Source organism: Triticum urartu, chromosome 7A (genome assembly GCF_056163025.1).
Source record: "Triticum urartu cultivar PI428250 chromosome 7A, HENAU_Tu73, whole genome shotgun sequence".
Classification (NCBI taxonomy): domain Eukaryota; kingdom Viridiplantae; phylum Streptophyta; class Magnoliopsida; order Poales; family Poaceae; genus Triticum; species Triticum urartu.
Window position 1 is genome coordinate 60,190,711 of NC_141879.1, and position 72,089 is coordinate 60,262,799.

Sequence of the window (72,089 nt, forward strand, 5' to 3'; positions counted from 1 at the left end):
CAAGCATGATGTCCTCTTCTACTGCAGTAACTCGGTTGCCCTCTGTGTCACTATCACTGTCAACTTGCTTCTGATCTTGCTTCTTCTTTTTCTTCTTGTCTTTCTTCCACTTGTCACATTGCCACTTAATGTGGCCCTTCTAATGGCAGTGATGGCACTCATAATCAGCAAACTTACTTTTTGATTTTCTCCTACCTCTTTCTGCCCCTTTACCTGGACCTCTGCTCTTGCTTCTCCCCCTGGACTGAGTGACCAACACCTCTGAATGTGAGGAAGAACTAGCTTCAGCCACCTTTCTGGATTCTTCATTTAGTACCCTGGTTTTCACAAGATTCCAAGTGACAACTCCATTAGGTGCTGAATTGCAAACCGTGACCTTAAAGGTCTCCCAGCTGTCCGGTAATGAGCCTAGTAGCAGCAAAGCTCTCACTTCATCTTCAAATGTTATTCCCATTGAAGAAAGCTGATTTATAATGCCTTGGAATGTATTCACATGATTTGCAATTAGTGTGCCCTCTTTGTACCTCAAGCACATCAACTGTTTGATCAAGAACATCTTGTTTGTACCTTCTTTCCAGGCAAACAACTCCTCCAATTTCTGCCATAAGGTGTGTGCATGTGTCTCATCAGTGATATGGTTCAAAACATTATCATCGACCCATTGCCGAATGAACCCACAAGCTTGGTGATGAAGTACCTTCCACTGACCTTCCTCAATGCCCTCCGGCATCTCAGTGAAGAACAGTGACTTCCAGTATTCTTTCACATACAACAAGTCCTCCATCTTGCCCTTCCATGCTTGATAATTTGTACCATTCAAAGATATCATTCTACTGGTATTCACTTCCATCTTTCACCACAAGAAACTCAGCAATTTGCACAAGCAAACCAAGGCTCTGATACCACTTTGTTGAGGCTGGACAACAACAATGCGCTGCACAAATTCACCGACACGGCAAATATGCACACTACACAGCCCCCTTCACTTGTGATGAACTTTGAGGACAGGTTCAACCAACAAGTAAGCAGCGGAATAACACAAACAACATGCACATGTGACACGGGATTTAACGTGGAAAAACCTCCACAACTTAAGGCGTAAAAAAACCACGGCTGTGGATGACCGACCGATCCACACAACTTTACTATGAGAATGATGAGTACAAAGTCTTCTCTAGAACCTCTAGAGAGATTTACAACACACTCTCCACATTGCCAACCGGCAACAACAACAACAAAAACCACAAGAGACAAGATTTCAGCAAAGCAGAGTTTACACAGCTTCTGTACCCTCCAGTGTTTTGCAAACTGCTCTTAAACCGTTGAACCAAACAGCACCAAATTTGGCAGACAAGTAGACGCACGAGTTTCTGAGATCCCCTCCAAATTTCAGCTCAATCGGACATCGTTTGCCTACCCAAACTATTCGTCTCCCAAAACTACTCTGTTCTGAAACTGCAGCAGTCAGAGTTGACAAAACCACTCTCACATCTGATGCTCCACTGACCCAATCCTCAAACCAGCTAACCAGATCGAAGTACTCAAAGTAAGGAATGAGCTCACCAAGTTTGGGGTCGATCCAAGCACGTTTGAGCCTCCAACCATCAGCTTGAACACTGTCTAGTCAGATGCAGCAAATCTGGACAGAACCTCTGCTTCTTCTTCTTCCTCTCTCAGGTTGTGTTTTTTCTTGTGTGATCTCACTGGCAGCCACACCCAGCAAGGGATGGGGTGGCTCCTTGCTCCCTTCACCAGGAAACACTCACAACCGTTGGATGCAGAATAGATCAACGGTTCATATGTGTTGGACTTGTGTGGGCTGATGTTGGGCTGCCAACACACCTCCATGTGGAGGGACTTAGCCCAACACATTGTTCATAACATACATTAGCACGATGTTCAAGATACATACGAAGCGATGATACTAGAGTACTACTTCAGAAATACAATGTGTTCGATTTGGTTCTACTAGTAGTACTGAAAAGTAAGAACATAGAACAGAAAGCAAGGTTCATACACATATAGGGTAGATACTACCAAGGGCACATGAAACTACTAGTCCAACCCATTAAGATGGAGCATCGCATCATCTTGTAGCACCATGACGAATGGAGGAGGCTCGTTGCTCACGGCATCTACTTCTTCTTGCACCTCAAACAATGGGACTGAAACCATGCTCTCATGGAAGCGATGCCAAGAAAGCGTCAAGTGGTTCTCATGCTCTTCGCTTTCGACATTTCCTAAAAACACACCATCAATGTCACAATGCAACAGACGATGAGGACGCTGCGCCATCAACAGCTCACGCTCGTTGATCACAGCCAGCCTAGGGATAGATTTCCACTACTTAAGCGGTGGAGATGCCTCCATCGCTAACAAGTTAATCCGGTATCGAAACCCCCGGATCTGTGCATCATAGTCCTCCAGCACCCAGACATCCACAGTGACGCGGTCATGGTCGGTGCTGCCGTGCTGGCATACAAAGCAAGGTTGTCGCCCGTATCCAATAATAGCACGTAGCTGCCCAATTGTGCCGGGCGGCTCATCTGCCGGAATGTCTCGGCTATGGTGTCAAATACCGTTATGCTGCAACCCATTGCCCAGTGCAGGCTACCACGATGATGGATTGGTGGATGGTTGGACCGGGCAGCAGGACACCCATCTTCTGAAACTGTCGGCCATTGGATGCGTCTTGGCTGGTCCGATCCCACGGTGAAGACAAAGTAATCAGGCTGCTCAACCTCAACAGCGGCGAGGAATGTCCCCATGGGTGAGGCGTACGAGGCGTACGACACCCAGAGCACCCGGTATTCTCCAGATGGCTGGTGCCGGGTAGAAGCCGAGCACGTCGACTCCGGTGATGGGGCTGATGAACTGTTGTCGTGGAGGATGCGGCAGCGGGGCGCACTTGCGGGTGGCCGGGTTGCAGATGTAGAAATCTGAACCCCGCCACAAGATGAGGAGCCCGTCACAGGTTATGAAGCGCATGCATATATATCGAGGCTTGCGTACCGGAGCAGGGGCCGTATCTTCTGACCACTGGAGGCGGAGGCTGATGCCATGGTCGTGCTCGATGATGGGCAGCGAGGGCTGGCGGCGGTGGTGGCCGAGGATGAAGGCGTCGGTGGACGTGCCGCTGCGCCACGACCTGCGGACGGCGCGGCAGCGGAACACGTCCTTGACAGGCAGACGGGAGAGGATCTCGTCGACGACAAGCCACTCCGGCAGGTCGTCCAACACGGTCGCGTCGCCGCTGCCCGGGATGCTGGTTCCTCGCTGATACTAGCAAGCAAGAGAAAAAAGAAAAGCAAAAGATAAAAATAAGCGACGGATTTGGCGCAAGAAAGAAGCGCTCCGCCGATCTACCGGCTTAGAGGAGCGGAGAGGAGAGAATGGACGGAGAGATCCGAGAGGATTTACTCTGCTTTGGAGCCGGCACGGTCGAGCGAGGGCGACGGTCTTCCTGCCGGCGTCTATGGAGGGCAGGCGCCCGGGGAAAGAAGTCACTTTGGCGACCAACCTCGGATGCGAAACTGGCGGTGAGCGTGCAAGGAAGAGGATGGGCGGTGTGAAACTGGATCACGGCGTGCACCACTCTCTGCCAGTGCTGCCAGCTGCAAGCTGTGGAAGATGGGACTGGACGAGCAGAAAGTAGCTGCGCTGCTGCTGCTGCGTAGGGGTGGAAGTGGAACTGATGAGGGGAGAGAAGAAGCGCTCGGATGCGTTCAGACCCAGCTCCTGCACCAGTAACCTGAAGAAATCTTTAAGTTTCCGTCTGCTAAAACCATTAACCCCGTTCAACACGAGATAAATTAAGATCGAGGCCATCATATTAAACTTTACAATTTTGCTAAAGCACATCTGTGCTCTAAATATTGCACATCTAAGTCCTATGTCATTGATCTTACGTTGAGATTCGTGTGGATATTTTCTTTTTCTTTTTTTCTCTTTCTCTTTATGCTTGATTCACTCATTTAGATGTGCAATAACTAGAACACATCTAGATGTGCCCTAAACACACCTCTTTATTTTTTTTTGAGAATTTCCAGTGCATCTCTCCATATTTGTAATCCTCATTGCTTGATGTACCCATATCACTTTATTTTCAGTATCTTTTTCATCCTAGCAGGGCGATGAGGGCAAGAACTGGTCGTGATGAAATTGAAAGTTAGTTTAGTGCATCAAGGATAGGAGTTCCTTATATTTGTGAGAGCTGATGGAGGACGGTTAGTTATTATGGCTCATCATATAGTAGTGGAATATGAATACACGCAAAAGCTGATTCAAAATCTGCAGTTTTTCAATGCATGTCACATATATTTGGTAATCCTTTTCATTTCTTCTAAAATGATCAAATAAGTATTTTGTTTTTTCCAATGTTTGGAAAGATAATTTTGGCATTGCTATAGCACAACATACATATACAATTCGTTTGTGAAGCTACATGATTTTTTTTATACTCGCTTCAAGACTTCTTGAGTAAAGATTAGTGTGTCAACTTTGCATCTTTAGCTCTCTAAATAAAAGCATCGATGATTAGCATGATTTATGGAGAACGACTTTATCAAAATGAGTTTGGAAACACCCAATGGAGGAGAGACAAGGCAGAGGGTTGACGGGTCTGAGTAAGGGGTGCGTGGGGCGCAAAATGCCAACGGCGGTCGACCTCCATGGAGGTGGGTATTTTGAAAAAATCAAAAAACATATTTTAAAGTTTCAAAAAATTCTGAAAAGAACATACATTTAACATGGATATATTCTACATGTGTGTAAATTTTGAAGATGAAATACATTATGATGAGAGCTACACAAAAAAAGACAAATCACGGTTTTCAAATTGATGAACAGTGCAAACACTGTTCAGTATTAGAAATGCATGATTTTTCTCTTTTTTGTGTAGCTCTCACCGTAATGTATTTCGTTGTGAGATTTTATACACATGTAGAATACATTTATATGAATGTGTATAATTTTTTTCAGAATTTTTTGAAACTTCAAAATGTAATTATTGTATTTTTTAAAATACCCACCTTCATAGAGGTCGTCCGCAGTCATTGGTGTTGGAGATGATGGTCGAGTTTAGAGAGATGGCTAGGGGTGATGGCGGCTCGTCCAGGGTGTGGGGTGGCACACGGCGACAACATGCAATTAGGCTGGTGGAGGTGGTCGGGTTGACCGGGTGGAGAAAGGAGACGGTGTTGGGAGGAAAAATAACATTAGCAGCGGCAAGCGAGTTAGACGAAAACACTATTTTTGTTTTAGCTAATTGGCGTCTAGGTGCTCCCTTCGAATTTCCAAGCATTGTTGGCAAATAGCAATACATTTTATTTGAATTATGGCTCATAGCATCGTGTGGGCATTTAACTAGTAAGACAAAAAAGAAAAGCAAAGATTCGAACAACACGCGAAAAAAGAAAGAGAGAAAAACAACGAATTTGGCACATGAAGAAACTGCTTCGGCGATCTATGGGCTTAAGGCACATAATGTAAAGATAGGTATAAGAAAGAGGATTTACTCTGCTTTGGAGCGGCATGATCGAGTGAGGGCGACGATCAGTGGCAGGGACGGGGGACCCGCAGCCCCCCCCCCCCCCCCCCCTAAAATCAGGGATTTAGTGCATTTTTTTAATGAACAGTGAAAAATAGTGATTATTTGCTGTTAAAAATCAGTTTTTTAATGGCTTGCCCCTCCCCCCTAATCAGTTCTAACAACACTCGGCCCCAGTGATACATTTTTTCTCGCTCCGCCACTGGCGGCGATGTCCCCCCCCCCCCCCCTCCGCCCGTCATCTTTGGAGGGCGTATATGTCCAAGGGAAGAAGGGACTTTGGCGACTAACAAGGGCATCTCCAACACGGACCCTTAAAACGTGTGCATACATTCGGATGTAGCTGTCTGAACACAGTTTGCCATCCAAAATGGTACCTCATCGGTCCGCGGGCCAGTCCTAATTTCTGAAATCCCGTAAACCAGACCAAGCGGTTTGCGGGAGGGTCCGGACTGCTGTAACATAAGAGTCCGCTACCTCGGATCAGAAAACCTCTCCCACGCCCACACGAATCGATTGTCGCACAATCATGCCGGTCCAGAGCGCTAGCGTCGCATTCATGCTAGCCCAGAGTGGACGTGACCTCTCACTAAAGCCAGCATTGAAGTGGCGTGTTGATCGAGCACCGCCCGCATCGCGCCGTGGTCTCCGCGATTGTTCTAGGCTGGAGCAACGTGATTGGATGGGGTGGGACGTCTATCTACCACATTAGAACCAATTGCCCATATGTTCATCCATCGGCATTAAAAAGGTGCGGCAGTCCAAAAATCCCGCTCCGGCGCCTGCATTGACATAACCCGCCGCTTGGCTGTCCAGCACCCGCTATTTAAACACGTCCTGGACCAACACCATCCACAATACAAACATATCTTCTTCCAATCTTCCTATGTGTGCCACCTCCACCATGACCACGAGTTCTAGAGCGATGTGGAAGAGTCCGTCGATGGAGCAGAATCACGAGGTGACCAGCCTTGCAGTCAGCTGGTAGGGATGTTGTGCGTAGCGAATACAGGTAGGTTTGCTAGCAAGCTCGCCGGAGGTGAGCAATGATGACCCAGCCATGGAGGAAGCCTCCGACGATGAAACGGAGCCCCTGCTTGCATTGGTCCATGCCGACTTGACCATGGAGCAGACACGAGCTCACTTCGACACCGTTATGGCGGAGGAGGAGCCGGTGTCGGAGTTCCAGTACGCACAAGAGCAGCAGGGCTACAACCTTGACCTCCTCGCGTATTACCGGCAAATAGAGGGCCAGATATATGATGAGTTCGTGAGCGAGGAGGTTGTTCAACCATGGCCACGGAGAATTCAAACTCGTTGAGGAGCAGCGGGCACTCTACAAGGCCGCCGTCAACACTCGTGCGGTGGCGGCGGACGTGCAGGCTGTCACCGACAGAAACACCGACAGTTGCTTGCCATTGGCGCCACTACGACCACGAGACCGACCCATCCACGTCTATCATCGACCTCACCTCCATCGACGACGGTCAGGTCGTTGACTCCGACGAGGAAGAGTAGCTAGGACATTGGAGACGACGGTGCCTCGTGTCCCATGTGGGTAAGTATGTGTCCTATGTCTTACTCATCCTCACCAGCGACGCAACTTCACTTTTCAGGGCTCACGGCGCCAGACATGGACATAGAAAGGCACAACAAGGATCTGGAGGGTGGGCGCCGTCGAAGATTTATAGTAGGTGCGGACACTTTTATTTAATGCAATATGTCAAAAATGTAATAAATGGGTCCGGTGTAAATGAAAATCATCCGGGGTGTATGATGATCGTCATTTGAAATGTATGCGGGCATAGTTGGATGGCCGGCTACTATGCCCGGCTCCTCTACCACTGTTTGCGGACGCATCGACGGTCCGTTTTAGGGGTTGGCATTGTGCAAAAGGGGAGAGGGGAGGCTGGTGAGTGAGTATCTCGAGGCACAGGTGCTCCCGTGATATGAGCTTTTGGGCCTTCGGATCTCTAATCCAGTGGCATCTGAGGGACTACTGTACCTGTGTGCAATTCTCGGAGAACTGAAGGACTTTTTTCCAAAATGTTCTGGATATTTCATGGGAGGCTGGTGGCGAAGTGTGTGTGTAAGGAGGAGGGCGGGCGGTGTGAAACGCGCAGTGCACCACTCTCTGCAAGCTGTCGACGATGGGACTGGACGGGCAGAGGGTAGATGTGCTACGTGGGGTGGAATTGATGAGGGAAGGGAGGAAGCAGCGCTTTGACTGAGAAGAACGAACGAACGAACGGATATAACTGCAGAAATCATTAATCTTCCATCTGCTAAACGGGGTTTTTCAAAGTGTATAGCAGCAACACTCTGCTAAAACTGACCCCATTCAACAAGAGATAAATAAGCTTCATCATAGTAAACCTTTTTCTAGAAAAAGATGATTATTAAGGTCCACGTCAGAAATATAAAACAACCTAAATATAATAAAAATTACATCAAACACCTTGGACCATCGAACGACCAGTGACGCCTTCAAAATGAGTCAGCTACAGGGGATCCCAAATTGGGTCAGTTTAGAGCAACTCCAATGGGGCGACCCATTTCATCTGTCGCCATCTGTTTGAATCGGTGCGGACACAAAAGTCGGCCCAACACGCCGACCTAAACGGATGCGCGTCCGCTTTCATCCGCCTACCGACCCATTCCTGACCCATTTTTGAGCCGGATTTGCATCGGCGCGGACACAAGACAGACGCGCGCGCTCGCCCTTTCTTCTTCCTGGGCCTGCTAGTCAGTGGCATATTGGTCTCTCCACATCCAACAGCACACCCTCCCCGCCTGCTTCGTCGCCGGCGCCGCTGGCCATTTTTTCCGATAGAAAAATGATACATAGATAGTTGTAGGGTACACAGATAAAAGAAAAGACCAACTACTCGTCGTCGCTTTCCGACTCCGACTCGATAATGTTCTCCTCCGACGTCTGAATGTAGGCGTCAGCATACTGCTCGTCCTCGAAGTACCACCCCGACATTTCTCGTAGTTTCAGTTTCAATTGAGCGGCCTGCTTCCGCGCACGCTTGTCCTCCCGATAGGCGGCTCGCTCTGTCCTCCTCGCCTCCCTCTCCGTCCTCCTTTGCTTGTAGAACTGGCGCTTATCGACGATTTCCTGCGGAAAGCGTTCGCGCCACACCACCATGGCTTCCACGTCCATCTCGGCGATGGCGAGGCGACGCTGCCGCCTCCAGTGAACACGACGATCCTCGTCGGTGAAAAACCGCGGGAGAGGCGCGAGACCCTGCGCCAAAACCATGGCGACGACATGGTCGCTGGCATGATATACACCATACGCGGTTATGAAATGGGTCGACGCGTTAGGCGCACTGCCAACCCAAATCTAAAAAAGGAAAGACGCTGGGCGGGCGGCCAGCCCAAACGAACAAAAAGCGAACAAAAACGTCGTCCGTTTGGGTCGGACGGTTGGAGTTGCTCTTAGGTTGTTCGATGGTCCCAAATGTACGACGACCAGTGACGCCTTCAAAATGTTGGATGGGCAGACTGGTTAGGCTACAGGGGATCCTAAATTTTGGTACAAATTTACCTTCACTCCTTTGTATATTGGTCTAGGGCTAGGCGGGCCATGGCATTGTTTTGTTCAGGTGTAGCTCCGCCACTGGTTGACGTGTTGTTTTTGCCAATCCTATAACAAAGCCAGCCTGATCTTGTCGATGACAATACAGAAGTGTTCTTTCATGAATATGCCCCTAAGGATCAGTGTCCTCGAGCTGCAGTTGTCGCAGTTGAATCCTTGAATCGATTCAAAGAACCTCAAACTAAATCTCCTCGTCGCATATGCATGACAAGAAAGTGTAACCACGCCGCACCGAGGAGCTACCAGGAATTTGCGCCCGAAACCCTGTCTAATCCGTTCCTACGGACAAACTTGAGTATGATCGGAGCCCAGAAAATTGATTCGAAGAAGAAGCGCCAAGCTACAAGAAGAAACTTACCTAGGGGCATTTTTCGACAAAAGATAGATTTTATTGATGCAAAATGAAGCATCAAAAGGATAAACAATGAGCATACACCCGACCTCTGCACAATTATGATGCACACAACCAATACCAACGCACACACAAAATACGTCAGCAAGTAGCAAATTCATATAAGAGCAACTCCAATGGGCCGACCCATTTTGTCCGCCCGCGTCCGTTTGGGTCGGCGCGGACAAAAGTGGCGGCCTAACGCGCCGACCCAAACAGACGCGCGTCCGTTTTTCGTCCGCGGGCGACCCATTACAGGCCCAATTTTAAGCCGGATTTGCGTCGGTGCGGACACGAGACGGACGCGCGCGCGCGCCTACTCCTCTTCCCGGGCCCGCCGGTCAGTGGCATCCACAGACATTCCCCCCTATTTTCCCTAAAAACGCTCCCGCCCGCGTGCGCCCCCGCCCCCCAACCAGCCATGGAGGACGCCATCGACCTCGACGCCGCTGCCGGCCTCGCCTCCCTCACCTCGTCCGGCGTCGTCGCCCCCTCTGGGAAAGGCAAGCCTCGTGCCCCGTGCAAGACCGCCGCCGCGACCAAGCCGAAGAAGGCGCTGACACCCGAACAGTGATACGTCTCCAACGTATCTATAATTTTTGATTGCTCCATGCTATATTATCTACTGTTTTGGACTATATTGGGCTTTATTTTCCACTTTTATATTATTTTTGAGACTAACCTATTAACTGGAGGCCCAGCCCAGAATTGTTGTTTTTTTGCTTATTTCAGTGTTTCGGAGAAACAGAATATCAAACGGAGTCCAAACGGAATGAAACCTTCGGAAATGTGATTTTCTCATCAGATAAGATCCAGGAGACTTGGACCCTCCGTCAAGAAAGCCACGAGGCGGTCACGAGGGTGGAGGGCGCGCCCCCCAGGGGGCGCCCCCTGCCTCGTGGGCCCCTCGAAGCTCCATCGACATACTCCTTCCTTCTATATATACCTACGTACCCCCAAACGATCGAGGACGGAGCCAAAAACCTAATTCCACCGCCGCAACTTTCTGTATCCATGAGATCCCATCTTGGGGCCTGTTCCGGAGCTCCGCCGGAGGGGGCATCGATCACGGAGGGCTTCTACATCATCATCCAAGCCCCTCCGATGAAGTGTGAGTAGTTTACTTCAGACCTACGGGTCCATAGTTAGTAGCTAGATGGCTTCTTCTCTCCTTTTAGATCTCAATACAATGTTCTCCCCCTCTCTTGTTGAGATCTATTCGATGTAATCTTCTTTTTGCGGTGTGTTTGTTGAGACCGATGAATTGTGGGTTTATGATCAAGTCTATCTATGAATAATATTTGAATCTTCTCTGAATTCTTTTATGTATGATTGGTTATCTTTGCAAGTCTCTTCGAATTATCAGTTTGGTTTGGCCTACTTGATTGGTTGTTCTTGCCATGGGAGAAGTTCTTAGCTTTGGGTTCGATCTTGTGGTGTCCTTTCCCAGTGACAGAAGGGGCAGCAAGGCACGTATTGTATTGTTGCCATCGAGGATAACAAGATGGGGTTTTTATCATATTGCATGAAACTATCCCTCTACATCATGTCATCTTGCTTAAGGTGTTACTCTGTTTTTAACTTAATACTCTAGATGCATGCTGGATAGGGTCGATGAGTTGAGTAATAGAGTAGATGCAGGCAGAAGTCGGTCTACTTGTCTCGGACGTGATGCCTATATACATGATCATACCTAGATATTCTCATAACTATGCTCAATTATGTCAATTGCTCAACAGTAATTTGTTCACCTACCATAGAATACTTATGCTCTTGAGAGAAGCCACTAGTGAAACCTATGGCCCCCGGGTCTCTTTCTCATCATATCAATCTCCATCACTTTATTATTGCTTTGCTTTTACTTTTTACTTTGCATCTCTATACCAAAAATACCAAAAATATTATTTATCATCTCTATCAGATCTCACTTTCGTAAGTGACCATGAAGGGATTGACAACCCCTAAGCGCGATGGTTGCGTTGAGCTATTGTTTTTGTGTAGGTACGAGGGACTCGCGCGTAGCCTCCTACTCGATTGATACCTTGGTTCTCAAAAACTGAGGGAAATACTTACGCTACTTTGCTGCATCATCCTCTCCTCTTTGGGGAAATCCAGCGCAGTGCTCAAGAGGTGCAAACAGCGGGCAAGGGAGTCGGCCAAAAGGAAGGGCCGGAGGCACGCCGCGGACGCGAGGGACGAGGCCGCCGTCGCCGCCGCGTAACAGGAGTTCACCAACGCCCGCGTCGCCGCGACAACGAGGGATGCGCTCTACATGCTAGGGGTAAACCCTAGCCAGCACAACGTCCTCCAAGCCGCCGTCGCCGCGACCAGCACCGGCTCGTCGGCGTTTCCTCGGATGGTGCTGCCCGACTCACCCCGCGCGTCGGTTTGCAACCCGGTTCCCGGCTTCCACGTCTACCCGCAGGCCTCCCGCCTCTCCGGGGAGTGCTCACCCGACGTGAGCGTGGTCGCGCCTTCCACGCCCGCGTCCGCGCCCATCGACCTCAACGCCACCCCGGTGGTCGGTGGCTCGTCGTCCGGCAACACGAGGAAACGCGCGCGACAGACACCAGCCGGCGGGCTCCCGGACGCCCGTAACTTGTTCGAGGAAATGCCGACCACCGTCGACGAGGACTACATGCAAAACCTCATCTTCGAGGGTGGTGCGCCGGGCGCTGGCTACGATTCCGACGAGACACAAAGCCAGGACGGCCGCGGGGCGTTCACGCCGGCCGCTGGCTATGATCCCGAGCAGGCGGCCTTCATGCGTGATCAGGTCGGCATCGACCTGGACGGCTTCCCCCTCGACCACGAGTTCCTGGAGGAGTATGGGCTAGAGGAAGAGGACAAGTGCGACATCGAAGTGGAGCCTTTGTTCGAGGACGAGCTCGCCAACCAAACCGTCGGTCCTAAGCCGAAGCGGAAGAGCAAGCGCACGAAGGCGTACACAGCTGCCGAGGACAAGCTTCTTTGCGAGTGTTGGCGAGACATTGGACAAGACTCAAAGACGGGCGCCGAGCAAAAGCATTCGACCTTTTGGACTCGTGTGCACCGCAAGTTTCATGAGCGCAAGAAGTTTCCACCTTACCAATTTGTGAGCACGCGCTGGTGGGTCTCCATTTCCAAGCGGTGGAGGGTGATCCAACAAGAGTGCAACAAGTTTTGCGCCACCCTTGAGAGCGTCAAGGCCCGCCCCGTGAGCGGCATCGGCGTGCAAGACATGGTATGATAGCAAGCAAGCCGCCCTCTTTTGTGCCATCAAGATCATTCTTTTACGTCTTCATTTGCTATCACTTGCCCATATGCTTGCATGGAAACATTTTGTAGGCATTTCAAGCTTTGGAGGCATTCAAGGTTCAACACAATGGCAAGTGCTTCAACCTCTCCCATTGCTATCGGGTCATCAAGAACGAAGAGAAGTTCAATGCACAATATGCCGCGCTCAAGGCACGTGAGGGGAAGGGCGCCGTGGAGGATGTTGGGGAGGGCGAGCCGGCACGGCCGCGGGGGAAGACAAACTCCAAGAAGGAGGACAAGCGAGATGCGGCCACCAACGCCTTGATCGCAAGTGTGGACGGCATGATGAATAAGAAGGACTCAAGAGAGGAGGAGCGCCGACGTTTCAAGGCGGGGCAAATGGATGCTTTCATGGAGATCCAAAGAACGAGGCTTGATCTTGACGCCGAGAAGCAAGCCAAGATGTTCGAGCTCGAGGCGGAGAAGCAAGCCAAGATGCTAGAGATCGAGGCCGCCAACGCAAAGGCAAAGGCGAAAGAAGTGGCTCTTGCAAGCATGATGACCGGGATGGAGATCATGAAGGTGGATCTCAACACCTTTGTCGCCAAGGAAGAGGCCGTGGTTCGAGAAGATGCAGGCCGACATGCTCAAGTTCGAGGACGAGTGATCTATGGCGTCGAGGGCCGTCTTTTTGTATGCCGGCAGGTGTGCCGGCATGACCACGGGAGCCGCGATGGCGTGGTCGAACTCAAGTCCCACCATTTTTTGTGTGCTGGTATGTGTGCCGGCCGGCTAGCGAGTGCGCCAGCATGAACTGTGGTATTTTCTGAAGTCGGCATTGTATGTCGGTGCTGGCATGGTGCCGGCATGAGACATGGCCGCTGGCATTATCGGCCGCGGGCCTTTTTTATTTAAAAGTTGAATGCGGACATGAAATGGATTGGCGCATTGGGCGCATTGCCGACCCAAATGCAAAAGTGGACGGACGCCCGGCGGGCGGCCGACCCAAACGGACAAAAAACAGACAAATGTGCCGTCTGTTTGGGTCGCCCCATTGGAGTTGCTCTAAGGCCAAAGCCATGCTTAGGTGAGAAAAAAAATTAAAACCCCGAAGCGACCAGAACCAAACGCATCATACGTGAGCCGGATGTGTGAGTCCAACATGGCGGTGGACCGGACTCCCGCAATACCCCGGATTTGCTTGCGGACCGATAGAATTTTAGGGAGGTAAATACATCATAAGTCACAGAACTTGCACGCGATGGTCAATTTGGTGCATAAACTTGTAAAATACATATTTCTGGTCATCTAACTTGTCTTTCTGTTCATATACGGTGCTTTTCTACTGTATAATGTGCACGCTTGGCTTGCCAACATGGCAGGGGCCCACTGTCAGTGGCTGGCGCAGTGGGTAATCTGCATGCACTTTTTTTTTCAAAAAGCACCTTTGCATTTTATTTATTTATGTAGAAAATCCTCAAATAGAATAAAAAGTGCTAGAGCGGCAACAGGATTCAAACACACAACCTGCTATGATTCGCCTAGCTTAGATAGCCACTTGACCTCTTACTGTTGACGTTTATAGAGCACAATTAGCTTTATATAAGATAAACCGTACGAGTTAAAGTAGAAACCAAACGAGAAAAGCGGAATATAGTTTTTTTTTGGACAAATCATCTAATTTTTTGTTTGAATTCAAATAATTTAAAATTTGAAAATAAGGATAAAAGGAAATATAGTGCCCAATGAATGTACGTATTTTTTTGGGACAAATCAACAAAATTTTGTTTGAATTCGAATAATTTTAAATCTGAAAATCTAGATAAAAGAAAATATGGGTCAGAATGAATGTACGTAATTTTTTTTCGGACAAATCAACTAATTTTTATTTGAATTTGAAAAATCTATATAAAAGAAATATAGTTCATAATGAATGTACGTAAATTTCTTTCGAACAAATCAATGGAAATTTTGTTCGAATTCAAATAATTTTAAATTGGAAATCTAGATAAAAGAAAACATAGGTCAGAATGAATGTATGTATATTTTCTCCGGAATAAATAAATAAATTTTGTTTGAATTCAAATAATTTTAAATTAAAAAATCTAGAGAAAAGAATATATAGCGCAGAATGAATGTACATAATTTTGTTTCGAATAATTCATCTAAAAATTGGTTTGAATCCAAATAATTTTAAATTTGAAAATCTAGAGAAATGAAAATATATTCAGAATGTGCACTTTTTATTTTAGAGGTGATATACCTTAGTAGTCGAAATGAAATACCAAGTACGATCAGTTGGGGTGGACAGGCTCCATTACAATAGGTCGTTGATTAGAACTCGCTCGTCCCATTTTTTCCAACCCAATATATTTACAACTTACACTGACCGTAGGACCCAGCGGACAACTATTGTTGGAGTGCTTTTGCACAAAGTAAAAAAAAACAAGCGTGTTTCTGAAAAACAGTAACATCACGTGCACTAGCCACTGACAATGGACCCAATATATTTACAATGTACATTGACAATGGGATCCAGCGGGCAACTATTGTTGGAGTGCTTTTGTACAAAGTAGAAAAATAAGGGTGTTTTAAAAAAAAACATCGGTCCTGGTCATGTTGGCATGCCACATAGGCAGCGAATACACCTATGTACGGATAATGTGACCGTATTTGCACGCCCACGCAAGTTATATGACCAGAAACACGTATTTTACAAGTTTATGCACCAAACTGACCGTCACGAACAAGTTCTAAGACTTATGTATTTACCTCAATTTTAGGACTGACGCTGGTGTTTCGAGGGTTGGCCTCCGAGATGCTTCGTCTCCTCCACCTCCTTTCCTTTGGGTCCCCTCATCAATTCCAGTCCACTAGCACAGCTCGTCTTGTCCCATCGGCCGCTTGCAGGTTTCACCTGCTTCGCCAAGAAGACTCTGCGCCTGCTCATCGCCTTCTTCTTCCCCGTCGTCTTCCAGCCAAGACAAGATTCGAGCCGTCCGTGGTGACCGGTGAGTCCCGTGCCAGGTTGCCTCGTCGGCTCCGTTCTAATTCCTCTTTTCCCTTTCTCATCCGACCCTTTGCTTCGCCAGATCGTCAGTCCAGAGACGCCGCCGGGAACGGAACACCGTCGCGACGCCGGGAACGGAACACCGTCGCGCCGCCTCCAGAGTAAATCCTCTCGGCCCTCTCCTGCCATTCTCCCCTTTCAGCGGATAGATCGCCGAAATCGTCGCCCATCTGCTTTTTTTTCTCTTCTATTTTCATGCGTCCAATGATTTCTTGTTTCTCTATCGCTCCTGCTTTTCTCACGAAACTCTTTTTAGAAGGCTGATCCGCACGGATGAAACTGCTGTAGCTTGAGCTCATCAGAATGCTCCTTTCTGGATCTAGTCAGTCTAGATCTGTATAAATTTTTACAACTAGTATTTTTTTTAGTACATTTTAGTTACGTGTAGATGTTACATGTTTTTTTGTTTCTGCAAATACTAGTAAATTTTGCATTTTAGATACGAGTAAATGTCACTGCAAAAATGCAAGTAGTACTCTTTAATCATTACATTTCAGATATGTGTAAATGTATAAAATTATTAAATCTGCAGACTTTCTTTTAAATTGCGTCGTCGCTCTCATATGGTGATTATGATCATGCAAAAAAATCAATTACTCCATGACAACAAATGCGAATAATTTATACGTCTGATATGTGTAAATGAAACTGATTTTTTTCTGAAACCAAAAATTGAAATACAAGGGAGTCTGATCTGATTCGTTGCCCAGCACGCACACCTCACACCTGCATGCACACAAATGACACAGCGCGGTATCAGGAACAAAGAAGTTCAAAAACCAACACCGGTCCACTTGCATAGATCTAACGGTCCACCATAAAATGAGTGACCAAACTGATGGCAGCAAGAATCGGCTGATAAATCTAACGGTCCACCATAAAAAGAGGAGAGTGACCAAACTCGAAGTTTCACCACAGTGATTTTTAGTAAATCACGTTTCTTCTTCATGCGCCACACTAATGTTTGCTTGTTCTTTTTTTTTTCTTAACAGCTAGCATTCAACATGCCGAACAGCAGCGGCGTGACCGTGTTCGACGACCTGCCCGAGTGGCTTGTCGTTGACGAGATCCTTGTCCGGCTGCCGGCCAAGGATGTACTTCGGTGCCGTGCCGTCCGCCAGTCGTGGCGCAGCGGCACTTCCACCAACGCGTTCATCCTCAACCACCACCACCGCCAGCCCTCGCTCCCCATCATCAAAAACATAGAGGGCATCTACCGCCATGCCGGATCCCCTAGTGATCAAAAGATACAGCGTGTCCTCCGGAACGCAGATCCCTTTAAAAACGAGATGACTCTATGCCATGCCGCTTGTGATGGCCTCCTCATCCTGGAGAAGCAATCCAATTTCTACATCTGCAACCCTACCACCCGCAAGTGTGCTTCCCTGCCACATCCTCCACGACGGCCAGGCTTCAGCGCCGTCGGCGTAGTCGGCTTCTACCGGCTCCACACATCTGGAGAACACCGGGTTCTCTGGGCGTCATACTTGAACCAAATGCCGTACTTGGTACTCATTGGGGCTGCCGTCCCAACTGAGTTGCCTGATTACTTCATACTCACAGTTGGATCGGACCAGCCAAGATGCATCCAATGGCCGACAATTTGAAAATATGGGTTTCCTACCCTGTCCTTCAATACTCCACCAGTCCACAATCGTGCTCGCCTGCACTGGGCAACATGGGCAACAGGCCTCAACATAACGGTATTTGACACCGTAGCCGAGACATTCTGGCAGATGAGCCGCCCAGCACAGTTGGGTGAGAAGGTGACATTGTTGGATATGTGCGGCTCCCTTGCCTTGTGCTGCACCACCAATGACTGTCAATTTAGATGTTTGGGTGTTGCAGGACTATGATGCTGAAACCTGGGGCTTTCAGTACCGGTTTAACTTGTCAGCAATGGAGGCATTGCCACCGTTTAAGTTTGACCTCAATGCTCTCCCTAGGATGGCTGTGATCAATGAGCGTGAGCTGTTGATCGAGCAGTGTGTTGGCCGTCTGTTGCATTGTGACATTGATGGTGTGTTTTTAGGATATGTGCGAGCCAAGGAGCCTGGGAACCACTTTGTGCTAACTATGCAGCGCCTCCAAGAGAGCATGATTTCAGTCCCATTGTTTGAGGCGCAGGAAGAAGATGCTGTGAACAAGGAGTCTCCATTCGTCATGGTGCTATAAGATGCCAGGCTCCATCTTAATGATTTCGACTAGCTGTTTGTTGTGCCCTTGGGAGTATCTATCCTGTATGAACCTTGCTTTCTGTTCTGTCTTCTTACTTTTTTAGTACTAGTAGAACCGAACACTTTGTATGTCTGAAGTAGCGCCTCATCACTTGGTGCTTGTTATGCTATCTTGAGCGTCATGTTGATGTTGTAAAAAATGGTGTGTCTATGCTATTGCTATGTAGAACTGCTATAATGTTCATGTTCACCCCTGTTGACTTTCAGTTTGCGCTGTTATTAAGGCATGGTTGCAGTTTGAAATGCTGATTCCTTCGTGAGAATTTGTGGTATTTTAGTTGTTGAAATGGTTAGTAGTTTAGTTACTCCCATCCGTGGCTTAATATTTTGATCTTTCATGTTCAGTGCACGCTTTGGTCCTGCTGATTTCATGTTCAGGCATATTTCGGAAGCTGCATGCCATTTTGGTGCTCAGCAGCATGGTTTTGTGTCTGATCGTCACTACAGTGGCAGGTTTTACTACTTCAACACGAATATTGTTTCTGTTTTCTGGCAAGTACAGGCTTTGTTCCATTGACTTTCAACCATTTCAGAGAAAAGAGCTTGGCTTTTGGTTTTGTTTCCAGATTCTTTTTGGGGGGTAGGAATGAATTATTTATGAACTTGATTGATTGACTTTCACCAGTTGGGAGAAGAGACGTTGGTGATATATGAAATTCCATCTCTGCACCCGAGCTCATTTGCACCTGCGCTGACGAAAAAAATCAAAACAAATACTAGAAAAATTCAAAAAAAATCTGAAAAATTATTATGCGGTAGATAATTTGATGCATGGAGTTCGCTCCAATTTTCAAATCATTTGGACATCTGAGGAGGAGCTCTCAGCAAAAAAAATAAATTGGAAGTCTGTACAAAAAGTTTACTGTTCATGTACTATTTTGGTCTGATTTGTCTTTTTTCCTGAGAGCTGCTCAGATGTTCAAATGACATAAAATTTGGAGCGGGCCTGACGCATCAAATTGTCTACTACAAAAAAAAGTTGGAATTTTTTGATTTTGTTTTGATTTTTTTTCTAACCGGGTGCAGATAAGCCTGATTACCGAAACGCCCTACTCGGTGATATAAATCTTGTATAAGTGTTGCTAGCTGGGGTCTTTCTTTGCTGCTGCTTCTGTGACCCGAATTGTCATAGTGGAACCTAGTCTTGTTCCTTTTACCCCCAAAAAAGGACCAGGCAGTTGAACCTGGTCTTTTTTGGTTCAGCAATGTGCTAATTACCAGTTCATCTTGGTTTGTATGAAGATCTGTACCTTGCATGGTCACAGTTTCACCATGATATTTCTATTATTTTATCTAAAATTTTGCTGATTTTTTGGCCATTCCGATGGCGACAGTTCCCACAGCAACAAAACAAAATGTACAAAAACTTAGAACGTAGAAAGAAAAATTAAAATGGAAAAGAAATGCGCATCCAGGGAATCGAACCCTGGTCAGTACCGTGGGAGGGTACTATGATACCACTACACCAGATGCGCCTTGATGGTTATATGTTTTGTCTTCAGCTTGTCATCCTCATAGACCAGGCCATGTGAAAAAGAACAAAAATTGAGAATTGGAGAAGTGGGGTATCGATCCCCATACCTCTCGCATGCTAAGCGAGCGCTCTACCATCTGAGCTACATCCCCATTACGTGTTGTAGTTAACTAGCGTTAATATTCATCTTATAATTTACCTAAAAATACGCATCTTTTAATAAACACAGCTTAGGCTATGGTGGGGTTGATCAATGATCAAACGCGGAATTTATCTGCTGTAGGGCAGATTGTGGAGGAAGTTAAAGCATTGTTAAAGACTAGACAGGATTACAAGATTACTTGGGTCCGGCGATCGGCTAATGGGGTTGCTCATTCGTTAGCAAAGTTGGGGCTTAGCAGTAGAGTTTCAGAGTTTTGGGACCTTGTTCCCCCACATTGTATTTTAAGTACTGTCTCGGATGAAATTCCTGTTTTAGCTTAATAAAAGTGGAAGGTTGAATAAAAAAAAAAAGCTTAGTCTTGCTCGTTGGGTCCTGTTTTTGGTGTAGTATTGCTTACCCAACCTTGGGCGATACGGTTATTTCCCCTTCTTCTAATCCGGCTCGTGTATTGCTTCTCCCGTATGCGGCATCTTTTTTGTTTCCTTGGTGGACTCGACTCACACCTCATGTTTGTGTTCATACTTCATACTCGAGCACCGACCGGAGGCTCTAATAAAGAAACGGAAGCATTAAAAATCCAGAAACGTCTTTGGTCATCAGGATAGATCAACAGAGTATGAATTACATGACGAGAATTATCATTCCATCACCACTATCGTCCTCATCCCCAAGTGGCTTAACCGCGGATGCCATCTCGTCGTCGAGTGCCTTGAATTTGTTGATGTAGTCGGAGATGGACGGAGCCCTTGTGTGTAGTAGCTAGCGGGTTGCGGGTGTTTACGGCGCGAGCCTGTCTATGTTGAGAAGATGCCCTCAGTGGCCTTCAATGTGTGTGCCACATTAGTTCCTTTAATGTGCGTGCCATAATAGGTTGGATGATGACCGCTGCAAGCATGCTGCGAGAGAGCTATGTGTGTGTTTACAGAGCGAGTTTTATTTGGGTTAGGAAGATGTTCTAAATGGCCTTCCATGTGCGCAACACAATCGGCTGGGTGATGAGCGCTTAAGATCCATTCAATCAGTGACCATGAGGTGTACTGGGTTCACCACGGTGATGACCTACCCATCTTTATGATGCCGGGGAGAGTTTCCACTCGAACAACAACCGTCGAGTCAATGAAGCGATGTTTTTGTGCGCTACGAGTTGTGGAGAGAACCTGCCCCTTCCAGAGCAGATGATTGGTCTTGGCCAGCTTCTCCGTGATGAAATGGGCTAAGGACACAATGAGATAAAGGGGTGATGCGGTGGAGGAGCTAGCCATAACTTTGGTTGGATGCAACACACTAGATGTGATCCAAAGTGGACTGGCTCGTGATACCATGTGAGATTTTGTGTAAGCGTTTGTACCTCCTGAAGGAGGCTGCGTGGATTGTATTTATAACGATATACACATGTCGGTTACAATAGATCTTCCCAGATCACAGTTTGATAGTTGAGGGAACTAGTTTAAACTATGTCCAATACCTTATCTCTATGAATCAAGTTGTTCCTGTTGTAACTACAAGATTATATAGGTAGATTGCAACTAATTCTAACACAAGAAGTTGCTTCTGATGTTGATCCCACTCGTCAATTCTTTCTCCACAATGGCATCCTCAAGTACAACAATAGGCTTTATGTTGGTACATCTAACTTCCATTCTTCTACATTAGGTGGTCATTCGAGATAAGAGCTATTTACCACAGGATCGAAAGGATTCTCTATTTGCAAAAGTTAAAATCTATAGTGGAAACATTTGTCCCTCGGTGCCCTAGTTGTCAAACCACAAAATTTGAACATATACATCCTCCCAGTAAACTTTAACATCTATCATCTCCTCCCATTGCTTGGTCTCACATTACAATGGACTTTATCACTTGTGTTCCCAAATCCAAGGAAAGAAGTAATATTGGAAGTAGTGGTTTGTGTGAAATTAAAGTATGCTCACTTCCTACCAATTAGCACTCCCATACACTACTCAGAGTGTCTTCCAGGTTATGGCGGACAAAGTCACGGTGACGGAGTTACATAATGAAAAAACATGTGGTGCCCCCATGTTTGGTTTTGGTAATTGATGACAATCTCTATGGACTAATGGTTGCCTTGAGTTATATTTGAAGGTTTTGTCCATAGGCTTTTCTTGGAGTACATGTGTTGGTTTCAAGGAAAGTTTGTGTCGACCAAGGTGTTATTCAAGGAATTATCCAAAGATTGGTCATGTGAGAGTTGAGCTTATTGCAAGCATGTCTTGAAGAAGAAGATTGTGTGATCATTCATGTCTACCTTCAAGACATCATTCAAATGAAGAGAATTGGAAAGGTTCAAGGATGATCAAGACTAAGTCAAGAGTGAATCAAGTTGATCAACTCACAAAGCGCAGAAGATGTACCGAGAGGGATCAAGTGATCCCATGGTATGGTAAGAATTGTCAATTACGCTTTGTGTACTAACCCATGGTCTACGTGAGAGTTCTTTATGGGGTTAGGTTGCGGTGTGCAAGTTCAAGTGGAGCATCACGAAGAGATCAAATGCTTGAAGCTTGCCGTCCTTTGTGGTGATAATGGACTTGTGAAGATGTGCGGAAGAGTGGCTCACCCATAGTGGAGTATGGGGGAGCAATCAACTAGTCTTCATCGAGTCAACACAGTCAAGAAAGGTGGTCCAACTTGAGGGAGTCAAGATTGTCATCATCTAGCTCAAGTGGACCATGTGCAAGGCAAAGGTTTGCCCTTGATAGGTTTTCTATTTTACCAGTCTCATGATGGTAGTTGGGAGACCGGGTTATAGGATCGATTGCCGTACTATCAAGGGGGGCTCTCGATGAGTAACTTGATCGTATCGTTCGTAGAGAGCTCAAACCATTGCATCCTTGCATCATCTTTCTTGGTTCTTGTTTGGTTCTCTTTGTGAGTCTTAGAGCTTATGGTCATCTTGATGACAAGCTCGAGTTCATTGAAAACGGAGTTCACTTGCATCTTCTATGATGTTTTCGATGTTCGAGGTTTTGCCGGTTCTTCTCGGTTGGAGGTTTCACTCCTCTATTTGTTGGCATACCTCCTCTGCCTCTTCTTACTATATCCAGTCGCTGTTTTGATGCTACTCGTCGTCTTGTTTCCAATAAGCTTGAGTTTGCTCAATTCGGAGCTCATATGCAGAAGTTATGGCAGTTCTGGTTTTCTTGAGAGTGGTTTTTGTCTGGTCCCAGCGGTAGTACCGCGTGCCCCAGCGGTAGTACCGCCTGGAGCTCTCAGTCGTTGTACCGCTGCTTCCGGCCGGTGGTACCGCCAACTTGCTCAGCAAACTCTTGGGCGGTTGTTCCGGCCAGGCACCGCCCAAGTACCGGTCAGACCTCTGTTTTGATGCGGTACTCGGGCGGTGGTGGCCCGGTTGGTCCGGTCGTACCGGTACCACCGGTGTCCGGAGCGGTTCTACCGCTCAGGACTTAGCCGCCCGAGCGCTCAAGGCCATGCGGTTGCACCGGCCCGGTACCGCTCGACTACCGCACTCAGGGGTGACTCTCTTTTGTTCCTATGCGGTGGTTGAGCGGTGGCTGGGCGCTTGGTCCGGTTGTTCTTCTCAACCGGTGCTACCGCCTGGTCGCCCGGTTGTACCGCCTGGTAGGGTTCTGCACGTATACTGTGAGTCCCGGTTGTACCGGGACCAGGAGCGGTAGTACCGCTCATGTGCGGGCTGAGCACATAACGGTTGGATTTCCCCCTCCTATAAAAGGGGGTCTTCTTCCCCATTGACCCTAACCTTTTAAGCTCGTGTTCTTCCCCCATTGTTGACCTTCTTTGAGCTTGTTAACTCTCAATCCCTCCATGGATTCTTACTAGTTTTTTAGGGAAAAGAGAGAGGAGATCTAGATCCACATTTCCACCAATCACTTTCTCCTCTATGTGAGGGGAACCCCTTGGATCTAGATCTTGGAGTTCTTGGTGTTCTCCTTCTTGCTCTTCCTCTCATTTTCCTCCCTAGCACTAGTTGCTCCGGTGGGGTTTGAGAGAGAAGGACTTGGGCACTCCGTGTGCCCTTGCCATTGCATTTGGTGCATCGGTTTGAGTTCTCGACGGTGATACGTGGAAGTGAAGTTTGAGAAGCTTATTACTCTTGGGTGTTTGGGCACCCTAGAGCTTGTTCCTCTTGGGTGCCTTGGCGCCCTAAACGGTTGGTGTTGTTCGGAGCTCAATCATTGTGGTGTAAAGCTCCGGGCAAGCGTCGGGGTCTCCAATTAGGTTGTGGAGATCGCCCCGAGCAATTTGACGGGTATCGGTGACCGCCCCAAGGGTTGCCAAAGTGTACGGGTTCGGTGACCGCCCCCAAGGGTTGCCATTTGTACGGGTTCGGTGACCGCCCTCAAGGGTCCTTTAGTGGAATCACGGCATCTTGCATTGTGCGAGGGCGTGAGGAGATTACGGTGGCCCTAGTGGCTTCTTGGGGAGCATTGTGCCTCCACACCGCTCCAAACGGAGATTAGCATCCGCAAGGGTGTGAACTTCGGGATACATCATCGTCTCCGCGTGCCTCGGTTATCTCTTACCCGAGCTCTTTACTTATGCACTTTACTTTGTGATAGCCATATTGTTTCTTGTCATATATCTTGCTATCGCATAGTTGCTTATCTTGCTTAGCATAAGTTGTTGGTGCACATAGGTGAGCCTAGTTGTTTTAGGTTTTGTGCTTGACAAATTAACCGCTAGGTTTATTCTGCATTTGTTCAAGCCTAAATCGTAATTATTTTAAAACGCCTATTCACCCCCCCCCCCTCTCTAGGCGACATCCACGATCTTTCACATAACATTCCTTAAATCTTTGAGTTAACTCTATCAAGAACTTTTCAAATGTGTGAAGGTGGAACGATGTATCAACACAACATCACACCCCGCAAACTGACGACCAAATAAAAAGAGTTGACCAATGCACCAAGTCTTCTATCTGCGTTGCATGGTTTTCGAGGCCTTATATGGTTATAAACCTCCCCAAACGACCAAATAAAAAGAGTTGACCAATTCACCCTGTGTTTTGGCTCCCACTAGCTGAACTGTGGCACAATAACTCTTACCACTTCTCACTGAAAAAAACTCCTTTTGAGGCCTTATATGGTTATAAACCTCCCCAAATGACCATTTATGACAGTGAACAAATGGTTGCTCAATTCAGAACAAATAATGAACAAGCGCAAACCAGAATGAAATACTTCACAAATATGAAAAAGGAATGAAAGATCTTTCTCTATGGGTGATCATGTTTGCCTAAAGATCCAACCTTACCGTTAAAATTATTTTGGATCGAGAGGACATCTCAAACTTCGATCCAAATCTCGTGGTGGATCTAAGATTTTCCCTAGAGCCCTAGAGTTACTTTGGGCGTAGAAGCGAGCATGTCGCCTCAACGATGCCTTCAAGAAGGAAGCAATGCTCGCAGACACCGCCGTCGACTGCCCTGGCCAGAACCGGAAGCAAGACCATCCAACACTATGTCATCGCCTCATGCCCGATCGAGACCCAACTAGACTATCGCCACTTGAAGGAAGATACTGAAGAACTGAACACTTATATGACAAATGTGCAAGTTCAGATAACAGACAAAGACGAGACGAGGGAAGATCTACGAGCTTGGCCTTTGGTTGGTTTTGTTTCCAAGTTCTTTTTGGAGGTTAGGAATGAATTAGTCATGAACTTGATGATTGGCTTTTTTTGAAACAGGGATTGATTGACTTTCAGCAGTTGGGAGAAAAAGGTTGGTGGTATAAATCTTGTAACTTGTAGGGTCTTTCTTTGCTGCTGCCTCTGTGACCGGTTGTGTTGCCTGGAGTTATTTTGATGTTACATGTCTCTGTTTTTGTTTAGCGGAACCTAATCTTGTTCCTTTTACCCCCAAAAAAGGACCAGACAGTTGAACCTGGTCTATTTTGGTCAACAATGTGCTAATTCCCAGTTCATCTTTGTTTGGGTCACAGTTTCACCATGATATTTCCATTATTTATCTAAAAAATTGCTGATATTTTGGCCGATTCCAGTGGCAACAGTTTGCACATCAACAAAACAAAATGTACAAAAACTGTGGTGTACACACAAAAAATTAAAATTCAAACAAAGATTTATCTTCTTGTGCCAAACAATGCTTTCTGCACTACTCCCTTCTCCCTAAAACTGTGGCGTTTTTAAGCAAGGAAATCATTGGCATGTGGATTAGTGAAGAGTTTCTTCACGGGACCTTGGATGACTTAGAAGAACTAGGAAGCAAGTACTATAAGGAGCTGATACTGAGAAATCTTATAGAGCCAAATACATAGTTTGTTGATCAGTGTGTCTACAACATACATGATGTTCTACGCTCGTTTGCTCAATTTGTGGCTAGAGATTAAGCACTAGCAGCTCACAATGGAGAAACTAATATTGTTACTAAACTTAGTGAACATGAGTTGCTATAATTTTTTGATAATTATAGTGGGGATGATGCTTTTCTTTCTACAGATAACCGGAGAAACTGCCAGTACTTAAATTTGCACAAATAATTATCAAATAAAACTACAAAACTCAATACAGACACATAAAAGAATAAAAATTCACCACACAAATAATTTTGACTACACCATTACAACTTAAGCTCAAGTTTAGCTAGCACAAAGATAGGAACTTATGGGTTCTGCGCTACAAAAAATCTGAATTCTCAAGTTGTCATATCTGAGGCCGAGACACTTCTGGAGAAAATGAGTTGCAAGGCGGCGGTAAGTAGTCCTGCTAAGGTCTAAGGTATTTTCCTTCACATCGACACCAGGTACCGATGTAGGCCAAACTACAAATAAAAGTGAGGAAGTTAGCATCAGTTCACAGTACAACAGTTTCAGAAAACTAACACTTGATCTGTGCATTGTGTCATTGCCGAACATACAACTTATTAGTTATGCTAACATTTGAACTTCATGTGATTCGCCATAGTTATGAAGAACATGCAGAGAATTGATATTTGCCAAACTTCATAATGAGTATGAGGAGCATGACAACAAAAATCAAAAAAAGAAGCTTCTTGGGGCACATCCAACACAACAAAACCATGGAGCAGATTCAGGGATTTTAACTTAGACAACAAACCATGGAGCAGATTCAGGGATTTTATCTTAGACAACAATATCATAACAAGAAGGTCGCCCAAGCAAGGTCGTTCCTGCTACCATTGCAAGTGCAGTTCCATAACCTGTGGATTGCAGATAATTAGATCAGGACAAGTAACATTCAAATGCTTCCTTACAAGAATTCAATACAGTTCATGCATTCTGATGATCAGATCACATCAAGACACCAAAAAGATTTAGGAGAATACTAAAAAAAAAATCCATGCTGTGAAGAAAGACTCTTGGAACAAAGTACTAAACCACATACTATTTTGAAACATGGAAAATTATAGTTTGACCATGTCCAGCTAGGTTTACATGATGGTTCCAAGTGAATAACAATCAGCATTATTAAGATGAAAATGAACACCTAAAAAGAAACAGTTTATTTGAATACAACATACAGAACTACAGAATACAGATGCAAACACCAGCCCTATTTGGATTGAATGTAATTTTGTGTGCTCCCCGTTATTTAGAGCTCAATGTAACAACACACACTAATATATATAGATTCCTCACCAAATCATAAACTGGTTTAAATTTCCATTTCACGAATCTCCCGTTACTTAAATTTCCATTTGATGAAGCAATGACACAAAAAAAAAGATGCGTAAAATCTGCTACTCCTTGAACATACACAAATTGGTGGCACAAAAAAAGTCATCAGGCATGATGCAAGTGGGATAAAAAATGAAATATGGCCAGAGATTACTAGCTTATGCAAGGAGCATATTGGTGCGAGGCAAATCTGCAATCTGCATCGATTTAGAGAAGGGCTGGCCGAGACTTGGGCCAGTTAAGGCTTCAGCAGAGGGGCGGAGCACTGACTCTGTAAGGCCACTATTTCGTGTATATTCAGAGAAGATAATTATCAGAAGAGTATTAGAATAACTAATTGCTAGCCAGTGCATCCACACATCAACACATGTTATCCGGTACATATTCCAACGAGATGTCATGGAACGAGCATATTCGTGCAAGGCAAAGCAAACCTGGAATCTGTATCGTGTTAATGGAAGGGTTGACCGAGACTTGGGCCAGTTGGGGCTTCAACAGAGGCGTGTAGCACTGTAAGGCCATGGTTGCGACTTGCGAGTATATTCAGAAAACCTGTCAATTCAAGATGATTAGATCAACTAGTCGAAAACCAGCGCACCCACACATTCCAAAGTAGTAAATTTTGCCATGATAATTGAGTATCATATTCTGAACTTGACATTCAGGATTTGATCCAGCTACAGTTACTCCACAACCCCTGTTACCTAAACTTAACACTTGAGGGTTCAGCTTTTAAACTGAACTTGACACTTGGCAATCATGACTGAATACCATGCATAATGCTGAATGATTAACCGGCTTTCTTAGCTCGCACTGCACACACACTTGTGCTTTTGTTCACCAGTATTGCCGTGTTCAACAAGTTCGCGGCGATAGGAATAGCTCATACCATAAGTATAGTCATGAATTGATCTGAAAGTAGCCCTCCAATATCTTTGCCTACTAGTCTATTAATTGTGATTCGATTATATTGTGGCTGCTAAACAACAGTTACTCCAATCATCTCTGAAATAAGTACATGCTAACAATGACACTGCTTGTGCATTGCTGCCATTGTATGCAAATTAGTTGTCTTAACTAATAGTAATTTATCTCTCCGACTTTTGCTTTTTTTACTTTGAGAAAGGCACAACACAAGAAAATGTGAGGTGGATTCCTATTAACCAGTGAAGTAAATTTTCTCTCTGACATTGGAAATTGCTCTTAACCAAAACTTTTCTATTATTGATTCTCAAGGAAGTTCATCCTACTGTAAGCCTAAATTCTGTAATTCATGAGCAACCCCACTGGACTCAGATAAATCAAGGATGGAGCGATAAAATACCTGAAGGAAATGGAGCATGTTAAAATCCATAGCTCTGGTAAAAGGATGCCCTTCCCACATAGCAGGTCAGTAGCCAAGCAAGCTCATAAAGTCACAATTCATATGATAAATTCAGAGATGCCACTTGCCATCATTCAGTATGGCTATGATGAGAACCATGAATAGTGCCAGAAGAACAAACCTGCAACCATTAAAGACAGCAAGATACCGGTGGTGAAATACTGTCATGATTACCTACTATTGGATTTGCTGCTGCATTCTTACCACTATCCGTATGGTGATGCAAACGGCATACATTTGCAGCCAAGTAGTACAAATCGACAGAACTCTTGTAGTAGAAGAAAACATGGGAACTTCAGCTGAACTTTAGCGTGTAGTTCATCATGCACTGCAAGATGGAGAACACAATGCAGAGGCCAGACTCCGTGAGCACGATGTCGACGCAGACCTGGCAGCGTCCGTCGTGTCCGACAGCCGTTGCCGCAGGTGCCCAACAAAATCCAAACAAAGACAATGAACATTAATGATTGCAGGAAGTCCATAGATAAGCTAACTACCTGGAATACCTAACAATTTAAAATATATGCTTGAATGAAGTTGCAGAATGAGACAAAAAAGGGAGACAAGAGTGAGAGCAGGGGGGAGAACTGAGGTGGAGGCAAACCTGAACCGCCTCGTCATCCTTGCTCCTGCTCCTCCTCTGCCGGGAAGGAGAGGGTTGTGGGGCACAGGAGATGCGTGGAGTCACCATTGTGCACAAGCTGCAGGTGTCGACGCCCATCTTCTGAGGCCACAGCACTGCACATGCTCCTCGAGGAAGAGGCGGAGCGCGGCCAAACTAAATCTCATAATCCACCATAAAATTTGGTTAAAGATCACAGGCCGCTAACTAAATCCAAATTGTTTCAAATTTTTAAAGGTTCATTTATCCACCAATATAATAATCACCATGCTTATCTATTAGACCTAAAATCTCATAATCCACCAAACATCTTTGACTATCTTCTTAAGACACAGTCTCCTAACTAAATCCAACTAAAACCTCATAAATCACGGAGAAATTTGGTACAATATCACAATCACCTAACTAAATCCAAATTGTTCAAGATTAATTAATACACCGAACATCTTTGTCTATCTCCTCAACATCACAATCAACTAACTAATCCATCAAATATGTCATAATCCACCATAAAATTTGGTTCAAGATCACAATCGCCTAACTAAATCCAAAAAAAATTCAAGTTTATAAATTTATTTATCCACCAATATAATAATCAACATGCTCACCTACTAGACCTAAATTCGCATAATCTAGCCGAACATCTTTTACTAGCTCGTCAAGACACCAATCACCTAACTAAATCCAACCAAAACCTCATAATCCACCGTAAAATTTGGTCAAAAGATCACAATCACATAACTAAATCCAAATTGTTTCAAATTAAATAAATATTTGTTCATCCACCAATATAGTAACCACCATGCTCATCTACTAGACCTAAAATCTCATAATCCACCAAACATGTTTGATTATCATCTCAAGACACAATCACCTAACTAAATCCAACTAAAATCTCATAAATCACAGAGAAATTTGGTTCAATATCACAATCATCTAGCTAAATCCAAATTGTTTAAGATTAATTAATCTATCGAACATCTTTCACATCTTCCGAAGATCACAATCTACTAACTAAATCTATTGAAAATCTCGTAATCCACCGTGAAATTCGTTCAAGATCACAATCGCCTAACTACATCTGCTCCATGTTTACTAAAGGGCGATTTATCCATCAATATAATAACCACCATGCTCACTTACTAGACCTAAATTAACATAATTCACCAAACATATTTGACTAACTCGTTGAGATCAGAGTCCCCTAACTAAATCCACCAAAATCCACCGTGAATTTGGTTGAAAAGTAACAATCACCTAACTAAATCAAAGATTTGTTTACCCACGAATATAATAATCACCATTCTCATAGTCCAGGAAACATCTTTGACTATGTTCTCAAGACATGATCACCTACTAAATCCACCTAAAATCTCATAACCCAGCATGAAATTCAGTTCAGTATCACAACTACCTAACTAAATCCAAATTGTTCAAGAATAATTAATCCACCAAACATCTTTGAATATCTTCTCAAGATCACAATCAACTAACTAATCCATAAAAAATCTCATAATCCACCATAAAGTTTGGTTCAAGGTCACAATCACCTAACTAAATCAAAATTGTTCCAAATTTATTGAAGATTCATTTATCCACCAATATAATAATCAACATGCTCACCTACTAGACCTAAATTCGCATAATTCACCGAACATTTTTTACTAGCTCGTCAAAATCACGCCCACCTAACTAAATCCAACTAGCACCTTATAATCCATCATAAAATTAGGTTAAAAGATCACAATCACATAACTAAATTCAAATCATTCCAAACTAAATTAAATATCTATTTATCTCACCAATATAATAATCATCATGCTCATCTACTAGACCTAAAATCTCATGATCCACAAAACATTTTTGATTATCATCTTGAGACACAATCACCTACCTAAATCCAACTAAAATCTTATAAATCACAGAGTAATTTGGTTCAATATCACAATCACCTAACTAAATCCATATTGTTCGAGATTAATCAATACGCCGAACATCTTTGACTATCTCAAGATCACAATCAACTAAATCCATTGAAAAATTTCATAATCCACCATGAAATTTGTTCAAGATCACAATCGCCTAATTAAATCCAAATTGCTCCATGTTTACTAAAGAAGTCGCTACTTCCTTGAGATTGGGGTTTCTTCTATACCTCTAATGGCTTCTTTATTTCCTAAGAGGAGTATATCCAGGATCTTCTTGCTTGTGTTGCTCTTACTGATGAGCACACTGTTGAGACTGCTATGGACCTCAACATCCACCTATGTGTCCACCTCCGCTCCCTGTAAGTGCCTGTCCGTTGCCTGGTGACGGGTTGATATGTGTGCTGTCTTGATCCCACATCCCGTGTTCCCTTGTTGGGCGACACCATGACCGCATGCTCAAGCACCACCAATGGCGAGCATGAGCTTTGACAATCGACGCATACCTGAATTTTACCCACGGGACGCACCCGAGAACACGGCGCTACCTATCGTCAAGGCCAAGGGCGCACATTAGGAGAACATGGGATGCTTAATCAAGTGCGTGACACAAAATCCGTAAATAGGACAAGGACACCAAGCCGGATCAGCGGGGAACGGAGAGTGCACAGGCACGTGGGATGCTAGATCAAACTCCATCTGCTGCCACTACCCCTAGTCTCTCCTCTGTTGCCTTGTTTATCAGTTATTTTCAGTAGTGGCATCATCGTCTAGTCACTTGTGTGGCCCTCATCTCTGCCAACCAATATAATAATCAACATGCTCACTTACTAGACCTAAATTCACATAATCCACCGAACATCTTTGATTATCATCTCAAGACACAATCATCTAACTAAATCCAACTAAAATCTCATAAATCACAAACAAATTTGGTTCAATATCACAATCATCTAACTAAATCCAAATATTAATTAATCCACCTAACATCTTTGACATCTTCCCAAGATCACAATCTACTAACTAAACCTATTGAAAATCTCGTAATCCACTGTGAAATTTGTTCAAGATCACAATCTCCTAACTACATCCAAATTGCTCCATGTTCACTAAAGGCACAATTATCCATCAATATAATAACCACCACGCTCACTTACTAGACCTAAATTAACATAATTCATCGAACATCTTTGTCTAACTCATCGAGATCACAGTCACCTAACTAAATCCAACAAAACCTCAAAAACCACCGTCAATTTGGTTGAAAAATAACAATCATCTAACTAAATCAAAATTGTTCCAAACTAAATCAAAGATTTGTTTATCCACCAATATAATAATCACGATTCTAACCTACTAAATCGAAAATCTCATAGTCCAGCAAACATCTTTGACTATGTTCTCAAGACACAATCACCTACTAAGTCCACCTAAAATCTAATAACCCAGCATGAAATTCGGTTCAGTATCACAACCACCTAACTAAATCCAAATTGTTCAAGATTAATTAATCCAGCAAACATCTTTCAATATCTTCTCAAGATCACAATCAACTAACTAATCCATAAAAATATCATATTCCACCATAAAGTTTGGTTCAAGGTCACAATCGCCCTAACTAAATCCAAATTGTTCCAAATTTATTAAAGATTCATTTATCCACCAATATAATAATCAATATGCTCACCTACTAGACCTAAATTCGCATAATTCATCGAACATTTTTTACTAGCTCGTCAAAATCACGCCCACCTAACTAAATCCAACTAGAACCTTACAATCCATCATAAAATTAGGTTAAAAGATCACAATCACATAACTAAATTCAAATCATTCCAAACTAAATTAAATATCTATTTATCTCACCAATAAAATAATCATCATGTTCATCTACTAGACCTAAAATCTCATGATCCACAAAACATTTCGGATTATCATCTCAAGACACAATCACCTAACTTAATCCAACTAAAATCTCATAAATGACAGAGAAATTTGGTTCAATATCACAATTACCTAACTAAATCCATATTGTTTGAGATTAATTAATACACCAAACATCTTTGACTATCTCCTCAAGATCACAATCAACTAAATCCATTGAAAAATCTCGTAATCCACCACGTTGAAAAATCTTGTAATCCACCACAAAACGTGTTCAAGATCACAATCGCCTAATTAAATCCAAATTGCTCCATGTTTACTAAAGAAGTCGCTACTTCCTTGAGATTGAGGTTCTTCTACCTCTAATGGATTCTTTATTTCCTAAGAGGAGTATATCCAGGATCTTCTTGCTCGTGTTGCTCTTACTGATGAGCACCCTATTGAGACTGCTATGGAGCACAACATCCACCTTTGTGTCCACCTCTGCTCCCTCTAAGTCTGGGCAGGCGTCCGTTGCCTGTTGACAGGTTGATGTGTGCTGTCTTGATCCCACACCCCATGTTCCCTTGTTGGGCGACACCATGACCACACGCTCAAGCACCACCAATGGCGAGCAAGAGCTTAGACAATCAACACATACCTGAATTTTACCCACGGGACGCGCCCGAGAACACGGCGCTACCTATCGTCAAGGCCAAGGACGCACATTAGGAGAACATGGGATGCTTAATCAAGTGCGTGACACAAAATCCGCAAACAGGACAAGGACACCAAGCCGGATCAGCGGGGAACGGAGAGTGCACAGGCACGTGGGATGCTGGATCAAAGTCCATCTACTACCACTACCCCCAGTCTCTCCTCTGTTGCCTTGTTTACCAGTTATTTTCAATAGTGGCATCATCGCCTTGAGTCAATTGTGTGGCCCTCACCTTTATCAACCAATATAATAATCAACACGCTTACCTACTAGACCTAAATTCACATAATCCACCGAACATCTTTTACTAGCTTGTCAAAATCACAATCACCTAACTTAATCCAACCAAAACCTTATAATCCACCGTAAATTAGGTTAGAAGATCATAATCACCAAACTAAATCCAAATTGTTTCAAACTAAATTAAATATTTGTTTATCCACCAATATAATAATCACCATGCTTAGTTATTAGACCTAAAATCTCATAAGCCACCAAACATCTTTGATTATCTTCTCAAGACATAATCACCAAACTAAATCCAACTAAAATCTCATAAATCACAGAGAAATTTAGCTCAATATCACAATCACCTAACTAAATCCAAATTGAATAAGATTAATTAATACACCGAATATCTTTGACTATCTCCTCAAGATCACAATCAACTAAGTAATCCATCAAAAATCTCATAATCCACCATAAAATTTGGTTTAAGATCACAATCACCTAAATTCTATTTTTTCCAAGTTTACTAAAAATCCATCTATCCACCAATATAATAACCAAGATGCTCACCTACTAGACCTAAATTCACATAATCTACCGATTTTTTTAGTAGCTCGTCAAGATCCCAATCACCTAAATAAATCCAACCAAAACCTCATAATCCACCATAAAATTTTGGTTAAAAGATCATAATCACCTACCTAAATCCAAATTGATCCAAACTAAATTAAATATCTGTTTACCTATCAATATAATAATCACCATGCTCATTTCTATAACTAAAATCTCATAATCCACCAAACAATGACTATCTTCTCAAGTCACAATCACCTAACTAAATCCACCTAGTATCAAATAAATCACCAAACTAAATCCAAATTGTTCCTGTCGACTATGAGACGCGACACCTACAGTGACTTCGTAAAATCTCAAGATGATATGCCGGCTCAGTCTCTCGAAGGTGCTCATAGGGGTGAGTGTATGCTCGTTTATATGAGCACTTGTGTCTGTACTGTGTTAAAAAATATATTAATTAATCAACCGAACATCTTGGACTATCTCCTCAAGATCTCAATCAACTAATTAAATCCATTTAAAATCTCATAATTCACCATGAAATTTGGTTCAAAATCACAATTGCCTAACTAAATCCAAATTACTCCAAGTTCACTAAAAATCTATTTATCCACCAATATAATAACCACCATGCTCACTTACTAGACATTAATTCTCAGATAATCCATCGAACATCTTTGACTATCTCATGAGGATCACAATCACCTAACTAAAGCTAACCCAAACATCAAAATCCACCGTGGATTTTCTTAAAAGATCACAATCATCTAACTAAATTCAAATTGTTTCAAACTAAATTAAAGGTCTATTTATCCACCAATATAATAGTCACCATGCTCACATACTAGACCTAAAATCTTAACATCCACCGAACATCTTTGACCATCTTCTCAAGATCATAATAACTAAACTAAATCCACCTAAAATCACATAAATCATCGTGAAATTCGGTTCAATATCACAATAGCCTACCTAAATTCAAATTGTTCAAGGTTAATTAATCCATTGAATATCTTTGAATGTCTCCTCAAGATCACAATCAACTAACAAAATCCATCTAAAATCTCGTAATCCACCATGAAATTTGGTTCAAGATCACAATCGCTTAACTAAATCCAAATTTTCTCAATTTTATTAAAAAATTACTTAACCGTTATAATTACCACCATGCTCACCTACTAGACCTAAATTCACATAATCCACCAAACGTCTTTTACTAGCTCGTCAAGATCACTCACCTACCTAAATCCAACCAAAACCTCATAATCCACCGTAAAATGAGGTTTAAGATCACAACCACTTAACTAAATACAAAATGTTCCAAACAAAATTAAAATCTATTTATCCACCAATATAATAATCACCATGCTCATCTACCATACCTAAACTCTCATAATCAACTGAACATTTTAGACTATATTCTCAAGATTAAATCACGTAACTAAATCCACCTAAAATCTCATAATCCATCAAAAAATACGGTTCAATATCACAATCACCTAACTAAATCCAAATTGTCCAAGATTAATTAATCCACCGAACATTTTTGACTATCTCCTCGAGATCACAATGAACTAAATAAATGCATCAAAATCTCATAATCCACCATGAAATTCGGTTCAAGATCATAATTGCCTAACTAAATCCAAATTGCTTCAAGTTTATTAAAGATCCATTTATCCGCCAATATAATAACCCATGGGCTTTAGTGACACCCTTGGGTTTTTGTAAAACATTTATGAGTAATAAAGATTCTTCCCAAGTCCTATGATTTATGCGACTAGCATGGCTAAGCATTACTATTAAACTTGCACATATGACCCACATTTATTTGACCACTACATGGTTAGAAAGGAGGGGTATTAAGAATGTCAAAGGAGGGTGTCAATATCAAGCACATAGAGCATAGCTAAACCCTAGCTAATTTACTTAGCATAAGAATGTCAAAGGGGTGTCAATATCAAGGACATGGGGCATAGCTAAACCCTAGCTAATTTAATTAACATAACAATACTAGTAAACAATACTTTATGCATGAAAAATAATTCTAAGTGTAATGCAAATATGGGTTCAACATGATCAAAGTAGGTTGCTTGCCTCGCTTGGCAAAGTCTTCAATGGTTTTGGTCACTCCTCAAACGTCCTTGAATCTTTCGAAAGATAATGATTTCTACTCACTGGAAAAATAAAATTAACACACAGTCAATAAACAATATGTGCAAAGGGCTCCATAATTTACAGAAGTAGTATCATTGGAAAGAGGGAAATTTTACAGAAGTAGTACCCTGGATTTTAGAAAAAGAGAAATGGTATTGTGAGCCAGAACGGGTCTACCTGATTAAACAGTACTACACCAGGGGGAGGGGGGCCAACGTCCAAGGCATGAAGGAGAAATACGCCTTCACTTACATGCCGATTTAGACCTGCACTGGGGCGATCACACAAGGCACACATGAGCACATGAGCAACAAAACCAGGATAATCAAGCAATAACAAATAAGATAATATGGATAAACTAGAGGATATTGCTTCAAGTGGCAGAGCAAAGGAAACCAGATTGCAGATGAAGCAAGAGCAGGTACCTTAATTCTGAGAAGTTTTTTTTTGGGGGGGGGGGTTGTCGTAAGGCGTAGGACCGGCGGTGGATTGATCCTGGGACGCAGCAGGTGGTGTAACTTCGGTAGAATACATTGTTGGCAGTCCATAACTACCAGTAGCATAATGATCACAGTATGACTGCTACTGGCCATAGCCTGCCTAGCTAGCAGTGGGTGCACCAGGGGAAGGCGGTGGTGCACCATAGCCTGGCTGACTGTATCCATACTGCCCATAACCAGCCTGAGTAGGCGGTGCCTGTCCATACGGAGCAGATGAAGGTGGCTTCTGAGCATGTGGAGGCTACCCATAAGCACCCGGGCCATACGTGGCCTGTGGTGGTGGCTGCATATCATAGTCAGGCTGTGTGGAGCAGTGTATCCAGATTGAGGGGGCAGAACCTTGCGCCATGTAGCTTGATGCAGCAGCAGTAGTATAGGTGGCTGGAGTTGAAGCTTGCTGCCCTGAAGTTGCTTGACCAGTGCCACCTGGACCACCATAGCTCGGTGCAGTACCACCATCCTGAGTTGGGTTAGCAGCTGATGCCCCATAGCCAGATGCCCCATAGTTCTACTAATCATATCCAGGCCGCTGCGAGTAAGACAGCCCTTGCGTCTGATAACCAGAGTAATCATAAGCTTGCTGCCCGCCACTCTGCTGAGAGTATGTAGAATCACCATACCCTTGTGAAGCATGAGTAACAGACTGGATGTAATTGTAGCTGCTAGCATCAGGAGGTGCAGTTCCAATGGCATACTGTTGTTGTTGGGGTTGCTGGTGTTGGTTCAGACTTTTTCAGACAACTAAACTGCATACTGCCTCCCTCCTATACTGGGGACAAGTGCAGTTTCCTCGCTAGAAAAACAATGCATATGGTTCAGACTTTTTCAGACAACAAAACTGCAACATCACATTCTAATTTCTAAACTCCGAGTGCAAAGCATCAAGTCTGTTGAGGTGAGTAGGACTAGGATTACCTACAGCCCTGATTTAATTTTGTCGAGTGTTTCACTCAATGCACTAAGCTGAACCCAGACGGAATATTTTCACTGGAGAGGCATTATACAGATTTCAGACTTGCTCAAACAAAATAGTTTGCCTGAATAAAAACGCATCATGTCTGTTCGATAGGATTACTCACATCTAGAATCAAGATTGTGCGCAAGTGTGAAACACAAGTGTCCACAACATCAGAAGATTATAGTTTAACATATCAAAATTGCAATGGCAGCAATTTCATGGTCCAAGCATCCAAAGAACTTGATTTTGGTAAAGAAGAGATTGTTTTTTTTTTTCAATTTCCCACTTAGCTCAGATCTGCCTCGACTAATCACATGCAGGAAAAAGATGCAAACGAATCTACTTGGGATTTGGCTCGACTAATCACAGGGGAAAAAATTTGCAGACCAATCTAATTAGGATTTGGCTTCTTATCACAGGCAGGGAGGAGTGGAGATGAGGAAGGGGGGCTGAGCTTACTTCTCGGCGTAGTGGAACAGGTGGAGGTGGACGAGCTTCTTCACCTCAATCGACTATGCCGGCACGCTCTTGACCGCCTGCGACGCAAGCACACACGCAATTCAGTCGCCAAAATCCGCGGCGTTAGATGAGATGAGACGAGGCGAGGAGTGGGGCGCTAGCGGGACCTGCGGGGAGAGCTGGGCGACGTACAAGGCCTGCGAGATGAGGGCGAGGAGGCGCATGAGCGTCGACCTTCTCGCCGTCGAGGAGGCGCGCCGGGATGGCGGCGGCGGCATCCGGGTCGTCGTGGAGATGCGCGTCCGCCGCACCACCCAGGGCGCTGCCGCGCCACTGGCCCGCATCCCCGAACCAGCCTCTCTATATGCTATAGGCAGGGCTTGCTTGCCCTGGCTCCCTCGTCGAACGCAGCGGCAAGCTGCGCGGCGGGGATCTGGGCGGCCGCCGCCGGGTTTCGCCGGGAGCGTTTCGCGGTCTCGTTCACGGGAGCGCGATTGGGTACTGGGCTGTCTGCCAGACGAACTGGACCGTATACATCGGGCTTGGAAGCGGGCACACAGGTACCCGCGGCCCAACATAGCGACCATACACATCGGAGCTACGCTCTCGCTCTTACGGCCGTTTATCCATTTTTAATACCCCTAAAAAATATCCATTTTTAATACAGTTGGAAAAATTGTGAATCCAAAATAGTTTTCGGATTTTTAAAAACGTTCATCCATTTGAGAAAAAAATGTGAATTTGGAAAAACATTGTGAATTTAGAAAAGTACATGAAAATGTAAAATGTTTGCCAAAATAAAAAAAAATCGAGAATTTGAGAAAAAGTTCATGAATTTGAAAACACTTTGTGAAATTTGAAAAAGTTCACGGCATTTTAAAATAAGCATACAAATTAAAAAAATCTGAAAGAGTTCTTGAAAGATGGCAATTTCTAATTTGAAAAATAATCATTTATTTGGAAAACAAAATCATGAACTAAAAAAAGTTTACAGGTTTTCAAAACAGTTCATGGATTCAAAAAGGTTCATGAACTTGAAAAAACTTCAAGAATTTGAAAAAAGTTCAGCACTTAAAAAAGTTGGTTTTCGAATAAAGCACACAAAAATGGAAAAAAAAACTCATAATTTGGGAAGAAGATCACAAAATTTGGAGACGGTTCACAAATTGAAGGAAAACTTAATGGATTTGGGAAAAAATCACAAGATTAAAAAAGATCACGAGTTTGTAAAAAATGTTTGCGAATTTGAAAAATGTTTCCGAATTCAAAATTTAAAATTTCATGATTTTGAAAACAATTCACAGGTTTGGAAAATATTCACAGATTTGCAAAAAGTGTGCGGATTGAAAAAAATGTTTCATGAATTTTAACAAAATTCACAATTAGAAAAAACTGAAGAAATTCAAAGAAAGTTCATGAAAAAATTGAAAAAATGAAATGAAACAAAAATAAATAACCAAGTGAAAACTGTGAATGGAAAACCAAAAAAAAACACCTAGAAAAACCCTGCAGAACTTGAACCAGAAATGTGCAAAACAAGAAGAGAAAGAAGTCGAAGTAGGCACAACACGTGATCTGTTCTCGGGTGGTTATTGACATCAGAAATAAATCAGGAGTTTTGGAGTTTGGATCTTAACTTGTGCACTATTTTTTAATTTTATAAAAAGGGAAAACAAAATTAAAAAGAGTGAGCCCAGGAAGGTTTGTGTCCCGGTTTGTCAGTAAGCTTATAACTAACGTTGAGGGCGCCAAATAGAAGTTGGCCACAACGAGTACACTTTCTGAAGTGAGGTGCGTCGATCTCACTCAAGCCGTCTCCTCCCCCAAACCACTCGTCACCAAAAAAATAACGCAGCCTGCTCCTCCGCTTTCCTTCCTTTCTCCTTCCTTCCATTCTCGTCGCGCCCTCCCGCGACTGTAGGATCACTTCGAGTCGAGGTCCGTGAGCAGGAAGGAGGCGACCGACAATTGCCATAATGGGAGAAGGAGGAGGAGGGGGTCGCATATCAACGCGTTGTCATCATTCCCCATGCAGGAGGCAAGTGCCGAGAAAGCAGGACTCTCGGTGGAGCGGGAGCATACGCCTGCCGGTTGCTATGGGTAAGTTGTACCTGAGAACTTTAGTCCCACATCACAGATTCAGATGGATTTCCACTGAGTTATAATTATTTCCCTCGGCTAGGGTATCACCAAGCAACAAGAAAAGGAGACGGTAGCATATATGGTCTAGTATAGGGTATGGTACGGTAGTTGGTGTATTAAGATATTGTAACACCCCTGTAATTAAGCTACAGTGATCTCTCACTAATGATGCCGTGTCACCTCCTTTTTGATAAGCTTGATTGTCACTTAGTTAAAAGAGGATCCATATTCAAATTCAAATGCAAGTCAAATAATTAAATTTTCAAAAATATAAAATAATAATATAGGGTTGGTTGCAAATAATCACTAAGTATTTATCATGTAAAGACCAACATCATATGAATTGTTTAAATGCCCCTAAGCTAATTAAAACTGATCCAACAACATTTATTTAAACCAATTTAAATTAAACAGATATTTACACTATACAAAATAAACTGAAATTTGTTGTGCTAGCTCTTCCCATTCCCTATACAAAATAAACAGATATTTACACTATACAAAATAAACGTCCATTTTACTATGTTTTTTGCATTACTGTTCATCCGGAAGCAGAAACGTGTCTTTTAGCTCAGGAAGCAAAATATACATATTGACTTCCCTTAAATTTGGAATACCTAGTCCACAAAAGAATTTTTTTTCTTCTTCTGGGAGACAACCCCCAATCTACTATATCTAAATAGGAGCCCCCCTACTTGATTTCTCTGCGCTCTCATGCATCCACGTCACCATAATTATTTTCGGCCATTTGATTCACTATGGATGGCTCAGATCTGTAGCTCGAATTGATCCCGGTGCTTCACGCGGTCACGCCCCTCGGGTTGACTCCTCCTCCCTCGACCCCATGGAAGCGGAAGTGCGCAGAAGCGAACCGTCGTCCTCAAGTGGAAACGTCCGTGCAGAATGAATCCCTCGCCGTCTCTCATTCCCCGTCCGTTTCTCTCCCCAACAATACAAAACCCCATGCGGGAATGGACACAGCAGAACGCAGCTTCATCTAGGGTTTGCGGCCACCGTCGGGGGTAGAACCGGCGGCTACGGCGGCGATGGCGCGGCAAGATCGCAAGGTGATCGATGTAGAGGATGGGCAGAGCCGCAGTTCAGCCGCATCAACAAGCTCACCAACATCTTTGAGGGCAACCTAGAGCGCAGTTCAGCTCAGAGTACTCGTGATTCTCTACAGGTAAGTCACCTCTCTCCCCCCCTCCATCCGGCCATGCCTGGCCCTCCATAGATTTGACGTGGACATATCTTACCTGAAAGGGCCTGGTGTTCAGTGGTGGAGAGGAATAGGATATGCTCCCAACAATGTTCCATGGCACAAGTTCTGTTCCTACATTTCTGACAGATTTTCTGTAGACTCTGCTTGTGATATTATCAGCTCCTTCCATGCAGCACAGCAGATGACTACAGTTACTGCTTACTGGAGCACTTTGAACGGCTAATGAACACCATGAGAAGAGAAAACCCTGGAATCCCTAATGATTATTATGTTTCTAGTTTTGCGGCAGGGCTTAACCCATACATCAAAAGTCATGTGGAGTGCTTCAAGCCTAAGGCCATGCAAACTGTTGTGTGGTATGCGAGGAGAATGGAAATAGCTTAGCCTCCAACTCCAACTGTGCAAACTAAGTGTTGGGGAACGTAGTAATTTCAAAAAAAATCCTACGCACACGCAAGATCATGGTGATGCATAGCAACGAGAGGGGAGAGTGTTGTCTATGTACCCTCGCAGACCGAAGCGGAAGCGTTGACGCAACGTAGAGGAAGTAGTCGTACGTCTTCCCGGTCCAACCGATCCAAGCACCGTTACTCCGGCACCTCCGAGTTCTTAGCACACGTTCAGCTTGATGACGCTCCCCGGGCTCCGATCCAGCAAAGCTTCGGGGAGGAGTTCCGTCAGCACGACGGCGTGGTGACGATCTTGATGTTCAACTGTCGCAGGGCTTCGCCTAAGCACCGCTACAATATGATCGAGGTGTAATATCGTGGAGGGGGGCACCGCACACGGCTAAGGAACGATCACGAAGATCAACTTGTGTGTTCTAGGGTGCCCCCTGCCCCCGTATATAAAGGAGCAAGGGGGAGGCCGGCCGGCCCTTGGGTGCGCCAAGGAGAGGGGGGAGTCCTTCTCCTAGTGGGAGTAGGACTCCCCTTTCCTAGTCCAACTAGGAATCGGGAGGGGGGAGGAAAGAGAGGGAGAGGGAGAGGGAAAGGGGGGTCGCGCCCCCCTCCTAGTCCTATTCGGACTCCCCATGAGGGGGGGCGCGCCACCTCCTGGGCTGCTGCCCTCTCTCTTCCCTCAGGCCCAATAAGGCCCATTACTTCCCCGGGGGGTTCCGGTAACCCCTCCGGCACTCCGGTTTTTATCCGAAATCACCCGGAACAATTCCGGTGTCCGAATATAGTCGTCCAATATATCGATCTTTATGTCTCGACCATTTCGACACTCCTCGTCATGTCCATGATCACATCCGGGACTCCGAACAACCTTCGGTACATCAAAATACATAAACTAATAATAACTGTCATCGTAACGTTAAGCGTGCGGACCCTACGGTTCGAGAACAATGTAGACATGACCGAGATACGTCTCCGGTCAATAACCAATAGCGGGACCTGGATGCCCATATTGGCTCCTACATATTCTACGAAGATCTTTATCGGTTCAGACCGCATAACAACATATGTTGTTCCCTTTGTCATCGGTATGTTACTTGCCCGAGATTCGATCGTCGGTATCCAATACCTAGTTCAATCTTGTCACCGGCAAGTCTCTTTACTCGTTCCGTAATACATCATCCCACAACTAACTCATTAGTTGCAATGCTTGCAAGGCTTAAGTGATGTGTATTACCGAGAGGGCGCATAGATACCTCTCCGACATTCGGAGTGACAAATCCTAATCTCAAAATACGCCAACCCAACAAGTACCTTTGGAGACACCTGTAGAGCACCTTTATGATCACCCAGTTACGTTGTGACGTTTGGTAGCACACAAAGTGTTCCTCCGATAAACGGGAGTTGCATAATCTCATAGTCATAGGAACATGTATAAGGCATGAAGAAAGCAATAGCAACATACTAAACGATCAGGTGCTAAGCTAATGGAATGGGTCATGTCAATCAGATCATTCATCTAATGATGTGATCCCGTTAATCAAATAACAACTCTTTGTCCATGGTTAGGAAACATAACCATCTTTGATTAACGAGCTAGTCAAGTAGAGGCATACTAGTGACACTCTGTTTGTCTATGTATTCACACATGTATTATGTTTCCGGTTAATACAATTCTAGCATGAATAATAAACATTTATCATGAAATAAGGAAATAAATAATAACTTTATTATTGCCTCTAGGGCATATTTCCTTCAGTCCCCCACTTGCACTAGAGTCAATTATCTAGATTACACAGTAATGATTCTAACACCCATGGAGCCTTGGTGCTGATCATGTTTTGCTCGTGGAAGAGGCTTAGTCAACGGGTCTGCTACATTCAGATCCATATGTAGCTTGCAAATCTCTATGTCTCCCACCTGGACTAGATCCCGGATGGAATTGAAGCGTCTCTTGATGTGCTTGGTTCTTTTGTGAAATCTGGATTCCTTTGCCAAGGCAATTGCACCAGTATTGTCACAAAAGATTTTCATTGGACCCGATGCACTAGGTATGACACCTAGATCGGATATGAACTCCTTCATCCAGACTCCTTCGTTTGCTGCTTCCGAAGCAGCTATGTACTCCGCTTCACATGTAGATCCCGCCACGACGCTTTGTTTAGAACTGCACCAACTGACAGCTCCTCTGTTTAATGTAAACACGTATCCAGTTTGCGATTTAGAATCGTCCGGATCAGTGTCAAAGCTTGCATCAACATAACCGTTTACAATGAGCTCTTTGTCACCTCCATATACGAGAAATATATCCTTAGTCCTTTTCAGGTACTTCAGGATGTTCTTGACCGTTGTCCAGTGATCCACTCCTGGATTACTTTGGTACCTCCCTGCTAAACTTATAGCAAGGCACACATCAGGTCTGGTACACAGCATCGCATACATGATAGAGCCTATGGCTGAAGCATAGGGAACATCTTTCATTTTCTCTCTATCTTCTGCAGTGGTCGGGCATTAAGTCTGACTCAACTTCACACCTTGTAACACAGGCAAGAACCCTTTCTTTGCTTGATCCATTTTGAACTTCTTCAAAATCTTGTCAAGGTATGTGCTTTGTGAAAGTCCAATTAAGCGTCTTGATCTATCTCTATCACTACAGGAATCAGCTATTTTGCCGTCTGCCATAGCGGACGGCAAAGGCACGAACGGCGGACGACAAAGGCCTTTGCCGTCAGCGGCGGACGGCAAAAGGCTCCGGCAACGTAGGCTTCGGTAAACAGGTTCTTTGCCGTCAGCTACTGACGGCAAAGTCTTTGCCGTCTGCGGCGGACGGCAAAGAGAGAGCGGCAGACGGCAAAGACGGCTGACGGCAATAGTTGCGCTGTCAGTCCGTTAAGTGGCTAACGGAAGGCCTTTGCCGTCTGCCGCTGACGGCAAAATTTCTAGGGTCTTTGCCGTCCGCTGTATGATGTCATCTACACGTCACTACGTGGCAGGTTCTTTGCCGTCTGCCACTGACGACAAAGTCTTTGCCGTCTGCCACTGTAGGCAAACTGACCAAACGGGTCAGCTCCCAGGAAGCACAGGTGGACGCCACGTGGCTTCTTTGCCGTCCGCGGCAGACGGCAAAGAGCCCGTTGCCGTCGGTGGCAGACGGCAAAGAGCCTGCATATTGGCTCTTTTTTCTGTTTTTTCATATACCCAACCATTTTCACAGCAAATAGATGATACATATATATTTTTCACATGGCAAGTTCACAGCAAACATATGAGATATCCAACACATATAATTTCATCATACATGCATAGTTCCATCAACCATACATAGCAAGTTCGACATACATGCATCCAACCATACATATTACAATAGTGTCATCCTACCATACATGCATAGTTCATAGATACAAAGGAAACATAGTTCATCCAAACAAGCACTCCATCTATGCAAGCTTTTGTGAAGTGAATGAATTCTGCAAAATGGGAAATAAGAAAGTTAGAAGAAGAAGATTAGAAGAAGATTAGAAGAAGAAGAAGAAGAAGAAGAAAATGAAGAAGAAGAAGAATATATATGACATTTATGAGCTAATTTAGGTGAAATTGATCATTTGTGAGCTAACTTAGGTGAAATGGATCGTTTATGAGCTAACCTAGGTGCAATGGATCGCTTATGAGCAAACTTAGGTAAAATGCATCATTTTAGAGGTAACCTAGGTAAGATGGATCATTTTGGAGCTAACCTAGGTAAAATGGGTCATTTTAGAGCTAACTTCGGTAGAATGGATCATTTATGAGCTAAGTAAGGTTAAATGGATCATTTTAGAACTAACTTAGGTAAAATAGATCGTTTATGAGCTAACTTAGGTAAAATGGATCATTTTTGAGCTAACTAAGGTGAAATGAATCGTTTTTGAGCTAACTAAGGTGAAGGGCATCATTTTTGAGCTAACTAAGGTGAAATGGATCGTTTTTGAGCTAACTAGGTGAAATGAATCGTTTTTGAGCTAACTAAGGTAAAATGGATCGTTTTTGAGCTAACTTAGGTGAAATGGATCGTTTTTGAGCAAACTTAGGTGAAATGGATCATTTAAGAGCTAATTTAGGTGAAATGGATCGTTTTTAGCTAACTTAGGTGAAATGGATCGTTTAGGAGCTACTCTAGGTAAATTGGGTCATTTTAGAGCTAACTTGGATAAACTGGATCATTTATAAGCTAACCTAGGTAAGATGGGTCATTTTGGAGCTAACTTAGGTAAAATGGATCGTCTATGAGCTAACTAAGCTAATTATGCAATTTTTGACATAAGTAAGCTAAGTATAGATCGTTTTAGAGCTAACTTAGGTAAAATGGATGGTTTTGGAGGTCAGTAAGCTTATTAAGTCATTTTGGAGGAGAAGAAGCTAAGTCTACGTCATTATGGTAAGCATTGGAGGAAATAAAGCTAAGTCTAGGTCTTTATGCATGTGTTAAGCAAAACACTAGATAAACTTACCAAGATCGAGGAGGTGTAGGAGCGGGGTGGCTCGTGTCGGTAGCTGGAGAAGGATCGTGTGATGCTTGTCTGGAGTTATGCTGCACCAAAGATCATTTCCAATGTCTTGTTAGCATGATGACACTCAAATGTTAAGACTAGCAAGTAATGTCCATTCAAATAAAACTCACCGTGGTCCCAGGAGCAATCACTGGCATCGGCGGAGCGGTCTGACGTGTCTTCTCGCACATAGACTGCACATTTGGTTTTGACGACTCAGTCATACTAGTTAGTAATGAGACAAACACTACATGAATGTTTTGGCTAATCTGCAGAAGAAACTTACCACAAGGAGCTCGTACATGGCCCTTGCCTGCATGTCATTCCGTGCCCTCTCCTCCTCCAACATCTTTGTCGTCCTCTCCTCCAACTCCCGCTGCCTCTCCGCCGCCTCCGCCAGAAGTTTCTCTGTTCTATCTCTCTCACTCTGTATAGCAGCCTGCAATACCACTCACATGACCATTTGTAATCATTGATGGAAGCGCACACAATGTAATGGAGAAAGATAACTGGGTACGTATCACTAACCTTGATGGCGAGTTGCACTGGCCGTTCACGAGGCCTTATCTCAGGAGCGGAGCTCGACTGGCGCGCCTTGATCTCCGGGAGAGTGCTAGGACAACGGATAAGTCCATCTCCAATGGCTATGGAGCCATGGGACCTCCCACCACCAGATATCATCAACAGCTCTGGATCAATGGGACCCTGGCTCGGGTTAAAGTCCTCCCCTTTCCTCGCCTTCCCCTCATCTCTATATCTCACGAGCTTGTTGTGGGAGGAGATGTTGGTGAAGTTGTTTGCATCATCGAGGTCAGACTGAGAGAAAGCCTTGACTTTCTTGAAAGAGGCAGTGTGGGCCATGGCATACAGGTCATACACCTCTGGCACCTTATCCGCCTTATTGTAGCGTGCCTGAAAGAGAGAAACAATGAAAATTAGTAATTAAAGGGCTCAAGCTAGCATGATGAATGAATTGCATGAATCATGAAGCAAACCACATACCCAGTTGCGCCCGAACTGATATAAGTTGGAGCTGCCTTGATGGTGTGGCACACCTTCCATTTGGGCACGTTTGTCCTTGGCCTCCTTGTGGAGGGCTAGCCATCGTTGTGAGCACCACTCATCGACCAACACCTCCCAACAATCCATCCGATCCGCACACCATCTCGGAGGCGCCTAAGTTAGCAAATAGAAACTTGAGCGCTACGGCTAAGAATTACTAAATGAAGGAACTTAAGTAGAGAAGGCCTTAAGAATTACCTTCATGTACTGCTCCTTACTCAGGAACTTATCGCGGCATGCCGGCTTGGTCTTCTTGATACCACACAAGGCGTAGTAGTCTCGAACAGCCTGCACCCGAGCCTCGTGCCGTAAGTTCTGGAGTAGGCGCTTGCAGACGTTCTCGATAACATGTGCCGCGTCCTCCTCGTATCCCTCCTCACACCTGTAGAATGTCTGCAATCAAATGAGACAATGTTGATTAGTACAATTAATAACTAGCTAGTTGAAGATTTTTAAATGTGTAAAGGAGAAATTACCCAGAACTTTCTGATCACCATGTCTGCCCTCGTGTCACACACGACACCGTCGATAATCTCATTTGGCGGGGCCGGGGCAGCCACGTAGTGCTCCCAGCTCAATCCAAGCTCTGGAAGCCGACCCTCACCAGGCAACGTGACAAACCCCGGGAAGTTTTCCCGGCAAAGAACTCCAAGGACGGAGTTGGGCCGGCGGACACTATGATGGTGCTCCCAACCCCTGCAGCATGACAAGGCCAACGCATTAGTTACTTGAAAAAACGTGAATGCACAAGGTACAAAAATATTAAATGCACTTACGTACCTCTCCCCATCAGGGAAAATCAACCACCTCTGCTCGCGGGTCACCGGCACGGACGGGAGCCGTGTAGCACCACGCTGGTAGACAGTGCCCCCCTCCTCCTCAAGATTTCATTGAAGGCCTTTGCAGATTCCTCCATCTCCTCGTCCGAATCCCGAGCATCATCATAGTCTTGCACCATGTTTTCCATCCCGGTACCATGCTCGCCGGTGCGACGACGATCCACCTCAGCTCGGTCACGTTGGGCAGACTTACCATGAAATGTCCACACCGTATAATCGGGCGTAAAACCACTCTTCTGCAGGTGTTTGCCCATTTCAGCCTCTGTCTTCTTTTCCCAATTGCCGCACCGGAAACAGGGGCACCAGGTTTTCTTTTGGCCATTTGCAAATGCGGCTTGCACAAACCCCTTAGTTTTTGTGAACCATTCAGCGCTCCATTTGTTCTGACTAGTGTGACCGGTATACATCCAAGCACGGTCACTCATCTTGACTTTCAGAGCTACTGGACACACAACAATTATATATGTAATTCACCATGTATATATTCATCAGTTGATCTACTTTGTCAATTTTATTACGTCCATGCAACCTACACTCTAATAGGTAATGATAGGTCCTAATCCCACCCGTGTATGTGTAGATTGGGTTCATTTTCCCATGCTATGCTCCGGATCCGACGCAAAATTTCGGCAGCACCTCCCCGCTGTTCTCCTGATACACGTCTCTGCAATAAACAGAGAGGATGTGTACCCGGAGAACAACAGGGGAGGCACTGACGAAATATATGCGTCGGATCCGGAGCAAAGCATATGGGAAAACGAACCCAATCTACACATACTCGGGCTGTCCATGGATAGCGTTGGACAATTCGAAAGAATCAAGGTTATAAATATGCAAATGCATGCATATTTATAACTATGACGCTTTCGAATGGGAGACACATATTGGTTACGCATACTGATGATTCAAGACACATATATAGCTAGCTATCAAGTTTCATCGGAATAGATCAAATAATTAATGGGGGAGGAGGACTTGTCATTTGTGCTCACCCACGAACGAAGGGGCAGAGCTCGTCAAACGCACGGAGAGGTCGTCGAACACCAAACCTCGCAGCGATGAAACAACTGCACATTTAAAACTACACGATCAACACAATTATATATGATGTTTTTCATAACTAAATCGAAAAATATATGACCTAACTAATAATTCACAAATATATGACCCCGTCGGCCTCTGGAAGGCCAAAGAACACCTTAATTTTCGGGAGGTGTCGGTGGTCGGGGTGCCCTGTCGGTGTCGGGGTGCCGTGTCGGGGTCAGGGTCTCGGGGTCGGGGTGTCGGGTCGGGGTGCCGGGTCGGGGTCGGGGTGCCGTGTCGGTGTCGGGGTCGGGGTGTCGGGTCGGGGTGCCGGGTCGGGGTCGGGGTGCCGTGTCGGTGTCGGGGTCGGGGTGTCGGGTCCGACTCGCGGTCGGGGTCAGGGTCTCGGGGTCGGGGTGTCGGGTCGGGGTGCCGGGTCGGGGTCGGGGTGCCGTGTCAGTGTCGGGGTCGGGGTGTCGGGTAAGGCCCGGGGTCTCGGGGTCGGGGTCTCGGGGTCGGGGTGTCGGGTCAGGCTCGGGGTCGGGGTCTCGGGGTCGGGGTGTCTGGTCGGGGTGCCGGGTCGGGGTCGGGGTGCCGTGTCGGTGTCGGGGTAAAGGTGGGTGTGGTGTCAGGGTGTCGGTGTCGGGGTGTCGTGTCGGTGTCGGGGTCGGGGTGTCGGGGTCGGGGTGTCGGGTTGGGGTCGGGGTGCCGTGTCCGTGTCGGGGTCGGGGTGTCGGGTCAGGCTCGGGGTCGGGGTGTCGGGGTCGGGGTCGGGGTGTCGGGGTCGGGGTCTAGGGGTCGGGGTCGGGGTCGGGGTGTCGGGGTCTAGGGGTCGGGGTGCTGGGTCGGGGTCGGGGTGCGGTGTCGGGTCGGGGTGCCGTGTCGGGTCGGGGTGCCGTGTCGGGTCGGGGTTTTTTCCTCTTTTTTCCTTTTCTTCTTCTTCCTTTTCTTCCTTTTCTTCCTTTTTTCCTTCTTCTTCTTCTTCTTCTTCTTCCTCCTTTCCTTTTTCCTCTTCTTCTTCTCCTCCTCTCCTCTTTTTTCTTCTTCTTTTTCCTCTTCTTCTTTTTTCTTCTCCTCCTCCTCTTCTTCTTCTTCCTCTTCTTCTTCTCCTCCTCTCCTCTTTTTCTCTTCTTCTTCTTCTTTCCTCAAACTAAACTAAACCTAAAACTAAACCTAAAACTAAAACTAAAACTAAATCTAAACTAAACATAAACCTAAAACAAATAAAACAGAAAAAAGGAAAAAACTAAATCTAAACCTAAAACTAAACTAAAACTAAACCTAAAACTAAAACTAAAACTAAATCTAAACAAAAACTAAAAAGAAAAAAAACAGAAAAAAACAGAAAAAGGAGGCCGGGGCTCACCTTCTCCAGCGCTGGTGGAGGAGGGGGCGGGGCGGTGGAGGAGCCCCCCGGGGCGCGGGGCGGCCTGGGGCGGCGGGGGGCCGGGCCCGGCGCGGTGGGGCGCGGGGCGGCGGGGGGCTGGGGCGCCCGGGCGGCGGGGGGCTGGGGCACCGGGGCGGCGGGGAGGGGCGACGGAGCGGTGGGGGCCGGGGCGGCGGCGCGCGGCGGCGGGGGCAAGAGGCGGCGGCGGCGGGGGTGCGTGGTGGGGCGCGGGCGCGGGACAATTGAGAACAGAGAGGCGGGCGGGGGGCACGGGCCGTTAGATACTGCCTTCTTTGCCGTCCGCCTCTCTTTGCCGTCCGCCACTTTGCCTCTTTGCCGTCTGCTGGCGGACGGCAAAGAGGTGGCCCGTTAAGTTTTTCCCAAACGGGCGGGGGGTGGGGGCCACCTCTCTCTTTGCCGTCCGCCAGCTGACGGCAAAGATTCTTTGCCATCCGCCAGCAGACGGCAAAGAACTGGCGGACGGCAAAGAGCTTCTTTGCCGTCTGCCAGTTCTTTGCCATCTGCTTTTTGGTAGCTGATGGCAAAGAGCTGCTTTGCCGTCAGCTAGCAGACGGCAAAGAGCTGGCAGATGGCAAATTAGCTGATTCCAGTAGTGTATAGATCTTTATGCCTAATATGTAAGCAGCTTCACCGAGGTCTTTCATTGAAAAACTCTTATTCAAATATCTCTTTATGCTATCCAGAAATTCTATATCATTTCCAATCAGTAATATGTCATCCACATATAATATCAGAAATGCTACAGAGCTCCCACTCACTTTCTTGTAAATACAGGCTTCTCCGAAAGTCTGTATAAAACCAAATGCTTTGATCACACTATCAAAGCGTTTATTCCAACTCCGAGAGGCTTGCACCAGTCCATAAATGGATCGCTGGAGCTTGCACACTTTGTTAGCTCCCTTTGGATCGACAAAACCTTCCGGTTGCATCATATACAACTCTTCTTCCAGAAATCCATTCAGGAATGCAGTTTTGACATCCATCTGCCAAATTTCATAATCATAAAATGCGGCAATTGCTAACATGATTCGGACAGACTTAAGCATCGCTATGGGTGAGAAGGTCTCATCGTAGTCAACCCCTTGAACTTGTCGAAAACCTTTTGCAACAAGTCGAGCTTTGTAGACAGTAATATTACCGTCAGCGTCAGTCTTCTTCTTGAAGATCCATTTATTCTCAATTGCTTGCCGATCATCGGGCAAGTCAACCAAAGTCCATACTTTGTCCTCATACATGGATCCCATCTCAGATTTCATGGCTTCAAGCCATTTAGCGGAATCTGGGCTCACCATCGCTTGTTCATAGTTCGTAAGTTCATCATGATCTAGCAGCATGATTTCCAGAACAGGATTACCGTACCACTCTGGCGCGGTTCTCACTCTGGTTGATCTACGAGGTTCAGTAGTATCTTGTCCTGAAGTTTTATGATCATTATCATTAGCTTCCTCACTAATTGGTGTAGGTGTCGCAGAAACAGTTTTCTGTGATGTACTACTTTCCAATAAGGGAGCAGGTACAGTTACCTCATCAAGTTCTACTTTCCTCCCACTTACATCTTTCGAGAGAAACTCCTTCTCCAGAAAGTTTCCGAATTTAGCAACAAAAGTCTTGCCTTCGGATCTGTGATAGAAGGTGTATCCAATAGTTTCCTTTGGATATCCTATGAAGACACATTTCTCCGATTTGGGTTCGAGCTTATCAGGTTGAAGCTTTTTCACATAAGCATCGCATCCCCAAACTTTCAGAAACGACAACTCTGGTTTCTTGCCAAACCATAGTTCATAAGGCGTCGTCTCAACGGATTTCGATGGTGCCCTATTCAACGTGAATGCGGCCGTCTCTAAAGCATAACCCCAAAACGATAGCGGTAAATCAGTAAGAGACATCATAGATCGCACCATATCTAGTAAAGTACGATTACGACGTTCGGACACACCATTATGCTGTGGTGTTCCAGGTGGCGTGAGTTGCGAAACTATTCCGCATTGCTTCAAATGTACACCAAACTCGTAACTCAAATATTCTCCTCCAGGATCAGATCATAGAAAATTTATTTTCTTGTTACGATGATCTTCAACTTCACTCTGAAATTCTTTGAACTTTTCAAATGTTTCAGACTTATGTTTCATTAAGTAGATATACCCATATCTGCTTAAGTCATCTGTGAAGGTGAGAAAATAACGATATCCGCCACGAGCCTCAATATTCATCGGACCACATACATCTGTATGTATGATTTCCAACAAATATGTTGCTCTCTCCATAGTACCGGAGAACGGTGCTTTAGTCATCTTTCCCATGAGGCACGGTTCGCAAGTACCAAGTGATTCATAATCAAGTGGTTTCAAAAGTCCATCAGTATGGAGTTTCTTCATGCGCTTTACACCGATATGACCTAAACGGCAGTGCCACAAATAAGTTGCACCATCATTATCAACTCTGCATCTTTTGGCTTCAACATTATGAATATGTGTATCACTACTATCGAGATTCAATAAGAATAGACCACTCTTCAAGGGTGCATGACCATAAAAGATATTACTCATGTAAATAGAACAACCATTATTCTCTGATTTAAATGAATAACCATCTCGCATTAAACAAGATCCAGATATAATGTTCATGCTCAACGCTGGCACCAAATAACAATTATTTAGGTCTAATACTAATCCCGAAGGTAGATGTAGAGGTAGCGTGCCGACTGCGATCACATCGACTTTGGAACCGTTTCCCACGCGCATCGTTACCTCGTCCTTAGCCAATCTTCGCTTAATCCATAGTCCCTGTTTCGAGTTGCAAATATTAGCAACAAAACCAGTATCAAATACCCAGGTGCTACTGCGAGCATTACTAAGGTACACATCAATAACATGTATATCACATATACCTTTGTTCACCTTGCCATCCTTCTTATCCGCCAAATACTTAGGGCTTTTCCGTTTCCAGTGACCAGTCTGCTTGCAGTAGAAGCACTCAGTTTCAGCTTTAGGTCCAGACTTGGGTTTCTTCTCTTGAGCAGCAACTTGCTTGCCGTTCTTCTTGAAGTTCCCCTTCTTCTTCCCTTTGCCCTTTTTCTTGAAACTAGTGGTCTTGTTGACCATCAACACTTGATGCTCCTTTTTGATTTCTACCTCCGTAGCTTTCAGCATTGCGAAGAGCTCGGGAATAGTCTTATTCATCCCTTGCATATTATAGTTCATCACGAAGCTCTTGTAGCTTGGTGGCAGTGATTGGAGAATTCTGTCAATGAAAATCATCTGGAAGATTAACTCCCATCTGAATCAAGTGATTATTATACCCAGACATTTTGAGTATATGCTCACTGACAGAACTGTTCTCCTCCATCTTGCAGCTATAGAACTTATTGGAGACTTCATATCTCTCAATCCGTGCATTTGCTTGAAATATTAACTTCAACTCCTGGAACATCTCATATGATCCATGACGTTCAAAACGTCGTTGAAGTCCCGATTCTAAGCCGTAAAGCATGGCACACTGAACTATCGAGTAGTCATCAGCTTTGCTCTGCCAGACGTTCATAACATCTGGTGTTGCTCCAGTAGCAGGCCTGGCACCCAGCGGTGCTTCCAGGACGTAATTCTTCTGTGCAGCAATGAGGATAATCCTCAAGTTACAGACCCAGTCCGTGTAATTGCTACCATCATCTTTCAACTTTGCTTTCTCAAGGAACGCACTAAAATTCAACGGCACAACAGCACGGGCCATCTATCTACAATCAAACATACATAAGCAAGATACTATCAGGTACTAAGTTCATGATAAATTTAAGTTCAATTAATCAAATTACTTAAAGAACTCCCACTTAGATAGACATCCCTCTAATCCTCTAAGTGATCACGTGATCCAAATCAACTAAACCATGTCCGATCATCACGTGAGATGGAGTAGTTTCATTGGTGAACATCACTATGTTGATCATATCTACTATATGATTCACGCTCGACCTTTCGGTCTCCGTGTTCCGAGGCCATATCTGCATATGCTTGGCTCGTCAAGTATAACCTGAGTATTCCGCGTGTGCAACTGTTTTGCACCCGTTGTATTTGAACGTAGAGCTTATCACACCCGATCATCACGTGGTGTCTCAGCACGAAGAACTTTCACAACGGTGCATACTCAGGGAGAACACTTCTTGATAATTTTAGTGAGAGATCATCTTATAATGCTACCATCAATCAAAGCAAGATAAGATGCATAAAAGATAAACATCACATGCAATCAATATAAGTGATATGATATGGCCATCATCATCTTGTGCCTGTGATCTCCATCTCCGAAGCACCGTCATGATCACCATCGTCACCGGCGCGACACCTTGATCTCCATCGTAGCATCGTTGTCGTCTCGCCAATTTTATGCTTCCACGACTATCGCTACCGCTTAGTGATAAAGTAAAGCATTACAGCGCGATTGCATTGCATACAATAAAGCGACAACCATATGGCTCCTGCCAGTTGCCGACAACTCGGTTACAAAACATGATCATCTCATACAATAAAATTTAGCATCATGTCTTAACCATATCACATCACAACATGCCGTGCAAAAACAAGTTAGACGTCCTCTACTTTGTTTGTTGCAAGTTTTACGTGGCTGCTACGGGCTTAAGCAAGAACCAATCTTACCTACGCATCAAAACCACAACGATAGTTTGTCAAGTTGATGCCGTTTTAACCTTCACAAGGACCGGGCGTAGCCACACTCGGTTCAACTAAAGTTGGAGAAACAGTCACCCGCAAGCCACCTATGTGCAAAGCACGTCGGGAGAACCGGTCTCGCGTAAGCGTACGCGTAATGTCGGTCCGGGCCGCTTCATCCAACAATACCGCCGAACCAAAGTATGACATGCTGGTAGGCAGTATGACTTATATTGCCCACAACTCACTTGTGTTCTACTCGTGCATATAACATCAAACCATAAAACCTAGGCTCGGATGCCACTGTTGGGGAACGTAGTAATTTCAAAAAAATCCTACGCACACGCAAGATCATGGTGATGCATAGCAACGAGAGGGGAGAGTGTTGTCTACGTACCCTCGCAGACCGAAGCGGAAGCGTTGACGCAACGTAGAGGAAGTAGTCGTACGTCTTCCCGGTCCAACCGATCCAAGCACCGTTACTCCGGCACCTCCGAGTTCTTAGCACACGTTCAGCTTGATGACGCTCCCCGGGCTCCGATCCAGCAAAGCTTCGGGGAGGAGTTCCGTCAGCACGACGGCGTGGTGACGATCTTGATGTTCAACTGTCGCAGGGCTTCGCCTAAGCACCGCTACAATATGATCGAGGTGTAATATCATGGAGGGGGGCACCGCACACGGCTAAGGAACGATCACGAAGATCAACTTGTGTGTTCTAGGGTGCCCCCTGCCCCCGTATATAAAGGAGCAAGGGGGAGGCCGGCCGGCCCTTGGGTGCGCCAAGGAGAGGGGGGGAGTCCTTCTCCTAGTGGGAGTAGGACTCCCCTTTCCTAGTCCAACTAGGAATTTGGAGGGGGAAGGAAAGAGAGGGAGAGGAAAAGGCCCCCCTCCTAGTCCTATTCGGACTCCCCATGAGGGGGGGGGGGCGCCACCTCCTGGGCTGCTGCCCTCTCTCTTCCCTCAGGCCCAATAAGGCCCATTACTTCCCCGAGGGGTTCCGGTAACCCCTCTGGCACTCCGGTTTTTATCCAAAATCACCCGGAACAATTCCGGTGTCCGAATATAGTCGTCCAATATATCGATCTTTATGTCTCGACCATTTCGAGACTCCTCGTCATGTCCATGATCACATCTGGGACTCCGAACAACCTTCGGCACATCAAAATACATAAACTCATAATAACTGTCATCGTAACGTTAAGCGTGCGGACCCTACGGTTCGAGAACAATGTAGACATGACCGAGATACGTCTCCGGTCAATAACCAATAGCGGGACCTGGATTCCCATATTGGCTCCTACATATTCTATGAAGATCTTTATCGGTCAGACCGCATAACAACATACGTTGTTCCCTTTGTCATCGGTATGTTACTTGCCCGAGATTCGATCGTCGGTATCCAATACCTAGTTCAATCTCGTCACCGGCAAGTCTCTTTACTCGTTCCGTAATACATCATCCCACAACTAACTCATTAGTTGCAATGCTTGCAAGGCTTAAGTGATGTGTATTACCGAGAGGGCCCAGAGATACCTGTCCAACATTCGGAGTGACAAATCCTAATCTCGAAATACGCCAACCCAACAAGTACCTTTGGAGACACCTATAGAGCACCTTTATGATCACCCAGTTACGTTGTGACGTTTGGTAGCACACAAAGTGTTCCTCCGGTAAACGGGAGTTGCATAATCTCATAGTCATAGGAACATGTATAAGTCATGAAGAAAGCAATAGCAACATACTAAACGATCGGGTGCTAAGCTAATGGAATGGGTCATGTCAATCAGATCATTCATCTAATGATGTGATCCCGTTAATCAAATAACAACTCTTTGTCCATGGTTAGGAAACATAACCATCTTTGATTAACGAGCTAGTCAAGTAGAGGCATACTAGTGACACTCTGTTTGTCTATGTATTCACACATGTATTATGTTTCCGGTTAATACAATTCTAGCATGAATAATAAACATTTATCATGAAATAAGGAAATAAATAATAACTTTATTATTGCCTCTAGGGCCTATTTCCTTCACTAAGCCCTATGTTCCCCAACCCAGAAGACAAGTATTGTTTGACCAGACCAAAACCACTGTGCCCAATGCCACACCAAATAGAATTACCGTTATCCAGCAAGCAAAGCAAAATCAGGTGTGTTATAAATGCAGAGAACCATGGGTACCTGGCCATAAACAAGTCTGCAAAATGAGCCAGAGAGCTCAGATATAAGCATTACAAGTCCAGGAAGCTGAAAACCTTGAAACAATATTTGTCACAGACTTTGATGACCCTGAATTGGAAGCAACCGAGCCATTAGCTGAGCATGCAGTGTTGAGAGTGTCAATGCATGCTGCTATGGGCATAGGATCAGTGAGGGAGTCCTGGATTAGGGGGTCTCCGGACAGCCGGACTATATCCTTTGGCCGGACTGTTGGACTATGAAGATACAAGATTGAAGACTTCGTCCCGTGTCCGGATGGGACTCTCCTTGGCGTGGAAGGCAAGCTAGGCAATACTGATTTGTATATCTCCTCGCTTGTAACCGACCTTGTGTAACCCTAGCCCCCTCCGGTGTCTATATAAACCGGAGGGTTTAGTCCGTAGGACAATATACAATCATACCATAGGCTAGCTTCTAGGGTTTAGCCTCTACGATCTCGTGGTAGATCAACTCTTGTAATACTCATATCATCAAGAACAATCAAGCAGGACGTAGGGTATTACCTCCATCAAGAGGGCCCGAACCTGGGTAAACATCGTGTCCCCTGCCTCCTGTTACCATCAGCCTTAGACACACAGTTCGGGACCCCCTACCCGAGATCCGCCGGTTTTGACACCGACATTGGTGCTTTCATTGAGAGTTCCACTATGTTTTCACTGTAAGGCTTGATGGCTCCTTCAATCATCAATAGCGATGCGGTTCAGGGTGAGGTTTTCCTCCCCGGGCAGATCTTTGTATTCGGCGGCTTCACACTGCGGGCCAATTCGCTTGGCCATCTGGAGCAGATCGAGAGCTACGCCCCTGGCCATCAGGTCAGATTCGGAAACTTGAACTACACGACCGACATCCGTGGAGACTTGATCTTCGACGGATTCGAGCCCATGTCAGGTGTGCCGCACAGTTGCGATGAGCATGACGTAACTCTGTCGTCGGACAATGTTCAGGAGACCGCATGTGCAACTACTCCGGCCATCAATCCGGAGCAAAACGCGCCATCCGAGAGCAGAGGGATAGACCCCGCCACGGAGGCCGCGCTCTCAGCGGCGATAAAGCCGGATGCTGACTTTACCCCTTACGAGAGCCGTGTCGCCGAACCACTGGATTCATCTCCGTCCACGGACTCCGAGCCGCCTACATCCATGCCCATCGAACCCGACTGGGCGCCGATCATGGAGTTCACCTCCGCGGATATCTTTCAGCACTCGCCTTTTGGCGATGTGCTAAATTCATTAAGGTCTCTCTCCCTATCAGGAGAACCTTGACCGAACTATGTTCGGCTAGAATGGGATGCGAACGACGAAGAAATTTGCTGCCCACCCACCACCACTTGGTAGCCACTGTCGACGACTCAACCGACATGCTTAACTTCAACTCCGAAGACATCGACGGTATGAACGAAGATGCAGGAGACGAACAGGAACCAGCGCCCACAGGGCGCCAGACAACCAGTTCATCACATGACATATACATGGTGGATACACCCAAAGAGGGCAATGGCGAAGAGACAGTGGAGGATGCCCCCTCAAAACAACCCAAGCGCCGACGTCAGCGGCACCGCTCTAAGTCCCGCCATAGCAAAAATAGCGATAACAGCGCAAGAGGAAATAACAGTCCAGTCGACTCTAGGAGAAACGACGACTGCACCGCCCCGGTGGCAGAGCATGATCAAGATGCAAACGGCGAACATAGTGCGGATCCGGCGTCCGAACACGGCAACGCCAAGGATAAACCTCATCAAACCCTGTCTGGGGAGGAAAACAGTCGCACGAAGATGCACACATCATCCTACAAACGCACTTGGAGCAAGAGAACCTCTGCAGAAGGCTTATTGCCACCGCGAGGAGCCTGAAGAAGCAGAAGTAAAGGCTTAAGGCCACACAAGATACGCTCAACAGCAGGTGGAACAAAGTGCTCGACAACAAAACAAAGTATGGCGAAAGTTACCACACAAATAGCTATCCAAAGCGCAAGCTATTACCTGAATTCGACGATGAGGCCTTAGAGCCCACACAGCCGAAAAATGATACGGCCAACCGGCCGGGTCCACCACCTGGTGACCGCGATAGAGCGGCTAACAAAGTCGCACATAAGTCAACAAATGATCTACGTGAGAACTTGCGCCAAAAATCTGGCGCGACCAGATCCATCTATGGATCTAGGAAGCACGCTCCGGCACAAAATCAAAACCGAATACTACAACCGTCCGAACACCATGGCATATCCCAATACAGGGGTGCCGCACACCCCCTATGTTTCACCGATGAGGTGCTGGATCACGAATTCCCAGCAGGATTCAAACTAGTGAACATAGAGGCGTACGACAGGACAACAGACCCTGGAGTATGGATCGAGGACTTTATCCTCCATATTCATATGGCTCGTGGAGATGATCTCCATGCCATTAAATATTTGCCCCTCAAGCTTAATGGGCCTGCTCGGCACTGGCTGAAAAGCCTCTCCGAAAACTCAATTGGAAGTTGGGAGGAGCTCGAGGACGCTTTTCGGGCTAATTTTCAAGGGACTTATGTCCGCCCTCCGGATGTAGACGATTTAAGTCATATAATCCAACAGTCCGGAGAGTCCGCCCGAAAGCTTTGGAACAGGTTCCTCACCAAGAAGAACCAAATCATCGACTATCCGGACGCCGAAGCCTTAGTAGCTTTTAAACACAGTGTCCGAGACGAATGGCTCGCCAGACACCTTGGCCAAGAAAAACCGAGAACAATGGCAGCCCTAACAAGCCTCATGACCCGCTTTTGCGCGGGCGAAGACAGCTGGTTGGCCCGTAGCAGCACCAGCGAACCAAGCACATCCGAAGTTAGGGATGGCAATGGAAAACCACGATGCAACAAAAACAAGCGTCGAAATAAAGAAGGCAGCCCAGATAATACGACGGTAAACACCGGATTCAGGGGCTCTCGATCAGGTCAGCGGAAAAAGCCCTTCAATGGCAGCAGAGAAGGACCATCTGGCCTAAACAAGATTCTTGACAAGCTCTGTCAGATTCATGGCACCCCCGACAAACCTGCAAATTACACCCACAGAGAATGTTGGGTCTTCAAGCAGGTAGGTAAGCTAAACGTCGAACACAAAGGGGAAGAGACACCAAGCGAAGACGAGGATGAACCTCGCCAGCAAAGCACCGGAGGACAGAAAAAGTTCCCACTAGAGGTTAAAACAGTAAACGTGATCCATGTGACGAAGAGGAGAAGCAAGCATGCACTCTGAGACACACGCTCCATAGAGCCCGTCATCCCCAGGTTCAACCCCTGGTTGGCCTGCCCGATCACTTTTGATCGTAGGGATCACGCGACAAGTATCCAGCACGAAGGACTGGCGGCCTTGGTGTTAGACCCAATAATAAATGGGTACCATTTCACATGAGTCCTCATGGATGGCGGCAGTGATCTAAATCTGATATATCAGGACACAGTCCGCAAAATGGGGATAGACCCGACACAAATAAGCCACAGTAATACTACCTTCAAGGGAGTAATACCAGGCCAAGAGGCCCACTGTACGGGCTCTCTACTGCTAGAGGTTGTATTCGGTTCTCCCGATAACTTTCGAAGCAAAAGGTTAACTTTCCATGTCGCTCCATTCCGAAGTGGTTATCAAGCACTACTCAGAAGAACGGCTTTCGCTCGTTTTAATGCAATACCGCATTATGCTTTTCTCAAGCTTAAGATGCCCGGTCCACGTGGCATCATCACAGTTAGCGGAAACACCGAACATTTTTTACGTGCGGAAGAGGATGCGGCGGCTTTAACAGCCGCGAACTAGCCGACCTCACTAACTAGGAAAAAATGACAGGTCGTCAAGACCACGGACACGGTTAGACGAGTCCGGCGCTCCACCACATATACATGAGATTGGTTTGATGATCAAACCCCCATAAACGATACCAGGGGTTTCCCGCGCGTAATCAGGGCCAACCCGGCTCAACTTGACTTCTCTTGAATTTTGATAGTTCATTGGTAATAACCAATTCTTTTTTTCGGCACGGCAACTTTCACCTAAGTTCTTTCCTTTTACAGATGACAATCGTGCTGCACCCGTCCAGGACACGGCACAATGGAGACACAGGCGCAGACGTGCAGCAGGGACCCGTCTAAAGGTTTCTTTTTAGATTAAGACCCTGCATAAACCTTTTTTTACTGTCTCTTGTTGCTCACATCCTCCGGATACTCCACATAACCGAGTAGGATGCTGACGTTATTGGCATGTGGCCCGGTATATGTTATAAAGACCGAACACCTTAGGGAGTGTTCGGCGTCGCGAGTTTGGCCCTATATGCATCAGCTCCGAATCATGTCTTTGGTCAAATGTTGGGTTTGCCCGGCTCCCACGTTTTGGTACCTTACGTTCCGTTTTATCGGCTAAGGTAGCACTGGGAGAACTACGGTGATTGTGCCCTGGTTCATCCGGATGAGCACCTCAGTAGAGAAAGCCGAAAACTGATTGTCATGATATAGCGAGAGACTGGTCAACCACTCGATGACTCAGCGGAAACTTCAGGATTCCACCGCATTAACGAATGGCCGTTTCCCGGTCATGTACGTACACACCCCGTATTCGGACGAGCGCGGAAGTACCAGGGGCTATATAGTAGCCCCACCGTCAAACTCCTATGGCTAAGTGAAAGTGTTAAAGTAATATAGTCTGATTGCCTCGTTCGCTGCGCTACCACCTCCTTAATGGACCAAGACGTTGGATCAAGTGTGGATACACATTTTCTGCGAACACCCCCGCATTATATGCGTGGGGGCGGAAGCCGACGACTGCAAACTTTTAGGTTATATACATATATACATAAACGGCCGCACAGGAGGCATCATAGTACTTTCGGGCAAAAGTATAAATACAACCTTGATAACTCAATAAAACATTTTTTACAATGGAAGTACATGTCACTAGAACATAATATTCTTTGAGCACTGAGCCTCTATCGAACGAGCGCCTTCAAGAAGTTATTCAAAGTAGTGCTCGGCAGCCACTCGGCCTACGGCCGAACCCTGTGTCGCAACAGTGATGGCCTCCATCTCTGCCCAGTATGTCTTGCATGGGCAAAGGCCATCCGCGCACCCTCTATGCACGCCGATCTCTTCATAGCATCGATATGCGGCATAGCACCAAGGAATTGTTGCACTAAACTAAAACAGCTATTCGGCCTTGGCCCTCCCGGCCACGGATGATCCACAATGGACCTCATGGCAAGTCCGGACAACCTATGGAGCTCGGCCCACTCGGCCATTCGCTCATTCAACAGCAGCGGACGGACTGGAGCATGAAACTGTGACCAGAACAGCTTTTCCACTTCGTGATCTTTCTGATCCTTGAAGTACTCGGCCGCATCTGCAGCATTTGCAGCCAAATCCACGTAGGCGTCCACAGAACTCCACAGTCGGTCAAGCGGAGCATACTTCGGATCTTCGAATTTAGTCCATAACAAGAAGGGCTTCCCAGACACAATATCTGCAGCTTGATGCAGCTCCTGCTTCGTCGCTCTAATTTTGGAGCGAGCTTCCTTGCCAGCTACCAGGGCCTTCTCCAGGTCCGTCGCCCTCGCTCGACTTTCTTCTTCAAGAAGCTGGTAACGATCAGCGGCATCTTTTAACTCTACAACCATTTTGGCCATTCTTTCTTTGCTCTCGCAATGCGCGGCCTGTTCGGCCCTCAACTCTTCGGCCGCCTTTAGAGCGACGCATTGCTACTCCTTGCTTGTTCCTTGGCTCAGGCAAGCTCCGCCCGAAGGGTCTCCATGGTGGCAGCTCCATCTGCAGTCACAACATATTAAAGATACTGGCATCATGCTCCTCTTCTTATGTGACGATCACCAGAGAAATCACTTACCCTGTGCCTCGTCAAGTCGCTGGTTGATAAGCATGATATCGGCATCGGCCGTATCAAGTTGCCGCTTTAGCTCGGTAAACCCATCAGTTCGGCTAGCCACCAGAGCCTCAACCACCTGCACATAAAGGCAGTCGGGTTGTTACATGGGAATATGATCCTCGGGTTGCCGCCGTTCGCGACGACAACCAGAGTCTCAGGGGCTACTATCTACATAGGGCACACCTAACGTGCGCGGCACTATTAAAAACATGCATTATTTCACGTACCTCAAAGCCTTTCAGCAGACTCATAAAGGCTTCGTGCAATCCGCTTTCAGCGGATGAAATCCTTTCAATTACCGTACCCATAGCGTACGATGTGCTTCCGAGACGGCTGCTTGCCCCAGAAGATCCTTCAGTGCGTCCGATCGCACACTATCGCTCTGCTTAGGAGCCGGATACTGGGGATTCCGGGTAGCCAAAGGGTTATCCTCTGGCCTTGGCGGATCCGGAGATACCCTCCGCGACGACACTTCAGGGTCGCCCGCCTCATGAGGCGGGGTGTCAGGGGGAGGCGTTTCGCTCTCCATCATCTCCGGAAGAAGATCCCTTGAAGACGAACTCTGCCGAGAAGGGCTACGATCCGAACTACAATTTATAAGCATCGGTAATTGTCTTCGGAAGTAAGGTAGGATATTTTCACTATTAAGTACTTTTCGATTACTTACAGCTCGGTAGAGGGCTGATCCCCGCGCAGACATTGTGCGGCAAGAATACCCTCCGAGGCAGGACCCTCTAGCGAAGATTTCTTCTCCCGTTTGGAAACCTTGGTTACCGGATCTTCAGAGGTAGTCCTCTTCCTTCCTCGGGGAGAGAGAATGCCAGATTCTTCCCCCTGGTTATCCTCCCTCGCGGAGGCGCTCATTCCCCTGGTTGGAATGAGTAGCAAGTGAGGCCCGCTTTCGCCCTCTTTAATCCCCCCTTCATCTTCCTTTGAGGGCACTAGATAAGGCACCGGCTCGAGCATCTAGTCCAGTACCGGATTGTCCAAACCCTCAGGAAGGGGGCCGAACATCTGATCATCTTCGCCTTTGTTATCTAGTCCTGGTCAAAGAGCGACTCTTTAGAATGATGCCATGATAAATAAAAGGACGGCGGGTTCGGCCATGGGATTACTTACTTGGGTAGCAGGGCGGTTGCAGCTCAAACCCATATCCTCGGAGGTGTCCGGACACTCTATTTGGGGTCCGAAGAATGATTTGTACATCTATTCGAGCGTCATGCCGAGGAAGTGCTGAATAGCTCGCGGTCCTTCCGGGTTGAATTCCCACATATGGAGGGGCCGACGTTTGCAAGGCTGGACTCGACGAACTAACATAACTTGCATTACCATGACCAGACTGAAATCTCTCTCAAAGAGATCTCGGATATGGCTCTGCAATATTGGCACGTCCTTTGCTGGACACCAGCTCAGCCCCCTGCTGATCCATGACATCAGTTGTGATGGGGGGCCCGAGCGAAAGGTGGGGGCAGCTACCCACTTGGCACTTCGGGTAGCTGTGATGTAAAACCACTCCCGCTACCACAATCTGGACACCTCTGGGAAAGAACCCTCTGGCCATGGAGCATCAGCAATTTTGCTTATTAAGGCACCTCCGCACTCTGTGTGCCGCCCCTCGATCATCTTTGGCTTCACATCGAAGGTCTTGAGCCACAGGCCGAAGTGAGGGGTAATGCGGAGGAAGGCCTCACATACGACAATAAATGACGAGATGTGAAGAAGGGAATCCGGGGCCAGATCATGGAAATCCAGTCCGTAATAGAACATAAGACCCCTAACAAAGGGATCCAGAGCGAGGCCTAGTCCTTGAAGGAAGTGGGAGATGAACACGACACTCTCGGTGGGTTCGGGAGTAGGGATGACCTGCCCTCGGGCAGGCAGCCTATGCGAAATTTCGGCGGTCAGATATCTGGACTCTCTCAGCTTCCTGATGTCCTCCTCTATGACAGAGGAGGGCATCCACCGACCTCGAAGGTTGGATCCGGACATAGTTGAAGGTCCAAAGCGCCTGACCTGAGCTCTGGGTGTTAGAACTCGAGGCAGGGGAAGGATTCGATTGAGCACGAGAGGGAAAAAAGAAAAGGCCTCGTCCTCTTTATAAAGAGGGTGAATATCAAGCGTCCTCCTCGTGGTCGTTTTGGGCTTGCCTAAGATCTAGGTATCATACCAACAAGCACGGTTGGGTTACCCACGTCCGTATTGATGAGAATCACGTAATAAGGGGGACACGATCTCTGCTTTGACAAGACGTGGCAGAAAAACCACCTCGCAATATGCGCAGCGCTGGTTGAGAAAAATGGTTTAGATAAGGACCGGGCCTTGACGTGATGTTGCGCTACCAAAGCGTGTCAGCAGGTTAGATTTATAGAAATATTATTCTCTCCACAGTGGGGTGTGGTTTATTTTGCAGAACCGGACACTATCCTTGTGTTCAAAATATCTTCCATGAAGTATTTGGAGAAGAACCCGCCTTGCAATGCCGAAGACAATACTGCGCGCCAGACTCATCGTCATTGAAGCCTGGTTCAGGGGCTACTGAGGGAGTCCTGGATTAGGGGGTCTCCGGACAACCGGACTATATCCTTTGGCCGGACTGTTGGACTATGAAGATACAAGATTGAAGACTTCGTCCCGTGTCCGGATGGGACTCTCCTTGGCGTGGCAGGCAAGCTAGGCAATACGGATTTGTATATCTCCTCCCTTGTAACCGACCTTGTGTAACCCTAGCCCCCTCCGGTGTCTATATAAACCGGAGGGTTTAGTCTGTAGGACAATATACAATCATACCATAGGCTAGCTTCTAGGGTTTAGCCTCTACGATCTCGTGGTGGATCAACTCTTGTAATACTCATATCATCAAGAACAATCAAGCAGGACGTAGGGTATTATCTCCATCAAGAGGGACCGAACCTGGGTAAACATCGTGTCCCCTGCCTCCTGTTACCATCCGCCTTAGACGCACAGTTTGGGACCTCCTACCCGAGATCCGTCGGTTTTGACACTGACAATCAGCAAGAAATACTTTCATCCTGACTATACAGTTAGGAAATACTATGGCTACAGCATTGGTGGATAGTGGTAGTACTTCCACTTTCATTTCTCCTGAAATGGCAAGCAAACTTCCTGTTATTCCAAGCCCTACACCTAAAATATAGGTGGTAGTTGCTAATGGAGGAGTATTATGGACTGAATTCCACGCAAAGAATTGCCATATGAAATACAAGGTCACCACTTTAATGACAGTTTCAGGGTGTTAAAATTAAAAGGCTATGACGTGATTTTGGGGGCAGATTGGCTCGGGAAATATAGCCCAATTCAAATGGACTCCATTAAAATGGAGATGAAAATTTTTGACAGCTCTGGACAGTTTATAACCGTTGTGGATGAAACTGTTCCTATGACTCCTGTGAGTGAGGCCCAAGACAACACTGAGAAACTGCTAGAGCAAGCTATCTGTGGGTTCTTCTTGTTTACAACTTCCGGTCATGAATTCACAGATGCTAGTCAAGAAATTCCTGCAGAGTTACAACCACTGTTGGAACAGTATGAAAAAATGTTTCAGGAACCCACTGAGTTGCCTCGAAGTAGACCTTGTGATCACAGAATCCCATTGGTAGAAGGGGCAAAGGTTGTTAACCAAAGACCATACAGATTTCCTCACCATCAGAAAGAAATATTGGAGAAAATAATTCAAGAGCTGCTGAAAAATGGTGTTATCAGACCTAGCACCAACCCTTTTTCCTCTCCAGTGCTACTTGAAAGTGCGTTATATCGACTAGAGGGGGGGTGAATAGGCGATTTTTATGAAAGTCTTCAAAACGCGGAAGTTATGAAGACAAACAGAGTGAACAAGCCTATCACTAAGCAGCGGAAGGTAGATTACACAACGCAAGCCATAGTCAAATATACAATACAGTGAAAGCACAGAGTCAAATAGCTTCAGTGTAATGGGGATCAGGTTGGAAGAAGTTATGAAGCCAAACAGATCATACAGTCAGGTTGTGAAGACAGAAGATCAAGCAGGCATGCAATAGCTTCACAATGTGTACTGGTAAGTAAAGGGAGGTGAAGATGAAACCAGTGACACGTTGAAGACAATGATATGTTGGACCAGTTCCAGTTGCTGTGACAACTGTACGTCTGGTTGGAGCGGCTAGGTATTTAAACCAAAGGACACACAGTCCCGGACACCCAGTCCTGAACACGCAGCTCAGGACACCCAGTCCTCACCGTTTTCTCCTTGAGCTAAGGTCACACAGACCCCGCCCAATCACTCTGGTAAGTCTTCAAGGTAGACTCCCAAACCTTCACAGACTTCGTTCACCGGTAATCCACAATTCCTCTTGGATGCTCAGAACGCGACGCCTAACCGTCTGGAGGATGCACAGTCCTCAAGTGTAATAAGTCTTCAGATCACTCAGACAAGAAGACTTAAGTGATGCCCAATTACTTTGGCTCTGGGTGGTTAGGGCTTTTCTCCTCACTAAGGATTTTCTCTCAAAGGCTTCGAGGTGGGTTGCTCTCAAACGACAAAAGCCGTGCACTGAAATCTGAGCAGCCAACCGTTTATGGTTGTGGGGGTGGACTATTTATAGCCACTTGGCAACCCTGACCTGATTTGTCCGAAATGACCCTGGGTCACTAAGGAACTGACACGTGTACTAACGGTCGGATTTTGAACTCTCACGGCAACTTTACTTGGGCTGCAAGTAAAGCTGACTTGTCTGACTCTGGACAAGATTTTCTCTCATTGTCTTCACTCGAAGACATAGGATTTGAATTAGGCATCACTTCAGTCATCCTGACTGGTTCTCTTGGACCCCACTTAACAGTACGGTGGTTCCTATGACACAACATGAATAAAGTAAAACTACGAAGGGTCTAAGTCTTCGAGTTCCAAAGGCTTCATGGGGAGTCTTCATATGTCATTGTCTTCGACATGAATGTCTTCATGAACCACCATTGTCTTCAATGTCTTCGTACATTTTTGGGGGTCATCTCTAGTAGCTAAACCGAATCAATGAGGGACTTCTACCTGTGTTATCCTGCAATCCTCACAAACACATTAGTCCCTCAACTAGGTTTGTCGTCAATACTCCAAAACCAACTAGGGGTGGCACTAGATGCACTTACAATCTCCCCCTTTTTGGTGATTGATGACAAACTAGTTGAAGTTTTCAACGGGGAATATAATTTGTGAAGTTGTAAAGGAATTGTCTTCATAAGCTGCAAGGGCTCCCCCTGAAGATGTGCATGTAAGTGATTTGCTTCTGGAATGCAAATGCACATAGCAGGTTGTATTTGTGGGAATCCACTTCAACTTATGATGACAATCCATCATGCACGTAAAGATATATGAAGATAATGATATGCACAATGAAAAATGGACGTCTGCGAAATGATAAGAGTGCGGAAATTATCGTCGTACATGCGGAATTTATCTTCGCAAACACAGTGGCAAACATAGTAGCAGACGACCATCAAGTTTAAGTGTTACAACTCAAAGAACCAAATGTAGCAAAAACGAGAGTTGTAAGCACGAAGCAAAATGCAAAATATAAAGCACCCGCCCATATTATTGACCCGCTTGAAGACTATAAACATCATATGCTTCTCCCCCTTTTGTCAGTGATGACCAAAAAGGTTTGAAGACATAGAGTTTTCTATGCGTTCCCAGGCGCAGCAGGGTCGGTGGAGACGTTTGGTGGTGCAGGCAAGCGTGGTGCAGTGACGACGCGCTCGGAAGACATTGGTGGTGATGTGGCGTCGTCTTCTTCCTCAATGATTTTTCCCGTCACGGTGGCAGCAGAGGAAGAGAACTCGGATTCTTCAAGTGACGGAGTCCCACGCAACACAGCTCTTCTGGGGGGTGTGGAGTCAAACTTGAAACGCTCCTTGAAGCCATCCTCTTGCAATTCAGCTTCAGTGCACATCATAGTGAGGCCTTTCCAAGTGCGACGACAGGTTTCATGTGCGACGAAGGCGTTCTTGGTGGCCAGATTCCTGATGCGATTGACGTCTTGCATGATACTGTGCATCTGCCTCTTGAGCCAGTCGTGATGCCTATCTTGCTTTTGATGCAGAGCCACAAGAAGTTCACGATCAGTGAGTGTACGAGCGCGTTTCTTGGGTCTTTGTCCAGCTTCGCTGTCAGTGGCTTCAGTGGATGCAGGGGCACGTGTGGTGCCAGCCATTGGATAGACTCTGGACATGGCTTCAACACCTTCATCATGTTGAGTGAAGCTTTGGTGTTCTGCATTCTGAAGACTTAGTGGCTGTTTGGCAGGCTCAGGATAAATAGCTTCAGCAGAGGTGTCCACATCGGGTAAGAAGATTCTGTGGTTGCGGGCTGAGGGCTGATATGATATTGCAGAGTGGAGCTTGATTAGCCTCATAACCCATGGAGCATAAATCTTCAGACCAAAGAGATCTGAGCCAGACGCAGCAAGTTGACGAATGAAGAGTTCCTGGGCATTGAAGCATTTGCCGTGCAGGATGCAGAAGATGAGAGTCTTCATGGCACCTTCAACCTTGGCATATCGAGAGTGCCCCTTAATGGGCCATAGAGTCCGCCTGATGATGTGATAGATAGTTCTAGGCAGGTACTCTAAGTCTTCAACAAGGAACTCCATCGGATAAGGTGCGTCAGAAGGCAATGGCTTCATCATTGAGACCATCTGACTCATATTTGGCTCAGGTCGCTGAAATATGCTCTCAACGGCTTCAGCATGGAGTTGGCAGCCTTCTTCGAAGAGTTCGCCTGGAGTGGGTAGGCCGGTGAGCTCAATGATATCAAATGCATTGGCTTCATGATGGACGTTGCCGGTCATCCACTCCAGGACCCAAGTCTTCGGATCTCTGTTGTAGCCCTTGATGTGCAATGTGGCATAGAACTGAAGCAGAAGCTCTTCGTTCCAGTGCTCTTCATCCGTGACAAACGGCAGCAGGCCAACTTGCTTGAAGCAGTCCAGGGCTTCTTCCAGACCAGGCAGACCAGCAAAAGCTTCAACTTCAAGGCGCTGATGTGGAAAGATACGGCTCTGGTTGTAGAGGACGCAGGAGTAGTAGCTGCGCTGTGGGTAGCTCCAGAACCTATCTGACACAATCTTTTCCCTTGAGTAAGGGTTCTTGGAGCGGTTGAAGAAAGTGTTGTCTGCCCTGAAGCTATTGACATTGAAGGAGCCAGGAGCAGTGACTGGACCTGGGAACCTTGGCAGTCGTGGGATTGGCTTCTGTACCTGGGGCCTGTGCGCAATATGATAATTGAACTGTGGTCCGGCAGCAGACACAGGCACAGAAGGGTCAGAGGCAGTTGCTTCAGTATCTCTTGAAGCTGTTGGTTGGTCGGGCTCCACAAATGCTTCAGTATTATGTGTGGCAGCCGCAGTGGTGTCAGCCTCCTTGAGAACTTCTTCTTGCTGGTGTGGGGAAGATGGAGCTTGAGGTTCTTCATGCTCTTCTGCTTGTTCTTCGGCTGATGCAGCCGGAATGTCGTCAGCAGTCTGAGCCCTTGGTCCTTTGCGAAGCCTACGGAATGCAGGCGACGCCGGTGGAGTTGCAGTGGGCTGGGGCTCATCCTCTTCCTCCTGTGGGCGATCTGCCCACGATGCATCTTGTGTGATTGGCGTCAGGGGACGACCAATGCTGAGCAATTCACTCGATTCGAGCTGAGGAAGGACTGCATCATCTTGTACATTGTCTTGGAGACCAATGTCTTCAGCAGCGGTGGGGTCGGCTGCTGGAATGTCTTCATCATGCTGAGCCTCGGTGAGAGCAGGCTCATGGACGGTCATCTGACGTTCTTCATGAGGACGGCGAACGGAAAGGGGTTTAACTATCAAGGGCTCTGTGGGAGCAGCCCGAGACTTCTTGGACTTGCGCTTCTTGATGGTGGGGTCTGAAGGAGAGGCTTCAGGGTGTTTCCTCTTC

At 45.8% G+C, this 72,089-nt stretch overlaps 1 protein-coding gene, 2 non-coding genes and 2 pseudogenes across 5 annotated transcripts; 1 reads left to right on the top strand and 4 right to left on the bottom strand.

The window, feature by feature from the left end:
• Positions 1–1,822: 1,822 nt before the first annotated feature.
• On the bottom strand, positions 1,823–3,828 carry LOC125522872 (F-box protein At5g49610-like; annotated as a pseudogene). Its single transcript, XR_015609717.1, has 3 exons — positions 3,638–3,828; positions 3,421–3,574; positions 1,823–3,282 (listed from the first exon to the last, which is right to left on the bottom strand). The product of XR_015609717.1 is annotated as an F-box protein At5g49610-like (transcript).
• An 11,739-nt stretch (positions 3,829–15,567) lies between these two features.
• Positions 15,568–18,293, top strand: LOC125523489 (F-box protein At5g18160-like; annotated as a pseudogene). Its single transcript, XR_015610213.1, has 3 exons — positions 15,568–15,791; positions 15,873–15,951; positions 16,843–18,293. The product of XR_015610213.1 is annotated as an F-box protein At5g18160-like (transcript).
• Positions 18,294–19,491: 1,198 nt separating this feature from the next.
• TRNAG-CCC (transfer RNA glycine (anticodon CCC)) lies at positions 19,492–19,562 on the bottom strand. Its single transcript has one exon. It is a non-coding gene; the product is annotated as a tRNA-Gly (tRNA).
• A 78-nt stretch (positions 19,563–19,640) lies between these two features.
• Positions 19,641–19,713, bottom strand: TRNAA-AGC (transfer RNA alanine (anticodon AGC)). Its single transcript has one exon. It is a non-coding gene; the product is annotated as a tRNA-Ala (tRNA).
• A 6,546-nt stretch (positions 19,714–26,259) lies between these two features.
• LOC125525502 (uncharacterized) lies at positions 26,260–38,075 on the bottom strand (the record flags this gene model as incomplete). Its single annotated transcript, XM_087537824.1, has 5 exons — positions 26,260–27,931; positions 28,704–28,884; positions 28,968–36,872; positions 37,030–37,118; positions 37,278–38,075. Coding segments are annotated over 2 exons (804 nt in total), but the record flags the coding sequence as incomplete, so codon positions are not given.
• Positions 38,076–72,089: the final 34,014 nt, after the last annotated feature.